Genomic DNA, 72089 nt, shown 5'->3' with positions numbered 1-72089 from the left:
TCTGGAAGGAGAGCCAGTAGAGGAGATTCCAACTCAGGAACCTCAACAACAACTTGAATCAATAGCAACCAGCAGGCCAAAAAGAACAATAACGAAACCTGTTCGTCTTATAGAGACGGTTGCTTGTGCAACCTCAATTGTAGCTGATGATGTTCCTACCACTTATAAAGATGCTGTCCAAAGTTCAGAAGAAGATAAGTGGAGGATTGCCATGAATGATGAAATACAGTCCCTTCATCAGAATCATACATGGAGATTGGCCAATCTCCCGAAGGGAAAGAAAGCAATTGGGTGCAAATGGGTATTTGCAAAGAAGGAAGGATTTCCTAACCAAGTAGATGTTCGCTACAAAGCAAGATTGGTGGCCAAAGGATATGCTCAAAAGGAGGGAATTGATTACAATGAAGTGTTTTCTCCAGTTGTAAAACATTCCTCCATTAGAATTATGTTGGCTTTGGTAGCACAATTGGATTTGGAACTAGTTCAAATGGATGTAAAAACTGCATTTTTACATGGAAACTTGGAGGAGAAAATCTACATGACTCAGCCAGAAGGATTCAAAGTTGCTGGAAAAGAAAATATGGTGTGCAAACTTGAAAAATCGTTGTACGGATTGAAACAATCTTCTAGACAATGGTACAAGCGATTTGACGAGTTTATGTTGCGGCAAGGGTACAAGAGAAGCAAATACGATCATTGTGTGTATTTGCACAAGCTTAAAGATGGTTCCTTTGTATATCTTCTCCTATATGTTGATGATATGTTGATAGCTTCCAAGAATTCGGAAGAAATTGATAAGTTGAAGATTCAACTGAAGAAGGAGTTCGAGATGAAGGATTTGGGTGAGGCAAAGAAAATTCTTGGCATGGAGATAATTAGAGATAGACGTTCAAAGAAACTCTGTTTATCTCAAAAGGAATATTTGAAGAGAGTACTTCAACGTTTTGGCATAGATGACAAGACTAAGCCAGTTAGTACTCCACTTGCTTCCCATTTTAAGCTAAGTACTACTATGTCGCCAATGGATGAAGCTGAACGAGAGTATATGTCAAAGGTACCATACGCAAATGTTGTTGGTAGCTTGATGTATGCAATGGTTTGCACAAGGCCTGACATTTCACAAGCTGTTGGAGTTATTAGCAGATATATGCACAATCCAGGGAAGGAGCATTGGCAAGCTGTGAAGTGGATTCTACGGTATATTCATAATACTGTAGATGTCGGGTTAGTTTTTGAGCAGGAAGACAATCAGTCTGTAGTTGGATATTGTGACTCAGATTTTGCGGGTGATCTGGACAAACGAAGATCAACTACTGGTTATGTGTTTACTTTTGCAAAGGCACCAGTTAGTTGGAAGTCTACTTTGCAGTCAACAGTTGCTTTGTCTACAACAGAGGCAGAGTACATGGCTATTACAGAGGCTGTGAAAGAGGCAATTTGGCTTCAAGGATTGCTAAAGGAGCTTGGTGTTGAACAAAAAGGTATCACAATTTTTTGTGATAGTCAAAGTGCTATTCAATTAGCGAAGAACCAAGTTTATCATGCAAGGACGAAGCACATTGATGTTCGGTATCATTTCGTACGAGAAATCATAGAAGAAGGTGGAGTCACGGTGAAGAAAATTCATACTACAGAGAATCCTGCTGATATGCTGACAAAGGTGGTGACTGCGGTCAAGTTTCAACATTGTTTGGATTTGATCAACATTGTTGAACACTGAAGATTGAAGATGAAGACACAACCAAAATTTGTTATTGAGAGAGAATTGAAAATGTGGAATTTTGCCAAGGTGGAGATTTGTTGAAGTTTGGCAAAACTCCCACATCGGTGGAAGACCAAATTGGTTGGGATTTTTCCCTATAAAAGGAGGCCTAATGTTTAGGATTTAAACACACCTCTCATTTGCCTTCTTATCTTCTTAAGACATTTGTATCTTCTCTCTTTAGTATTATTTCACTTGTATTTTTGGAGTGGAATAAAATATTGGTTGTGTTCGAGGAGTAGGCAAAATTAGCCGAACCTCGTAAATTCTGGTGTTCCATTTATTGTTGCTTTATTGTCTTATTTATTATTTGGTGGCTGTAATAATTTTTGGTATAGTAATTGTGACTTATTCACACTATATACATTTAGCTTACGCAACAATCATGACTAGCGGGATCAATGAAATCATCGAAATCAGTAGGATCATCGGCCAGTTCGGCCACATCTATAGCAGAGTCAGCATGTTCCATTTGTTGGCAAAAAATAATACACTAAAGAATTAGTAAATTATGGACGCGAATAAAGTATATTAACCATATCAAATACAATAAAAATCTAACCTGCTTCATGATGGGGTCATCCATTGACTTTAGTACTCGAGAGGATAGCTAGCCAAATGTACAAACCCATAAGGTGAATGTGGTTTAAACCCCTAGCATGATTAGAATACAAATATTAATTCCAAAAAGTTAAATAAAAAACTCGAACATCGAAAGCGTAATAAAATGCTGGATAAAAATAGTGGATCAATGCCTCGTGCCTCCCAGCATATGAAATGTATCCTCGAGCATCCTGATGTATGGAGGATCATGTAGAATTCTGTCATGCCTCTCCTATCCCACTCCTTAATCTGTCCCTCAATTCAGGCAGAGAATTCCTGGTCAACCTTATAGTGACCGTCTTGCTCATGATGCGTGAGATCCCAAATGGGAGGAGCAGGTACTCTGCGCAGGTCCAAACTATCGCAAGACACTCCTAGTCGCGTGCTGCTCCACAATATCCGGAAAAATTAGTGGGACATCCGCCATTCATATGTCTCGATCATGTACCAATCCAGCAATGAGCTCATCGCTGTAGGACCTGTTGAAGTTTGGCAAAATGCCAAAGTCCCACATTGGTTGGGAGTTAAGTTTGGGGGGATTTTTCCCCTATAAAAGAAGGCCTAATGTTTAGGATTGAAACACACCTCTCATTTGCCTTCTCATCTGTTTAAGGCATTTGTATCTTCTCTCTTTAGTATTATTTCACTTGTATTTTTGGAGTGAAATAAAATATTGGTTGTGTCCGAGGAGTAGGCAAAATTAGCCGAACCTCGTAAATTCTGGTGTTCCCTTTATTGTTGTTTTATTGTCTTATTTATTATTTGGTGGCTGTCATAATTTTTGGTATAGTAGTTGTGACTTATTCACACTATATACATTTGGCTTCCGCAACAATTGGTATCAGAGCCAAGGTACTGTCTAAGTATGCTCTGTGGTTGCAGCATAGTCTGATCTTCCACATCAGAAAAGATTTATCTTGGTAACTGAGTCAAGGTTCTGTCTGAGTATGCTCTGTGGTTGCAGCTTAGTCTGATCTTCCACACCAGAAAGGAAATAATCTTGATTTGTGTCGTCAGCTATTAAATAATATTTGTGTCAAAGATGGGAGACAATAAACAAGAAGAATCTACATCAAGTGTCAACAATACGTCATCATTGGCATCTTCGCTTATGACAAGAATTGTGTCAAATGCGAAATTTGCGGTCGAAATATTTGACGGGTCCGGACATTTTGGGATGTGGCAAGGCGAGGTTCTAGATGTCCTTTTTCAACAAGGGCTAGATCTGGCCATTGAAGAAAAGAAACCAGATGTTATTGGAGAAGAAGATTGGAGAATTATCAACCGTGTTGCTTGCGGTACCATTCGATCCTACCTTGCTAGAGAGCAGAAATATCCATACACAAAGGAAACTTCTGCAAGTAAATTATGGAAAGCACTAGAGGATAAATTTTTGAAGAAAAACAGTCAAAATAAATTGTACATGAAGAAGAGACTGTTTCACTTCACCTATGTTCCTGGTACCACGATGAATGAACATATCACCAGTTTCAATAAGTTGGTTACAGATTTGCAAAATATGGATACAACTTATGATGATGGTGACTTGGCCTTGATGTTGTTGGCGTCACTTCCTGATGAGTACGAGCACCTTGAAACTACTCTACTCCATGGAAATGACGAAGTTTCTCTCAGAGAAGTTTGTTCGGCTTTGTACAGCTATGAACAAAGAAAGCGAGAAAAACAGAAGGGCGGAGAAGGAGAAGCACTGTTTGTGAGGGGTCGTCCTCAAAATCAAACGAGGACAAAGAAGGGAAGATCCAAGTCAAGATCCAGACCCAGCAAAGATGAATGTGCCTTTTGTCGAGAAAAAGGGCACTGGAAGAAAGACTGTCCGAAGTTGAAGAATAAGGCCAAACATAACAATGGAAAGGCCATTATGGATTCAAATGTAGCTGATTGTGATGATTCAGACTTCTCATTAGTTACAACAGAGTCATCAACATCATCAGACATATGGTTGATGGACTCGGCTTGTAGCTATCATATGTGTCCCAACAGGGACTGGTTCATGGAATTTCAAGAAGGAGAATATGGAGTCATCCACACAGCGGATAACAGCCCTCTTACCTCATATGGCATTGGTTCAATACGATTAAGGAACCATGATGGAATGATCAGAACATTGATAGATGTTCGATATGTACCGGATTTGAAGAAGAATCTCATCTCTGTGGGAGCCCTAGAATCAAAAGGGTTCAAAATCATTGCAGAAAATGGAGTGATGAGAGTATGCTCCGGTGCACTAGTGGTAATGAAGGCTAATCGGAAGAATAATAATATGTACCGCTATCGTGGCAGTACAGTTATTGGGATAGCGACAGTAACATCCAGTGACGACAAAGAGGCAGAAGCAACCAAGCTATGGCACATGCGCTTGGGACATGCTGGAGGAAAATCCTTGAAAACTCTATCAGATCAAGGATTGTTAAAAGGAGTAAAGGCTTGCAACTTGGAGTTTTGTGAGCATTGTGTTAAAGGGAAACAGACAAGGGTTAAATTTGGTACAACGATCCATAATACTAAAGGCATTTTGGATTATGTACACTCTGATGTTTGGGGTCCTTCCAAAACACCTTCATTGGGTGGGAAGCACTATTTTGTAACCTTTGTTGATGATTTTTCCCGAAGAGTATGGGTGTATACAATGAAGAGCAAAGATGAAGTGTTGGGAATTTTTCTCAAATGGAAGACGATGGTGGAGAATCAGACAGGCAGGAGAATCAAGTGTATTCGCACAGACAATGGAGGTGAATACAAAAATGATCATTTCAATAAGGTCTGTGAAAATGATGGCATCGTCCGACACTTCACTGTTAGACATACACCACAACAGAATGGAGTGGCAGAACGTATGAACCGGACCTTGCTGGAGAAGGTACGGTGTATGTTGTCCAATGCTGGCTTGGGCAAAGAATTTTGGGCTGAGGCAATTACATATGCATGCCACCTCATTAATCGTCTACCATCTGCTGCTATTGATGGCAAAACACCATTTGAAAAATGGTACGGAAAACCTGCTGTAGATTATAACTCTTTGCACGTGTTTGGCTCAACTGCATATTATCATGTGACGGAGTCAAAATTGGATCCAAGGGCAAAGAAGGCTATTTTTATGGGAATTACTTCTGGAGTCAAAGGATATCGCTTATGGTGCCCTATGACAAAGAAAGTAATATTCAGCAGAGATGTTACCTTTGATGAATTTGCTATGGTAAATAAGGTAACAGAAGATACCAAACAAAATGAAGGTGCTTCTAAGCAGGTGGAGTTTGAGGGAAAATTTATTTTTCCTACACAAGAAGCAGAGGAGGAAACAAATGAAGATTACCCTCTGGAAGGAGAGCCAGTAGAGGAGATTCCAACTCAGGAATCTCAACAACAACTTGAATCAATAGCAACCAGCAGGCCAAAAAGAACAATAACGAAACCTGTTCGTCTCATAGAGACGGTTGCTTGTGCAACCTCAATTGTAGCTGATGATGTTCCTACTACTTATAAAGACGCTGTCCAAAGTTCAGAAGAAGATAAGTGGAGGATTGCCATGAATGATGAAATACAGTCCCTTCATCAGAATCATACATGGAGATTGGCCAATCTCCCGAAGGGAAAGAAAGCAATTGGGTGCAAATGGGTATTTGCAAAGAAGGAAGGATTTCCTAACCAAGTAGATGTTCGCTACAAAGCAAGATTGGTGGCCAAAGGATATGCTCAAAAGGAGGGAATTGATTACAATGAAGTGTTTTCTCCAGTTGTAAAACATTCCTCCATTAGAATTATGTTGGCTTTGGTAGCACAATTGGATTTGGAACTAGTTCAGATGGATGTAAAAACTGCGTTTTTACATGGAAACTTGGAGGAGGAAATCTACATGACTCAGCCAGAAGGATTCAAAGTTGCTGGAAAAGAAAATATGGTGTGCAAACTTGAAAAATCGTTGTACGGATTGAAACAATCTTCTAGACAATGGTACAAGCGATTTGACGAGTTTATGTTGCGGCAAGGGTACAAGAGAAGCAAATACGATCATTGTGTGTATTTGCACAAGCTTAAAGATGGTTCCTTTGTATATCTTCTCCTATATGTTGATGATATGTTGATAGCTTCCAAGAATTCGGAAGAAATTGATAAGTTGAAGATTCAACTGAAGAAGGAGTTCGAGATGAAGGATTTGGGTGAGGCAAAGAAAATTCTTGGCATGGAGATAATTAGAGATAGACGTTCAAAGAAACTCTGTTTATCTCAAAAGGAATATTTGAAGAGAGTACTTCAACGTTTTGGCATAGATGACAAGACTAAGCCAGTTAGTACTCCACTTGCTTCCCATTTTAAGCTAAGTACTACTATGTCGCCAATGGATGAAGCTGAACGAGAGTATATGTCAAAGGTACCATACGCAAATGCTGTTGGTAGCTTGATGTATGCAATGGTTTGCACAAGGCCTGACATTTCACAAGCTGTTGGAGTTATTAGCAGATATATGCACAATCCAGGGAAGGAGCATTGGCAAGCTGTGAAGTGGATTCTACGGTATATTCATAATACTGTAGATGTCGGGTTAGTTTTTGAGCAGGAAGACAATCAGTTTGTAGTTGGATATTGTGACTCAGATTTTGCGGGTGATATGGACAAACGAAGATCAACTACTGGTTATGTGTTTACTTTTGCAAAGGCACCAGTTAGTTGGAAGTCTACTTTGCAGTCAACAGTTGCTTTGTCTACAACAGAGGCAGAGTACATGGCTATTACAGATGCTGTGAAAGAGGCAATTTGGCTTCAAGGATTGCTAAAGGAGCTTGGTGTTGAACAAAAAGGTATCACAATTTTTTGTGATAGTCAAAGTGCTATTCAATTAGCGAAGAACCAAGTTTATCATGCAAGGACGAAGCACATTGATGTTCGGTATCATTTCGTACGAGAAATCATAGAAGAAGGTGGAGTCACGGTGAAGAAAATTCATACTACAGAGAATCCTGCTGATATGCTGACAAAGGTGGTGACTGCGGTCAAGTTTCAACATTGTTTGGATTTGATCAACATTGTTGAACACTGAAGATTGAAGATGAAGACACAACCAAAATTTGTTATTGAGAGAGAATTGAAAATGTGGAATTTTGCCAAGGTGGAGATTTGTTGAAGTTTGGCAAAATGCCAAAGTCCCACATTGGTTGGGAGTTAAGTTTGGGGGGATTTTTCCCCTATAAAAGAAGGCCTAATGTTTAGGATTGAAACACACCTCTCATTTGCCTTCTCATCTGTTTAAGGCATTTGTATCTTCTCTCTTTAGTATTATTTCACTTGTATTTTTGGAGTGAAATAAAATATTGGTTGTGTCCGAGGAGTAGGCAAAATTAGCCGAACCTCGTAAATTCTGGTGTTCCCTTTATTGTTGTTTTATTGTCTTATTTATTATTTGGTGGCTGTCATAATTTTTGGTATAGTAGTTGTGACTTATTCACACTATATACATTTGGCTTCCGCAACAGGACCTCCATACGAACTATTACACAATAAAACAACTTATTAAACAACAAGATAACTAATGCTAAATTATGTGAGAGAACTCACGCTATCGAGCTGATTCCTATATAGTACAAGGAACTGTCACGCCTAGAGGCGGATTCAGAATTTAAACTCTATGGATTCAACTTTTAAAGTTTTTAGCATTGAACCCATTATATTTTTAAAGTTATGGGTTCTTATCTACTATTTTCGCAATTTTAATGAACTTTTACATATAAAATTTTACTATGCATCGAAAGTTATGAGTTCAATTGAACTCGTTGATTATACACTACATCCGCCCCTGGTCGCGCCACGATGTCACGACCTATCCCCTCAACTTACTTCCTTGCATGGGGTAGAGGTGGTGGCGGTGGTGCATTTATCGCACGTGGACGAGGACAGGGGATAGGCTAAACTGGCAGTAATCTCTTCCAAGCCCATGTCCAGTTTTCATCAAATTATCAATACAGAAATTAGTACTTTCAATGTGGTTAGGAAATATCCCATAACTGAGAGTCTGAGACTGCTGCTGAATAGCCTCCGTTGTGGTATAAAACAAGCCATATCCCATAACTTATTAATTGATAATTTTCTTCTCAATTCTAAGCTTTAACAAATCACTTAATTAGCTATACAGATTAACTTGTCAATTAACTTCATTCTTGGTCTTGTCTCCTGGAATGTAATGATAAAGATCATTGCTTCAACAAGTATGCGAAAATATACTATAATAAACTGCTACACATGGGAAAATAAGAATAATATGTAACTCTAAAATTTTAAATAAGTTTTTAAAGTATTTTAGCGCATCCTTTGTTGCAAATAGATTTTCTTCTCAATTCTTGGATTTTGGCTTAACGGAGAAGAACTTACTGTTGGTATGTATTTGTCACTGTCTAAATTCTACCGGAACAGTGATAACACTTAACATGACCTGCTAGGCAAGTCAATAACAAGACGATATAAATAAAGTCTCACCGTCATATTATATATAAGAAACAGAATAAGTCTGAAAGAATGCAAAAATGAACCAAAATACCCCTAGGAACTTGGGTCATGATATCAGAAGCTCTAAAGGGTATCGTAAATACAAGCTCACTCCTAGATCTCACTAGTGCCTAGATTTGTATGTACACAAAAATACGCAAAAATATGGTATGAGTACAAAAATCAACATACACTCATTAAGTATCAAGTCTAACCCTAACAAAGTAGTAGTGATGCTTAGACAAAAAGGTACTCACTTCACAAAATTTGTACAGTTTTATACATAACAATAATAGAGAAGAGACACAAAAATTAACATAATAACATATGCACAGATAGAGCATGTAATAAAAAATACCATATCTCGACCAAATAATTCTCATGCATGTATCGATGCATTCAAATAGCATATATAAGGATATATATACATCAAGTGACATTCATATGAAAAGCATCAACAAGATCCTACTATTAGATATGTATAATAAAGACTTGATCTTTACTTCAAATCGACACTTTCGAAGTGCCTAAAACCTACTAACAAGTTCAATGCATGTGTAAGAATGCATCAAAATCAAATATAGGTTATAGGCATGAATAAGACATACAAAATACATGAATATGTATAGAGAATTCACTTAAACGGATAAATCTTACACCTTTATGCTCAAACTCATCAGCTTGTATTATAAAATTAGTCTACACACACGAACCATAGTATAATAGGTGTCAAATGACTCTAGAGGGATGGGTTTAAATATGTGCATAAACAAGAACATAAATCCATACGCCCTACGTAGGTATAACATGTCGTACTGATACCTCAATATGAACGTGAGTCCACACGCCCTAATAGCTCAACAACACTCAATAATCTCCAATAAGCAGTGCGAACAAAATATATGCTGATAAGGTGTGTATATAAAACAATGTATCACTACATAGTTCCACTATGTAAAATAGGTACATAAAATTTATAATATTAAACTAGCATGTGTAAGATGTTAATAATATTATTTTAGCATGGATAAGATACTCAAGTAGTCATACAGCAAGTAAACACATGCGACAAGTAAAGACATGTAGTAAGATGAGGCATAATAATGTGTAAAACCACCCCGACCATAAGTAACCCTTGGTACTCTTATATATGCTCGTTACCTTGTATATATATTACCTCCAACCACGTAGCATCAAATATTCAATCAAATCAAGGTTAGGCAAAGTACAAAATCAAGGTTAGGCAAAGTGCATACTTTTAAACAAGTTTCAAGAACTACTTTTTCTTTCACAATTTCTCGAATCTAGCCAAAGAATACTCAATGAAGTCACATGTAGCCTTAGAATTCAATTCCATAAAGCAAAGAGGGAATTTGAGGAAAGCCAACAAAAGTCAACTCAAAGTCAAACCCCATCAATCATAGTCAAACTCAAAATCAAAGTCAAATATCATTAACCTATAATGAGTCCAAATTTACGTTTAGATTTCCAATCTAAGGTCATTAAACATTCATCATTATTTATAAAATAGGTCGTTACAAATCACTAAATGAACATACGAAATTCTCAAACAAAAGAAAGGAGTACTACTAAAACTCAAAATGACCGATAGGTCGTTACAACGCTGAAAAGGGTGAGCAAAAAAAAGAAATGCAAATTGGAGGAAAGGAAGAGGAAAGGAGAGGAAGAGGAACGGTTGTGGAAAAAACGAAGAAAAGATAGGAATGATAATCTAGGGCTTTTTGTTACTGGGGAGAATATTGAAATTAGGAAAACTTTTAAGGGGGAAAAAGTAATTTCGTTGGTCAAACAAGAATATCTTTTAAACCCAAAAGTCTTTAGTTGGGAAATCCCAATTTACAGTTTTTTTCACTTGTTTTAAGCATTTTAAACTTTTTAAGCACTCTTTTATTCTCCAAACACCAAAAAAATAATAATAAATAAAAAGAGCATAAAAGCAGATTTGACCAGCCTTTAAGCCAATCCAAATACCCAATTTCACTACGAGACCTCAAAAACTAATGAAAGTAAGCACACACAGAAATCGAGATAATTCAACATACAATATCATTTTCGACAAAGGGAGTTTGAATCCTCCCCTGATCATGCCGAACTATGCCTTACAAAAAGAACTAAGTGGTCGCTGCAAAAATAATCCAGTTCAAGAGTCCGGAGTCGAATCCCACAAGGAACTAACCTATTTTCTACAACTTTTCAGTATCACTAATCATAAGCTCAGACAACTTTCAGAGTTCAAGAGTTGATTTATAGACTAACAAAATTTCCTTAACAAAGGAAAAATGACAAAAAAAACTATCAGTTAGCAAGAATGAGGTTGAATCAAGGATATAAAGATCTATGGTTTATGATTTCCCTAATTGTCGGATTAATTCCTGACACGTTTCCTATAATCTCGCCGTAACATTATCTAAAGATGAAGAGTTCTTTCTTATCGCAATTATCTCTCAATCAATTACAAAAACTTACTAGAAGTATTCTCTCGAGCTACTCTAGTTGACAATTCGCACAACTCATCTATATTGTGCCAAAGCTTTGTTATCTCTAATCCCGCTTTATAATTCTAGTAATTAATCTCTTAACTTACTCAAAAGTGGCGATGTTCAACAACAATCTAATCAAGTATTTTTTTCTCAAGCAACACAAGATAACTAGACACGATGGATCAAGGGACCTTCAATTAATCCCAAGAAATAAATAGTTGAATAATTAAAGAGTAATAACAGCTCAATTATATCAAAACACAACCAAGACTTCATCCAACAATTGGTTCCATCAACCCTAGATGACGAGTTTAGCTACTCATAATTGGATAGATAATCATAGAAATATCTAAGAGCATTAAACTACAAATAAAGGGAAGAGGAGAGAAAAACTCAAGTGACTCGTGCATCCAAAGTACTTCGTAGACTCTTGCCTCTCTAATGATGTCTCTCCCTTCAAAAAATAACTTTAAGAGGTATTTATAGGGTAGGGGCCAAATTCTACATGTCTATAACTAGTGAGGAATTAAAATTTTCTCGGATAGCATCGTCAACGTGATGCACTATTTCGGGCACCAATATTTCTACGCGAGGAACTATATATGACGCCATTGTTTCTATGCAAGGCACTATCTGGAGCGCCAATGATAGTGCCATAAACAATGCCTTGCACTGTCTATGGCTACGACTTTTCATTGCCTTATACATCTTCTTTTATTTCTCTATTTTGTAGCTCTAAAGTACCATTTCGTGCAACATTTCTCCAATTCATATCCAAACATTCCTACACGTGAAATAAGATCTATTAAGCGCAATTGTCGCACAAATTAGCATCCAAACAATAAGCAATTAGGTTAAATAACGTCAAAATATATGGAATTATCATATGACATCAACACCCCACACATAAATATTGCTAGCCCTCGAGTCAACCAACTAAACACTTCCTCTTCAAGGACCCAACAAACCTCACATTTACAACATACTACACCTATGCTCATGGTTGATAGCAAGAATTAAGCACTAACGTATACTGTCAAAATACACTTCGCATACTTATGCCCAATTTCAAAACTCTTAATATAGGAAAAACATGATTATAGCAGTCCTACCCTCAAAAAACTAACTCAATGTCACACTGCAGTCGAGGATTGAATACTTAATCTAACAGAGAGGTCTAATAACGCTACCTATCCTTTGGACTCAATTTGAGAATCAATAGACTCAAGCCAGTAAACCTTTCTCTCTCTTCTCTTTCTCTCTCGGTGCATTTTAGCGTGAATTGCTAACCTATGCTCACCGTAATGGGGAGAGCATGAGGATGGCCATCAAAGGTTACTAAGCTGCTCATTGAGGAAGACAACAGCTCAATGGAAGGAAGGACTCTAAAAATGGTGAGATTAGTTATACCAAAACCTCTAACAATTAGAGGTGATGGTACTATTACATTGAACAAAGCAAGGGTCAAAGAGGCGAACATCACAATTGAAAGGAAATTGAGTGAGGAAACATCAATACACAAAGGAAAGGAGCATGCAACACCGAATTTGGTGATCTGGCCAACCCTACTAGCTCGAAGTGGAGAAAGCAAAGCATTATCAGGTACATGGACAACACCGACTAACATGCAGAAGGTATCAAGCTCAGAAGGACCAGTGCAATAACAGTTGCAAGCTGTAGATCTGAAATTGAAGTCTGTTCTAAGTGAAAACACCAATGGAATAGTAGCTCAAACTTGAGGTGCACAGAGGAAATTACAGTTTGAATCTGAACCAAAGCTAGCTAAGACATGGTCGATGTTGTTTGAGGATAATAAATTGGCAAAAGGAGGTATGGATCTGAAGTTTATACGCCTACTATTGTTGAGGCTGAGGTGATTGTAGAACTAGTACAAGAGGATATTGATAGTGAAGTACACAAGCAGAAATATGCGGAAATAATATATGTCATAAGGGGATCACCTTCGATTGGGGATATGAATAAATTCATAGCAGGACAAGGGGATTTCTCAATGAAACTAAAACTATATTATCATAATGTTGGTTATTTTTGTGATTAATTTTTCATGTTTGAAGGAGAGGGACATGGTGATGTATTCAGGGCCACATATGCTTAACAATAGACCAATTATTATGAAGGCATGTACTGCTGAATTTGACTTTGATGCTTAGGATTTGAAGACAATTCCCATTTGGATCAAACTGTCTAACTTACCTCTATGTTGTTGGAGTGCAAGTGCATTGAGCAAAATTGGTAGTGGTTTCAGCCAACCAATATATGCAGATACTTGTACTTCAAATACTGAGACATTTTCATATGCAAGGATATTGATAGAAGTTGATGTTACTAAGAAGTTACCAAATGTTATTAAAATAAAAGATCCAAAGGGCAGAATCATGGCACAACTTATATAGTATGACAGTAAACCTACATATTGTTCAAAATGTATGCAAATAGGCCATAATTGTCAACGAACGCAGATCAACACAATAGGGGTAGAGTAGAAAACAGGACAGCGACAACAAAAGACAGTGGCAAAGCAGAGAACAGAATGGAGGCCTATCAATAATGAAACTGGATTACAAAGCCAGCATCAGCAGGAGGCCCATAGGAAAATTGATAAGCAACAAGTGAATAATGATAAAAAAGAAAGAAGTGGAGATTAATGACAACAAGTTAAAAGTAAATCTGCAGCTAAAGGGCAAAAAACACAAGAAGCTGGGCAATGCATTCAAGTTCTGAATAGTTTCAACAGCCTAGTGGAGACATGACAAGAACAAATAACAAGAGGAATAGTTGAATGTAGTACAAGTAGATGGGTGGAGGTGGAGAGGTTGGGACAAAACACTTTAGCAACATCAACTTGATAGACACATGGAATGTAAGAGGGTTCAATAAAGTGTTTAAGCACAAGGAGTTAAAGGTGTTTATGAGGAATAATAAAGTTGATATGATAGCAATATGTGAGCATAGAGTAAAAGATACAAAAGCAGATAAAATAGTTGGGAAAATACTACCAGGATGGGAATGGAGTCATAATGTGTCAAATACATGTAAAGGAAGAATCTGGGTAATATGGAATCCAAATGTGTTGCAGTATACAGTGTTAGATAGACATTCCCAGGTTATACATGGCAGTGTGAAGATTTTGAAAACTAATAAAGAGTTTTATTTTTCAGCAATCTATGGATTATATAGTGTGCAAGACAGAAAATCACTATGGGAGGTAATTAGGAACTTAACAGGATAATGCATGGGACCTTGGTTTCTGATGGGAGATTTTAACTCTATATTAGGGGTTGATGACAAAATGCATGGAAGTGAAGTTCAGGATAATGAAACAAGGGTTTTTAAAGAAGTTATAGAAGATTGTAGTTTGGCAGAATTACCTAGAGTGGAGAAGACATATACATGGACAAATGGTCACATGTATAGAAAAATTGATAGAGCAATAGTTAATGACAGCTGGATGATTAATGTGCCTCCTAGACAAGTTCAAATATTGAACCCTTTGTTCTCAGATCATTCTCCATTGGGGATTAAGGTAGAGGTAAGTTATGATAACAAGAAAAGGCCCTTTAAATTCTATAATTGTATGGCTGATCACCCTGACTTTGGGGAGATTGTGGAAAGCAACTGGCAATGAAGAATAGGGGTATGGAAGTTGTATGGAAGAACCTGAAATCTATAAGAGCTGCTTTGAAACAATTAAACAATATGGAGTTTAAGAATGTCAAAGGGAAGATAACTACCATAAGGAAGGAACTGGATGATATACAAGGTAGAATGAAGATTGCTAATCCAACAAGTGATCTATTTGAAGAGGAGAAGGAACTACTACTACAACTAGAAAATTGGGATAAAATTGAGGAGTCCATCTACAAGCAAAATCAAGAGTTCAATAGTTAAAGTTGGGAGATACTAACAGTGCCTACTTCTTTCCTAGCATGAAAGGAAAGAAAGTACAAAATCAAATTACAAAGCTCACTAATAGTAATAGGAATGTGTTGACAGATGGAAAGAGTATTGAAGCTGAATTGGTTGAGTTTTATAAGAATCTATTAGGAACTGCAAGTGGCAGCATACCAGCTATTCACCTTGGCTGGATAAGGAATGGACCAGTGATAACTAGAAGACAACATTTGCATCTCATAACTCCTTTCACAAAGGAAGATGTAATGGATGCACTAAAAGGTATAGATGATGTGAAGGCACCGGGGGTGGGGGTGATGGGTTTAATGCATTTTTTTAAGAAAGCATGACATATTACTGGAGATGATATTGTTGCTGTAGTATTAGAGTTTTTTTACTACTGGGAGAATGTTCAAGCCTATCAATAACACAGTAATTACCCTTATACCTAAAGTAAAAAGTTCAATCAGAGAGTATAGACCTATATCTCATGTTACACTACATTATATAAGATCATATCCAAAATGTTGACAACTAGGTTGAGGCAAGTGATGAATACACTAGTGGATGAGAGTCAAGCAGCCTTTGTTCCAGGAAGAGGCTTGATAGATAATGTACTACCCAGTCATGAATTAATAAAACGTTATGGTAGGAAAAGGGTTTCACCTAGATTCATGATTAATATTGACATGCAAAAGGCATATGACTCACTTGAATAGGTGTTTTTGGAGCAACTATTAACTGGACTGTGTTTTCCTAAAGTATTTATAGGATAGATTATGGAGTGTCTCAGAATTATATCATACTCCATATCTATTAATGGTAGTCCTACTATGCCATTTGAAGCAAATGAGGGGGGGGGGTTGAGGAAAGGCGATCCAATATCACCACTATTATTTGTATTAGCAATGCAGCACCTGACTAGAATCCTAAAAAAGTTGAAGGAGGAACCTAATTTCAATTATCATCCAAGGTGTGAGAAACTGAGCATTGTTCAGCTCAGTTTTGCTGATGATTTGCTGCTATTTTGTAGAGGTGATGTGATGTCTATACAGCTATTATGTGAATATTTCAATAATTTTTCAAAAGCTTCTGGACTTGTTGCAAATCAAAGTAAAAGTTGCATGTATTTTGGTGGAGTTTCAACAAAAGTGCAACAGGAAATTATTCAAGCTACTGGTTTTACCATTGGTGAACTTCCTTTTAGATACTTAGGAGTTCCTTTGAGCTCAAAACGACTGTCAGTGAGCCAGTGCTAGACTCTACTAGATAAAATATTTTGGAAAGTCAAACAATGGACAGTAAAATTCTTAAGCTATGCAGGAAAACTATAGTTGATAAAGCGTGTGTTAATTGCCATCCAAGCTTTCTGGTCACAGGTCTTTCCACTGCTAAAGAAAATTATATAGATGATTGAAAGTATATGCAGGAGATTTCTCTGGACTGGTGACACCAATGCAAGTAAAAAAGCTTTGGTGACTTAGGAGAAGATGTGCAGGCCTAAATCCAAATGAGTACTAAATATCATTGATCTCAGTACATGGAATAGAGCAGCACTATTAAAGCACCTATGGAATATTTGTATGAAGAAGGACAAACTATGGATAAGGCGGGTGCATATTTATTATATAAAAAGGAAGATTCCATGGAAAGTAGCTATGAAGCAAGCTTCACGGATTATTAGGAAGATACTACAGACTGGGAAATATATAAATGAAGCAATGTTGGATATTGGGAAGGCGTTAGGAACAAAAACATTCTCTATCAAGGGAATGTACAATCAATTGAGGGGAGATTTCCCAAGTGAAAATTGGAGCAGACTATTATGTAATAACAAAGGTTGTCCAAGGTGGAAGTTAATATTATACCTTGTTGTGCAGGAGAAGCTATATACCAAAGACATATTGAGCAGCTGGGGATTAAAAGTTAATCCAAATTGTCCACAATGTGATCAAGAGCTGGAGAGTCATCAACACATGTTCTTTATATGTACATTCTCAGTAGAAGTATGGGGAAACTGTTAGCATGGATAGGACTGGTACGAAGGGTAACTGGCTGGAATGAGGAGCTCAAAAAAACATCAGAACATATGAAAGGCAAAGGGTCGAAAATCATGCTTTACAGGATGTGTATTGCAAATGTTGTTTACCAGATATGGATGGAAAGAAATAGAAGAATTTTTCAGCAGGAAAAGAGAAGCAGGGAAGCTATCACAAGACAGATAATATATGAGATACATTGTATAGGACATGGACAGAGTAACTTAAGGAAAGAACTTCAAAAAATTAAATTTCTATCCTTAAGAGTTGTTAGAGAAAAAGTATTGTACTGAGTTTGGGGCTGCATGTCCAAACTTAGTTATACTGTTATACTTGTACATATTTACTTGGTAATAATGATTGTCCAATTACCAAAAAAAAAACTACCTATCCTTTGTGAAACCATGTGCCCTCACAATAAAACAAAGAGTAAGCAATCCACACATCCAAATCACATGATCGAATATATTTTAAGGACTCACCCATATGAAGAAGAATCACTCTGTCACGACCCAAAATTTAACTAGTCGTGATGGCACCTAACCAACTAGATAGGTAAGCCAATAAACAACTATCCAAATTAATGAGATTCATCAAGAAAAGAAGTGATAATACAACTGCTTTTAGACAAGAATTTCTCAAGGTCCGGTAGTACAAATCACGAGCTTCTAAGATTTAAAGTTTACAAAGCTAGTGTAAAATAAATACATCATTTGTTCAAATTATACATAAATAGATTTTTCATAAGTCTAGAGCTACCATGAACAAGAGGAAACTATAACCGGAATACAAGTACGCCTTAAATGCTAGCTCCCGTTGAACACAACAACATCAGTATCCAACATCTGCACACAAGATGTAGAACTGTAGTATGAGTACAACCGATACCATGTACTCAATAAGTAACAAACCTAATCTTAGGTTGAAAGTAGTAACGAGCTGGAATAAAGGTTGAAGTCTAACACCAATAGCTAACAACAATTCACAACAACATAATGAAGGTAATAAAAGAAGTAACTCAGAGATAAAAAGCTCATCTCCTTCGTGTTCCATAAAAATAGGCTTGCTTTTCAAGTATATTAGTGAAGACCAAATCTTTTACCGAAATTGCCAAAATAATATGAGTAAGTTTGAAAATTGTGATTTTTCCCAAAGGCTTTTCAATAGGTAAATGTTTCATTTTCAAATGGCATGAGAAAAATACATCTCTATTCCTACAAGTCAATGTATGCATGCCATCTATAATACCATGCAGTGATAAACCCATATGCATACTCTCGATGCATCAATGCACTCAGTCCTCCCAATCACTTAGTCCTCACAGTCACTCATACCTTACAATCACTCAGTGCTCACACTCACTCAGTCCTCCCAGTTACTCTGTCCTCCCAATCACTCGGCACTCGCACTCAGTAGGTACCTGTGCTCACTAGGGGTGTGTATAGACTTCGGAGGGGCTCCTTTAGTCCAAGCACTATAACAAGTCAATCATGGCATAAATCAATAAAACATGATGTGGAGTGCAGCCCGATCCCATAAACATCATCACCATCAGGCCTTCGGTCTTACTCAGTCATCAATCTCTCCAGTCTCTCGGGCTCACAATGTCATGAAAAATCAGCCCAAAAGAATGATGTGATGTATCAATAAATGATAATAGAGACTAAGATATGATATGCACATGAATATGTATGATTGAGTATGTAAATTCAATGTAAGCTGATAACTCAACAACAAAAATGACCTCGGTGGATCCCAGCAGAATAAGCATGTAGCCTAAACATGGTTTCTAACATGGATCACACCTCAATAGCTCAAGTACGTAGAAATTTCATGGTTACAGATAAAACAAGGTAACTATACAGTACCACAGAAATAACGAAATCACAATTCACATAGTGTATGCCCACACGCCCGTCACTTAGCATGTGCGTCACTTCAACACCAATCACATAACACACAATTCAGGATTCATACATTCAACACTAAGTTTAGAATTGTTACTTACCTCGAACAAGTCAAATCCAATGTCGAGCAAGCCATGTGATGCTCCAAAAATGCCATCACGTGCGTATCGAGCTCCGAGTGGCTCAAAACTAGCCAAAAGCAAGTCAAATACATCAAATAACGTCAAAGAAAACAAACTCAATCGATAAAGGTCAAATTTTGAATCCAAATCCAAAAATCGACTAAAAGGTAAAACATAGGCCTGCGCCTCGGAACCCGACAAAACTCATAAATCCTGACAACCCATTCAATTACTAGTCCAACCATAGTAGTTTCACCCAAATCCGACTCCGAATCTATGTTAAAAACTCAAAAATTCACTCTATGAAACATTGGACAAAACCCCCAATTTTCTCTTCAAAATTCACAATCCAATTACCAAAAACGAAGATAGATTGACAAAATATAACTAAAACCGAGTAGAGAACACTTATCCCAATTCATATGGTGAAAATCACCTAAATAATTGCACAAATCCGAGCTCCCTAACACAAAATATGACCAAATAAACAAACCCTTGATATTAAATATTTTTGCCCAGATATTCTTTCTCGTTTCATGTGTTAAACGATCCCAAAACTCACTTTTAATGCTTTCAATGGATTCTTTGTAAATTTTCAGTCAAGTTAGACTTTTGAATCACTCCATTTGACCTTATAATGAAGGAGATATGTTGGTTTCAATATTTGGAAATAGTGCAGATTTTTAAATATGAAATCAGTGGCAATTTCGTAATTAATCTGAAAAATCTTCTAATCCAATTCATAGTAAAATGATCATAAACTCCCCATATGATGTCCAAATTTGATGATTCTTTTTTGTATGCCTCCGTAATTAGGATATGGATCTAATGATTCAATAAAAACAGAAATTGGAGCTCATTTACTTAGTGTGGTACTATTTATGCTTGACAAAACGACGTCGAAACATCGAAAACAAGCACAACACAACCCAAACCTATCCGAAACTCACCTGAGCCCCTCGGGACACCCTCCGAACATACCAACAAGTCCCATAACATAACATGGACCAACTCAAGGCTTCAAATCACGCATAAAACATCGAAACGACGAATCGCACCTCAAATCAAACTTAATGAACTTTTGCCTTCAAAAAACTCGCGCCGAAACATATCAAATCAACTCGGAATTAAATCAAATATTTCACACAAGTCCCAAATGACATAACGAAGCTATTCCAATTCCTGGAACCACAATCTGAATCTGATATCCTCAAAGTCAACTTCTGGTTAAACTTATGAACTTTCCAAACCTTTAAATTTCCAGCTTTCGCTAATTAGTGTCGAATCCTTTTAGAAATATCCAATTGCAAATCTGGGCATACGTTCGAGTTCAAAATCACAATCCAGACCTAACAGCACCATTAAAACTCCGTTCTGGGGTCAAATTCACAAAAGTCAAACTTGGTCAACTCTTCCAACTTAAAGCTTCAACAATGAAATTCATTCTTCCAAATAGATTCCGAATAACCTAAAAACCAAAACTGACGATTCACACAAGTCATAATACATCATGAAAGACACTCGTGCCCTCAATTTACTGAGCAAAGTGCAGATGCTCAAAACTACCAGTTGGGTTGTTACATCATCCCCCACTTAAACATACGTTCTTTCTCGAACGTGCCAAGAGTCGCTCCAAAGCTATAAAATCACCGTGTAACCTATCCATGCACATATCCGAGGGTGATCCCACATCACCGTAATCCATATAAGCCTGACGACACAAACTAACTGAAGATCCTTAATTCAACCTTAGCCCATAAACCTTGGAATCCAATTTTCCAACATCCAAAATTTCCTATAAGACCCAAATCTCGCATCTATACCTATATAAGTATGAATAAATAGCATCGGGCTTTAACTATAACCCAAGACATAATCACATGATATACCACATAACTCAAATACTCGTATCAGTAATTTCTAACCACCGTAGCTGCTTAAAAATAATTCGGTAATGGTAATAAACCTCATATCAAACAAAACCTCGTTCTAAAACCTTCGTACACTGCATATGATGAAAGAAACATGCAGAAACTTATAACAACTCATCAGATCAACAAGTCATAGAGCTCTCCTTCCTTTAAGAAGAAGTATAGCCAACTTCTTAGCCGACTTTCGATATTATCCTTCAAACATATTGTAATCAAATTCGATAGTAATCACTTCAGGCCCAAAGACTCCATCTCATCAAGTACAAGCTACTCTACTAACATGCAACGCCAACAATACCTAGAATCACAAACTGTGCAATCCGTGCACCAATAAGCAACAATCCAAATGTACGCAAATATCGAAAATGACTCAAATGAGAGAACCATCACCCAAGTTCAACAAGTACCACCACCAACGCAATGCTATGAACCCATCACACATGGTAGAACCAAGAAACACGAATCAATCACCAAGGATCATATCCCAACATTACTTTGTTGCAATGCCTGACCCTTTCCAAACATCGGTTCATATGAAATACCTCAAGCCACAATGCTCAAAATCAACAACCACAAGCAATTCAACGTCAGGTACACAAAGTGCATGGCCATAATCATGAAGAAGAAAACAACACAATGTACCATAACCGTTAAAGGCCATAACCGAGGTGCAATCAGCAATTCCACACCACAATAACCCTTTCACTTGAATTCTGTTATAAGGCTCATACAGAACCATATCATGCATGCATATAACCAACAATCACAACCTCTCGTAGCATAGAAGAGTAACACATAGAACATATCAGAACACGAACACACTCACACTAATTGATTGCCACACCTTTCTGCAATAACGATGTTAAGTCAACAAATTTGACCCGGTGTAGGATACACATAGTCATTAGGCCTACCAATGAGCCCCCAAATCAACCCTAATCATCCACAAATAGATAAATAACCATCTGAAAGTTCACAATGACCTAGCTATAACACATACTATCATTTGGCTAACTTTGGCCTATCTTAATAGTCTGCAACCCTGAAACAATCTGCTACTGAGAACTCCAAGTCTCCAAATTAATAGAACACACGAAATATCATATCTGATCCCAAATCCACCGCCTGAATGTCTAACACATCTCCCATACACGATAATCCCACTTGGAATACTTTTGTACTTCACCCGTGCCACATAGTAAAATCTAAATATCAGCAGTAGATCAACCCAAGGAGTACCACAATACCAATGAAGTATCCAGAAGCCATAGCATAGTGCGCTTTCAGAACTCTTCACGGGTAATACCAAATAGCAACATCATTTCCCAAGTCATCTAAAACCGTCCATGTTGCCTAATAATTCATGACCTTCCTTTCAAAACTGAACTGTGACCTTGCACACATACATCTTAATCCCACATAACACACTACATCAATCATTCCATCATATCAAAAGTACAAGAATCTCATAATCCACTTTGAGTTATGAGCAAACTATATACTCAATTAGCCAGGAACTTTTCATTTGATCCCATCCAGGAATCACAATACGCAACAGGTTCCTCATGCCAATTGAAAATATACATCTCAACTTATGGTAGAAACCATCGATAACACTTTGAAATCTATTTGCACATAACCCAGCTATCAAAACTAAATACCTCTAACTCAACCAAGCCATGCAAGTCACCAAATCCAAGAGTAATGCCACAAAATACCTGTAAAGACTTACCATGTCACAAGTACCCAAAGAACCTATCCTACCATATCCATTATCATGCTAATCCAACCCACTACTAAGATATCCTATTGCTCTAACTTCCTTTCGAATTACCTTCCAGTTAACACTTCTCTTTTATAGAACACCACGATCCTTACCCAAAACTCACCACAAGAGATCCTAGCATAAAATCACACCGCCCTAAGGCCCATAAGTCGATGTATTCCCTCTTAACCACCCCAAAAAATACCACAAATGAGATGCGCACTCTGAAGAGACCTTTTGTGAATCTGAAGCGATTTTCTTCAACTTCTTGATACTGAAATGTGGAATCCATAATGGTACAGAAATACCCCGAGACTCCATACCATCCAATGTAAATCTCATATTCTAGCCATATACAAATCAAAAAAATTCTCAATTGCTACATATAAAACTTGGATCCATTAGAACCTTCTCGAGAGTCATCCACTCTACTCAAATATCAATCGCACTTCCCAAAAGGGCAGAACAAATTGTGGCCCATTAGTAGACAACACCCAAAGAAGTAACCCCATCTTGACGTAACCGAGCAAATTCCTACACTACGCACACTACATTCCTCATGAGTAAAGAGTCAATCATTCCATGATTCCTATATACCCATAAAGTGTAATACATTAGGCATCAACAAATTCCTTGCTCAAGTCATCCTCAAACCAGCCTCTACAAGTCATAGTCGATCCACAAGTGTGACGCGGATTGAAGCCAACCCGACACATAACCATGCAATCAAATAGTCAAATGCAGCCTCTCCCACTTGGCTCAAAGCCATAGATCAAAACACTTGATAACTCACAATTCACATACTCTATTACTGCCATAATGCCACAGTGAGATTCAACTAAATCCTTTCTAAGCTCAGGTAACACAAACCATATAATACCTCAAATCATCTACTAAGCTCGCTTTCATCCTCGTGACACTCAAGGAAACTTTCTCAACCGATCTAAACTCAAATCTCAACACATATATCCCACTGCTATAAAAAAAAGCCTCCACATAACATCATAAAGATCACACATTCGTAGATTACCCCGCAGGTGATAAGATACCTACTCGACCTCAACTGGCATCTCTATATACCTTTTCAAAGCCACAACTACTACGCAATCACTTAATCTTCAAGAATCTGAACTCATCAACAAGACCTAAGAATCTAGTTCTCTCCACAAATAAACAACATGAAAGATCCTCCAATACATTTATAACTTAAGACTATACGTCACATCAAGATAGGAAACAAGTACACAATAGTCCCTTTTCACATCCCAAGCAAACCCTTCCCATCACATTCAAACCATATGAACACATCTCACAGTCATACCATACTTATTACGTATCCATCTAGCCTCTCATCGAGCCTTGAATTCCACTTATAGGGACACTACTAGACGATAAGTTCAAAAGCACGTGCTTATATAATCGAAATTCCCATGCTCAAGCTACATCAAAAACCCGACTCAAGTCCTACAGACTGGCCCATCATTAGCACACTGAAATAACATCTCACATCTCATCCATGGAATCACAAGTCGTTGATGTACAGCAGATATCGAGCGCTCACATGTGCTTACCAATGCGTGGAAGAAATTCAAAGAGTTATGCTTGAAGCTGAACCAATGTCGTACGATAAGGAAAGAATGATGGAAAGTATATCCTAAATGTCATGTAGCCTCTTGAACATAGGTATGGACGTCATAATACCAATATGCAAGACTCTACTAGACACTTGCTCATGACTTGTACAACCTATGAACCTAGAGCTTTGATCCCAACTTGTCACGACCCAAAAGAAGTGATAATACAATTGCTTTTAGACAAGAATTTCCCAAGGAGTGGTAGTACAAATCATGAACTTCTATGATTTAGAGTTTATAAAGCTAGGGTAAAATAAATACATCATCTGTCAGAATTATACATAAATAGATTTTTCATAAGTCTAGAGTTACAATGAATAAGAGACATCTATAACCAGAATGTAGGTACTCCTTTAATGCTAGGTTCCATCGAACAAAGCAACATTAGTATCCAACAACTGCACACAAGATGTAGAAGTGTAGTATGAGTAAAACCAACCCCATATACTTAATAAGTAACAACCCTAACCATAGGTTGAAAGTAGTGACGAGCTGGAACAAAGGTTAGAGTCCAACACCAACAGCCAAAAATAGTTCACAACAACATGATGAAGGTAATAAAAGAAGTGACCCAGAGATAAAACGCTCAGCTCGTTCACAGTTCCAGAAAAATTGGTATGCTTTTCAAGTTTATCAGTAAAAACCAAATCTTTTACTGTAATCACCAAAAAAATATGAGTAAGTTTGAAAACTGTGATTTTTTCCAAAGTCTTTCAACATGTAAATGTTTCATTTTCAAATGGCATGAGAAAATTACATCTCTATGCTTGCATGTTAATGTATGCATGCTAATTGTAATACCATACAATGATAAAACCATATGCATACTCTCGATGCATCAATGCACTCAGTCCTCCCAATCACTCAGTCCTCACAGTCACTCAGAACTTACAGTCACTCGAACCTCCCAGTCACTTAGTCATCCAATCACTCGTCACTCAGCACTTGCACTGAGTAGGTACTTGCGCTCACTAGGGTGTGTATAGACCTTGGAGGAGATCCTTCAACCCAAGCTCTATAACAAGTCAATCATGGTATAAATCAATAAAATACCTTACGGCGTGCAGCCCAATACCATAAGCATCCTCCCAAAGTACTGACCTCTGAACGACTCCAAACTATCCAAAAGAAACTCTAATACATCAAATAATGCCAAAGTAAACAAACCCAATCAATAAAGGTCAAATTTTTAATCAAAATCCCAATATCGACCAAAAACATAAACTCGGGTCCGTGTCTCGGAACTCGATAAAACTTACAAAATCTGACAACACATTCAATTATAAATCCAACCATACTAGTGTCACCCAAATTCGACTCCAAATCGAATGTTCAAAACTCAAAAATGCACTCTATAAAACTTTTGACAAAACCCCCCAATTTTCTCTTTAAAATTCACAATCCAATTACCAAAAATTAAGATAGGTTCACGAAATATAATCAGAACTATGTAGAGAACACTTATCCCAATTCATATGGTAAAAATCACCTAATAAATTTTCCACATCTGAGCTCAACTCAAAATATGACTAAATGAACAAACCCTCGATATTAAATATTTTACCCAGGTATTCTACCTTGTTTCATGCACCAAACGATACTAAAACTCGCTTTTTATGCCTCCAATGTACTTCTTGTGAAATTTCAATCAAGTTAGGCTTTTGAATCACTTCATTTGACCTTATAATGAAGGAGATATGTTGGTTTCAATATTTGAAAATAGTGCAGATTTTTAAATACGAAGTCAATGGTAATTTCATAATTAATTTGAAAAATTTGGCAACCCAATTCTTAGTAAAATAATCATAAATTCCTCATACGATGTCTAAATTTGATGATTTTTTTAATGGAACTTGATAAAGAAATTGTAAAGGATTTAATTTCATTTACTTGAATTGTGGCGGGTTACTTGATCGTTAACATGAATTTGAGCTTCTTTGTATATTAGACTCTTAATAACCCTTAAATCGGATGTTTATAAAGTATCTTCTCTTCTTGTGGAGCGGTCCGAACGCCTTGGCAATATAATAGATGTATCTATGGTTCGTGTTGTTCCGACCCTCGGCAGTGCACAATATATATATTTGTATTTTGGATCGGGTCGTACGACCTCAGCATAATTCGTGCATAATAATACTTGGAGCCCAATTATACTTGATATCATTTCATTGGCTTGATAAGTTAAATTGTTAAATGATGAAAATTGATTTGGGATTTACTATCAGTGAAATAATATTTTATTTATTTATTGTTATTGAGTTTTCAGTTTCATTTATGTAGCCCATGCTTAGTTAGAATTTTGGTATTTTATTGTTAGCCCATAGTGAGTGTCTAAAAAAAACCCTTGTAACTACTTCTTCTAGGTTAGATTAGATACTTACTGGGTATATATTGTTTATGTACTCATGCTACACTTCTGCACTAATTGTGCAGGATCTGAGGCAGGTGCATCTGGTTATCATCCCGTCGTGCACTCCTGATACTACAAGACTCTATGGTGAGTTGCCTTCCGATACTATTCTGCAGCACCCGAAGTCTTTCTTTTGCTTTTACTTTCTGTCTACTTTCATTTCAGACGGTAGTTAGTATTTTTATATATTCTACTAGTAGTTCCTACACTTGTAACACCAGGTCTTGAATATTATGCTAGAAGACACTTGGTGGTTTTGATTATTTACTTCACCTTATTTGCTTTTAAAATTGTTTATTTCTCATTTCATTAAATTTTTGACTTCTTATTTATTCAATAATTTCAAAAAATCAATTATTTCAAATTATTAAAAGAAATAATCACACGATTTGTTCACTGTTGTCCTGCCTAGCGGCAACGTTGGGTGCCATCATAACCTATATGATTAATTGAGTCATGACCGCATGGTATCAGAGCACTAGGTTTACGTAGGTCTCACAAGTTGTGAGCCGACGGAATAGAGTCTTGCGGGTCAGTGCGGAGACATCCGTACCTATCTTCGATAGGTTATAGCGTGTTAGAAAACTACTCTTTCTTCATGTCCTATCATGCAGTTGATGTTATACTAAGTATCTTTTCTCTTGTTCTCTAATAGATGGTGAGAACGCACACAACGGATTTTCCAGACCCGGGAGGAGCTGCTCCCCCTGTTTCCAGAGGTCGAGGTAGAGGTCGAAGGATGACTCCAACCCGTGGTAGAGGACGAGGACGTCCTAGGTGTAGCGCCCCCTCTTTTCCCTCCGCGGAAATCGGGTTCATGACATTTTTGGCATGGGGCAACTCGTTCCCTTTGGGAACGGGGTTTGCATTTTTGAAGAGTCACCACCTAACGATTTTAAGGTGCGTTAGGGCACTTATGGGGTTCATATACAACTACGTTTGATAACCAGAGATAGGGTAAGAGATTGAAATTATCCTAAGGGGAAGGTGTTAGACACCCCTCATGATCCACTAGTGTGGTTCCCGGCCAGACAGTTTTTTATGAATTTGTGCAATTATCTAATAAACAAGTAGGGCTCAAATAATACGGAATTTTAATGCACAAGTGTTTGAAAATGATTAATGAAAGCAAGGTTTTTTTTAAAAGAGTTACAATCTAAGCATGCTCATGAATGTAAAGGGGATGTCTTAGGTTTGTTTGTAATATGGATTACATTAATGTAATACCCGGTATGACACTCCTAAAAAGAGGGGCTACATGTGGTATTAGCGCACCAGTCATCATATCCATATCTACCCTTTCCCACCCCGTGAAGGTAATTAGAGAAAAGGTTGGTCTCGACCCCTATTGCATGCTGTCACTCGTCCCTTCCTATCAGTCCCGGATGAAGTTAAGACTCCTATACTATAAGGAGGTTCTAGGTAGACCCTCAGGTTTAAAGGCAAAATACTAAGGTGACATACAAAACAAGTAGGACTGCATTTAAAGGGGGAAAACATAGAAACAAGCAGAAGGCTCAGATATGCCTCCACAAATAATGCACATAAATAGCATGACTCATACACAATTAAGGTCTGAATTTAGAATCCTAAAGTAGGGTGTGTAAGTGATAACATCAGAACCAGATTTATTGCATGACTCAGAAAAGAAGTCCGAATCAGGTTTGCCTACTGATTTTAACAGTTGATAATTAAACAAAGGCAGTTCTAATTTTATTTAAGCAGTAACCTAAGGCTTGCCTAGGCGTAAAGCAGTATACAATAGTTATTCAGAATTATTAAGGCAGTTTGGAAATTATTCTTACCCTAAGAGCATGATGTTCTAGTTGGTTCGAATACAGAGATTATTACCAATTATTTAGAAAACATCACAATGTGAAAATTATTATTTACTACCTTTTCATGAATTAATAATTAACTAGGAGTTTTAAACAAAGTACAAACAAGATCCTAGAGCATGATATCTAATATGCACATGTAAATGGCAAGGTTGTTGAAAACAGAATCCCTAAGTTACGATTTCTAAATGTACACAAGAGTTGCAGAATTGTTGAAATACAATTTCTCAAAGTACAATAGTAACAACTTATATGCCAATGTTGTTATTGTCCTAGGAGCAGGATTTCTAAGTGATAAAACATGGATTAGTGATGGATGAGATGCTGAAGCAGGAAACAAAGATCCTAAGAGCATGATTTCTAATGCATAATTATGAATATAACCCTAGTAGCATGTTTTCTACCCTTGAACAACTATAACATGCATATTTACCATATCCCTTTTCACTAGCCACCCCAATACTTGTTTACAAATTATTACAGACCATATAATTGAATTACATGAGAAATGAAAAATAAGAAGTTACAACTATAGGAAGCCTGATTCTGACTTCCTCTCTGAGTTATGTAATAAACCACCTAAAATGCCAATATTGTTCAGTAGTCTTTCTCATATCTGGGTGTGTCAGAGTTCCCTAAGGACCTCAAGGGATCACGGGTAGTGCTCACACCCAGATTGCATAACCAAATAGAGTGAGTGCAGTATGGAAGGGCTAGCTCCTATATGTCCAAGTTCATAGGGAGCTCTAGGGTCCCAAGGTAAGGCTCACACAAAAGGGTAGAACATAGTAGTCTAAGAGTATATGTGAGAGTGCTTGACATAGATTTAAAGGAGTTGAGTTGGAAAATAGTTTTGAAAATAGCATGTTTGAAATAAGTTTGTAAAACAGCAGAAGAGTTTCTTAGTGAAAATAGTTTTTGAAAGGGAAAGGGGATAGGAGCAACAACAACACACACAACACAAGTTCAGAGAGTAGTACAGATTCAGCAGTTACAAACAAGGAAGTAAGGGTTGGGGACATAGAGGGCCCAAATCAGAAACACATAATTAGTCATGAATTAATGTTAATCAAGTACATTAGGAGACATACTAGTTGAGGGACATAAACAGGAACAAGGAAACATGTTGATTACATTTTTTGAACAAAGGAGGGCAGAATTTTAAGCATGCTGAGTAGAGAAGTAAGCAAGAAGTGCAAGTTAAGAGCATGAGCCATTAAGTCAGTGTAGAAAGAGACAGGGATTGACAAACAAGGGAACACATAGAGTTGAGTTTCAGTATTTAAAATAGGAACTATAACGACCCAACCGGTCGTTTCGGACATTTACACTCCTTTAAATTAATTTAATTCTTAAATATCCTCCTATGATGTATTATGACGTGTAAATTGTCAGTTTTGATTTTCAATTATCTCGGAGTTAGATTGAAATAATGAAATTTAAGGTTCAAAGCTAAGTTTAAAGAGTTGACCGGAGTTTGACTTTGGTGCAAACGACTCCAGAATGGAGTTTTAATGGTTTCAATGGCTATATATGATGATTATGAACATAGAAGTGTGTTCGGATATTTATTTCGAAGACCGTAGAAAAAATTGAAGCATTTTGGCAAAAGTTAGAAAAGTGGAATTCGGAAGTTTGACAAGAGTTGACTTTTCGATATCGGGATCGAAATTCAATTCCAAAAAATTAGAATAGATTCGTTATGTCATTTATGACATGTGTGCAAAATTTGATGCCATTCCGGATTGATTTGATAGGTTTTGGCATCAAATGTAGAAGTTGGAATTTGTCAGTTTCTGTGAAGCATGAATTGGAGTGTGATTTGTGTTTTATTGGGGTTTTATGTGAACTGAGACATCAACTAAGTTTGTATAATGTTTTAGGATTTGTTGGTATAATTGGTTGAGGTCCCGAGGGCCTCGGGTGAATTTCGGATGGGTAACGGAGTTGTATTTGGGCATTTCAAAAACGTTTCAACGCGTTTCTTCAAGCATAAGTTGTATAACATTAAGAAAATGAGCTCCAAATTCTGTTTTGACTGAAACATTAAATCCATATTGAAATTTCGGAGCCATAGCAAAAAGAATCGTCGAATTCGGACATCGTATGAGAGAGTTATGCCCATTTTCGTGTCGGAAAAAAATAATTTCCCATCGTCAGCGCCCAGAGTAGCGCTGGGCGCTATCCCTGGCGGTGGGATTGTTTTTAGCTACTGGAAGCAGTGCCACAGGAAGCGCCCGGCGCCACCTGTGCCGTCCGAATGGTAAAATGCTATAAAACGGGGGTTTCGGCCATTTTTACATACTAGGAGCTATGGAGCTCGATTTGGGCAATTTTCAGAGGCAAACTTCACCACAAAACTTGGGGTAAGTGTTCTTAACTACGTTGTGATTATATTCATTTATTAATATTCATTTTTGGGGTAAGATTATTGGTATTTCAAGAGAAATGGAGGGATTTTCTAAAATTCCATAAAATGAATTTTCAAGATTTGAACATCGATCTGGAGTCGGATTTGAGTAAAATTAGTGTGGCTGGACTCGTAATCAAATGTGTTGTCGGATTTTGTAAGTTTCATCGGATTCTAAGACGTAGGCCCCACTATCAAATTTTTTGAGCGGAGTTGGGAATTTTCACAAATTGTTAAATTGTAAGAATTGGAGTATGTTTTGATTAATTTACACGTTGTTTGACTAGTTTTGAATCATTTGGCTTGGAATTGAGGAGATTGGAAGGTGTTCAAAGGTTGATACGATGTAATGAAATTTTCAGAGTATTGTTAGCTTACTCGGCATTGGAGTCGGCTTGTTTAAGATAAGTAACTCTTTTAAACTTAGTGTTGAGGATATGAAACCCCGAATTATGTGTTATGTGATTGATGTTGAGGTGACGCACATGCTAGGTGACGGGCGTGTGGGTGTGCACCCTGTGAATGGTGACTCTGTTGTTTTCAGGACAGTGTATATTGGTCCTACTTTGTTGATATCTGTGTTTTCACCATGTGATAAGTAAATTGAGTTGTATATCATGTTAGATATCATGTTTAGGCTTTACGTCGATATTGTTGGGACCCATAGTGGTCGTTTATTGCTGTCATCTCACCGATTTCATTGATATTTCACACTTAGTCATATTCATTTATTCATATAATATCTCAGTCTCAGTTGTTATTATTGATGCATTAGATCATCATTTTTGGGCTGATTTTCATGACATATTAAGCCCGAGAGACTGGAGAGATTGATGACTGAGTGAGGCCGAGGGCCTATTTGTGAGGATGATTATGGGATCGAGTTGCACGCCGCAGCATGTTATTACTGATTTATGATTGAGTGAGATCGACAACCTGATTGATTTATGCCACGAGATGGCTTGTTATAGCGTTTAGGCCAAAGGAGCCCCTCCAGAGTCTGTACACACCCCCAGTGAGCGCAGGTACCTACTGAGTGCGAGTGCCGAGTGAGTGAATGGGAGGACTGAGTGACTGAGAGGATTGAGTGACAGGGAGGACTGAGTGAATTGATACTCTAAGAGTATGTATATGGTTTTGTCACTATTTTGCATTGCATTGGTATGCACATTTAAATATAAGCATAGAAATGCACTTTTCTCATGCCATTTTAAAAATAAAATCTCCTATTTTGAAAGAAAGTTTTATGGTAAAAATAATAGTCTTCAGACTTACTCATATTTTGGTGATTTCAGTGAAAAGAATCAAGTTTCACTATTATACTTGAAAAAGAAAATATTTTTTTGGGACTGTAAATGAGCTGAGAATTTTATTACTGAGTTATTCCTTGTGATGCTTTAATTATATTGTTATGAGATGTTACTGGATATTGGAGTGGACTCTAACCTTGGTACAAGCTCATCACTACTTTCAACCTAAGCTTAGGTTTGTTACTTATTGAGTACATGGGGTCGGTCGTACTCATACTACACTTCCTGCACATTGCATGCAAATTTTGGATGTCGACGTTGCTGTGTTCGATGGGAGCTAACTTGGAAAATGTACCGGCGTCCCTGTTGTAGCTCCCTCTTATTCATGGTAGCCTTAGATTCATTAAACTTTGTTTATGTAACTTTTCAAACAAAAAATGTATTTGTTTCATATTAGTTTGGTAAATTCTACTCTTAGAAGCACATGATTTGTACTACTAATCCTTGGGAGGTGTATAAGAGATCATTTATTTTTACTCAGTATGTTATATTTGTATTGGACTTGATGAATTGGCTTACCTAGCGGGATGGGTTAGGTGCCATCACGACTAGTTGGATTTTGGGTCGTGACAGATTGATATCAGAGCTCTAGATTCATAGGTTCTACAAGTCATGAGCAAATGTCTAGTAGAGTCTTGCGGATCGGTATGATGACGTCCATACCTATATTTGAGAAGCTACAGGGCATTTAGGATAAACTTCCCATATTTCTTTCCTTATCGTGCGGAATTGATTCAGCTTTGAAAGATAACTCTTTGAATTCTTTACACACATGCGCGTGTATGCATGTGAGCGCTCGGTATCAGTTGTGCATTGAAGGCTTGTAATTCCATGAACGATATTCAAGATGTGTAATTTGTTTTTCGGTAATGGGCTAGTTTGGAGGACTTGAGGCCAGGTGTAGACCGCAACTTACGCTCAGTAGTTTCAGTTGTAACAACATGTGTATTGAACTTATGTGTATGGTAGTGTTTCTATGAGTTGAAATATGTGGCTCGATGAGCGGTTGAATAGTAATATGATGAGTACGAGATGATTTTGAGATGTGTTCAGATGGTTTGAACGTGAAAAAAGAGACTTTTGAGTATATGACTCCTGTCTCGATTTTGATGTAGGGTCTCGAGTTATGAATGTGTTGAAGCATCTTTCATATTGTAAAATTGTGGGACAAATTAAAATTTTCATGTCTTGTTGATGAGTCCAAATTCTGAAAGATTAATTGATGGACTAATAGTTGTGGATGTGAAAGGTCATAGAGAGATGCCAATTTGAAGCTAAACAGGTGAGTTATCACCTGTGAGGTAAACTACAGATGTTTGATCCTTACAATATTGTGTGGAGAATTTTGTTTTCTTTACTACAGTTAAGGTTGTGGTATTGGGATTTGAATTTGAATTAGTTAAGGAAGTTGACCTGACTGTCACGAGAATGAAGGTGAACTTTGTGGACGATTTGAGAAACCATATAAGTTGTGTTTCATGAGCTTGTGAATAATTTAGTTAAGTCTCACTGCGGTGTTATAGCAGTAAATGAATGGGTATTGGGAATTTTTGAATTTTTTGATATATGGCTTTAAGCCAAGTGGGGGAGCCTGCTATTGACAATTCGATTTCATGGTTATATGCTAAATTTAGGTTTTGGCCTAAGACATACTTGTGGATTAGTTATAACTTGCATAGGTTGAGATCGAGGAAGACTAGAATAATGAAATTCCCTAACACGGATTATATTACGATTTATGAGTATATGAAAGTCATGGAATGAGTAAGTTATTAATTGTGAAGAATGTAGTGCATATGTAACATAAAATCGACGTGTGGTGTTAAGGCAGGGTTACTTCTTTGAGTCTTATTGTGCTAATGGGACATGTGTCATTTGGCCTATTTCAGTGGTGCAATTTAGATTTAAGCAGAGTAGATGACTCTTGATAGAGTTCTAATGGATTAAAAAATGTATATGTAGCAATTGAAATTTGTTTTGTATTCGTATACCACTAAAACTAATTATTTGCATTGGATGGTAACGAAACTTGCGGTAATTCTGTATGACTACAGATTTCGTATTCTAGTATAAGGGAGGCAAAAGAATGATTTTAAATTCACCTAAGGTACATTCAGAATGGGTGTTTCGGTTGTGGTACTTACGAGGATGCTTAAGGAGAATACAATGGCTTATAAGCCTTAGGGCCGTATGGTTTATGCTGGGATCACTAGTACTGAGCTTTGGGTAATGTTCGTGGTGTATGTCAAGTAAGAGTGACGACTTGACGGTAATTCGGAAAGGAATCAAAGAAATAAAATAACTTGGTAGTGAGTTGGATCAACACGATAATGAATATGATCGGTTCTTGGTGTACTTATGATGTGGTGAGGCTCTACAGAGGCCCATAGTAAAAACAACGAATGTGCTAAACTATTAGCAGGAATAGAAACCGCGACAGTTAAGAAATTACAGCCTTCAAAATAAGAACTGGCCAATCCATGGGTATAACATGAAGTTACAAAGGTTGTACTTGTGAACAAACCCCCTACAGTAAAATAGGCATAAGGAAAGAGCAATAGACAGGATCAGCCTACAAAAACGAAGTGGTCTCTCCGTAACCAGTCTTCCATAATATCAAATAAATCATTTCTGTCTTTGGTGGCAATATTCATGGGTTTTGCGACCCACATGACTTGGTAAAGTTAGAGGAATTCAGTTCTGACAGCTTGGCTAGTGCAAATAAATTGCAAGGTGTTCTTGGTGGTTTCTACCATGGTTTGAGATAGATATTTTCTACCGATGTGAGGAACATGTTGTGTATTATGATTTGTCCCTGGATGGGAGTAATTAGAAGGTTTCTCACTAATCGGTATGTAAATTGCTGGTATCTCATAATTGATAATGAGATTCTTGTGCTTGTCACACTATGACATGATGGACGTGGTGTGATGTGCTGGATTAAGCTTTTCATGTACAAGGTGACAATTCATTCTTCAAGGGAAGGTCATGAATTCTGGATAGAATAGTCAGTTTTAGATATTTAGATGAATGTTATAACTGCTCGGTAATCCTTGAGAAGAGGGCACAAAAAAAAGGGTGCATTATATTTGGACTAACAGATATTCATTGATTACGGCACTCACCTAATTGATTGACTAATAATATTCAGATTTTGCTATGTTGCACGGAAGAACTATGAAAATACTTATCGTGGGATGATCGTGCTTGATGGATGTGTTTGTCATTTGAGTGCTGAGGTTGTGATGTTACAGTGATTTATGTGATCTATGAATTTAGAGACTGGAGTTCTTAGAAATATAGTATTTCAAGAATTGCAGCATGTTTGATGTGAGTATTTTATTTAAGCTTAGTGGAGACACTGATTGCACTAATTGGTTGTGATAGCTACATGTTGTGAGTGTGCATATGTGTGAGGTTGAGCCCATGTGCGGGCATCGGGGCATGTATTCATACTCGGAAAAATGCTTAGGCTATGATATGCCTAGAGTGGAATATTGAGCTTAAAGGTATAATGTTTCTCGTATACATAACTTTGTTGAGAACTATCTGGACTATACTTGAGATTACAAAGAGGCTAATTCCAGAACAAACTTGGTAGTTACTAATTTTGCGTTAACTTACCGATTGAGCTGTGATATGTAACACCTCGTACATTCAGACTAGGTGTGGATATGCTAAATGGGTATTAATTTGATATTTTAGACGTATGAAGTCCTATCGGGATGATTATGGTTGGAAATAGTGGTTTCAAAACCAAGATGGAAAGTGAGGTGCATAAGATTTGACAAAATCGACTAAGTTTGCAGAAGGTTCATATTCCATCAGGTTTTAGTGAAAATGTGTATGGTATTTGGGAAAACCCATAGCATGAAAGTTGTAGACCTTTGAAATAGCTTTCCAACAATATATTATGGAGCCCAAACGGACCTCTGTGCAAAAGGTTATGTGCATTTTATATAACCATATGCGATATGCGCGCCGGTAGCGCGCCCATAAGCGCGACCGCGCTAATTTTGAGGCAGTGTGACTGCCGTTTAGCACGTTCAGTAGCGTGGGCAGGCCTCCAGGTGCGCGAGCGCGCTAGTGGGGGTTGTTTTAAAGATATATTCCGTCCCCCACAACCCCAAAACATAAAAACTTGCTCTAGAAAGAGGAACTCTCAAAAACCTAACTCCCTAAGGGTCCTTCCACTACCCAAGGTAAGTTCTAATAGTGATTCTAAGTTAATTTAAATATCCCAACATCTTATTAACATGGGTAAACCCTCCATATCATTAGATATTCATTTGGGGCATCATTGTTGATAGAAGAAACCCTAGAACTCGAATTCAAGAAGATTGAACGTCAAAAAGGTAATACTTCACCCTCTAATTGATTCTAGCATTGGATTAATGATTATTGACTCAAGTTCATGAGATGTGAGTTGATAGGTTTGATAGAAAAGCATGAATAATTATAGGTTTGGCTTGTTGATTGTTGATTATTGGTTAAGGGTGTTGTTTACCTTTTGGGTGATAAAGAATAATGTTAATTATAACTATTTGAGACTTTAGAATTTATCTAGGAGCAAGAGAATGGGTTATTGGGTGTAGAGGCACCATTAATAAGGAATATAAAGCTTTATGCTACCAAGTGTTTGAGAAAATGCCTATGTAACCAAAACATGAGTATTATTGCTAATATGGAATCTCTTTGACTTGTATTGCTATAGATTAAAGTTGAAAGGGTTGACGAATGTCGTATTACGCTCAAGAGAAGGAAGTTAAGGTATGTGAGGCTAACTCTCTATGTTTGGGAATTTTCATGATTCTCCCTACACTACGTTTCTTTTACGATGCTACCAATTGCCTCAGAAATATAGTTAAGCCTAGTTCCTTGAATAGTTGTAGAACTTCTATTCTCTAGCTTCATAACTCGTTCACCACTTTCATTCTGAACGTTGTGAGATCAGTGCATATTCAATATAGACTTGGGTTTGATGCCCCCGAGTCTTAGTATAGATTACTAAGTATGCCATATACAGTTGAAATTTCAGTATTCATAACCAGTTCAAGAATACATGTCTCAGTCTAGTCCCATTCAATATGCCAGTATTATGTAACCCAGTATGATCTAGTATTCCAATATCATGTAACTCAATGTGATTCAGTATTTCACTATCATGTATTGCAGTATGATTCTCAATTTTTGATTTTAAATTCCTGAATGTTGAACACCTGTATTTGGGCCTGAGGGTGTAGTTTATATGCTTTATGCATACTTGGGCCTGAGGCCGTAGTTTATGCTTTATGCATGTTTGGGCCTGAGGCCGTAGTTTTGCTTTATGCATTTTGGACCTGAGGTCGCAGTTATGTATACGTATACTTGGGCCTGAGGTCATAGCTTGTGCACATATATATTGGGCCCGAGGCCGTAGCTTATTCAGATAAACAGGTTGTTCATCATTCAGAAGAGGGAGTATTCATATCCTTACTTCCTTTATTTAGTTCAGTTATCAGTTATCAGTCCAATTACTAGTTATCAGTTATCATTTCAGTTTTAGTTTGAATAGTTATCATTTCAGTTATCAATTATAAATTCTCAGTTATAAACTTAGTTTCAGTTTCAGCATGTATAATTCTTTCTTTCAGTTGCTTTACATACCAGTACAATTCAAATATACTGACGTCCCTTTTGCTCAGGGCCTGCATCTCACAATGCAGACAATGAATTACAGGTTGATGATTCAAAGTGCTAGGATTCTCGTACCAGCTATTTGGTGATCCCCAGTTCTTTCGGGGCATTATCATTACTACAGTCTTCAGTATTCACATACAGTCAATGTTTTCAGTACTCAAATAGAGGTTTCATAGGCTAGAGTAACAGTTAGACAGAGTCTCAAACTTTTCATATTGAGCTATGTTGGCTACAAATATATTTCAGAATTGTATTAGTATTTCCGCACTTTGATTTATATCATCCAGACATTCAGTATATCAGCATATGTTAGTTTATCTTCCGTATTTAGTATGTTATGATATAACATGTTGATTCGCCAGCCAGTTGGTTCGCTCGGTCACATATAGTCAGGCACCGAGTGCCGTGTTACGTCCAGGCCCACGTTTGGGGCGTGACAAAAATAGCACAATTTGCTCACGTATACAGTATAATGTGTTATTTATGCTAGTCCAGGAGCATGTGAATCTCATTTTATTTAGCCTATACGTGTGTGCTCATTGGATTGTTCCTATATGATATGTTGGGACTGGAGTTTTTTGACATTCCAGGCGGATTACATTATTTGCACGTGAGTTATCCGTGCAAATCCATATGTTGATATTTTTAGCACGTGAGTTGTCCGTGCAGATATATATTTATATTATTGTCACGTGAACTATCCATGCGGGTATTATTGTTAGCGCATGAGTTATCTGTGCAGCATGCGAGATTCGTAATTCCTCGATCATTTATATGGTTAATTGTTTCCTTCCTCTATAGAGCAATTTGAGGAAATCGTACACATAAACAAAAGTATGCTTTTCTCACGGAGTTTGAGGAGTTGGTTTAAATAGTGTTATGTGCCAGAAAGGCAGGATTACATCGGAATATCTAGAGTAGTTGTGTTTGGTGATATAAGGTCATTGGACCTAGAATGGATAATATCAGGTTTGATAACAGCGTGTTAAAAGAATAATTTAGAATTCAGCTTAAATAATTGGCTATGGTACTTGTTGAACGAGGGAAAGCTCCATGGCATGTTGATTTGATTGGAGTTAGGTAATTCCACGCATTGTTTTCATTACCGACAATATACGAAGGTTTTGTAATGAGGTGTTTTTTAATATGGAGTTTAATATAGGTATCAGGTAATTTGGTCAGCTATTGTGAATTGAAATAATTGCTACGAGCATTAAGTTATGTGGTATTTGAGTTGACTATTTGAGTTATGGTTCAACTTGGTACAACTTGTTCAGACTTATACAACGTGTAGAGCGATATCCTAATCTTAAAGAAAATTTCGGATGTTGAAAATTGCATTCTAAGGCTTATAGGCCAGGTTGAATTAAGAAATTTCAGTTATATGGTATTATTAGACCTATATAGGATAGGGTGATGTGGGATCACCCCAGTTATGTGTCTGGTAAGGCTACATGGCGGTTTGATGGCTTTCGGAAAAACTCTTAGTACGTTCGAGGACGAACGTATGTTTAAGTGGGGAAGAATGTAACGGCCCAACCAGTCGTTTCAGACATTTACCCTCCTTTCAACTATTTTAAGTCTTAAATATCCTCTTATGATGTATTATGACTTGTGTAAATTGTCAGTTTTGATTTTCAGTTATTTCGGAGTTAGTTTGAATGAATGAAATTTAAGGTTCAAAGCTTAAGTTTAAAGAGTTTACCCGAGTTTGACATTTTATGCAAACGACTACGGAATGGAGTTTTAATGGTTTCAGTGGCTCTATATGATGATTTTGGACTTAGGAGTGTGTTTTGATATTTATTTCGAAGACCGTAGAATAAATTGAAGCATTTTGGCAAAAGTTGAAAAAATGGAATTCGGAAGTTTGACCGAGAGTTGACTTTTCGATATCGGGATCGAAATTCATTTCCAAAAAATCAGAATAGCTTAGTTATGTCATTTATGACTTGTGTGCAAAATTTGATCCCATTCCGGATTGATTTGGTAGGTTTTGGCATCAAATGTAGAAGTTGGAATTTGTTAGTTTCTGTGAAGCTTGAATTGGAGTGTGATTTGTGTTTTATTGGGGTTTGATATGAATTGAGACATCAACTAAGTTTGCATGATGCTTTAGGACTTGTTGGTATTATTGGTTGAGGTCCCAATGGCCTCGGGTAAATTTCGGATGGGTAATAGAGTTGGATTTGGGCATTTCAAGAACGTTTCAACGCGTTTCTTCAAGAATAAGTGGTATTACATTAAGAAAATGAGCTCCAAATTCTGTTTTGACTGTAGCATTAGATCCGTATTGAAATTTCAGAGCCATAGCAAAAAGAATCGTCGAATTCGGACATCGTATAAGAGAGTTGTGCCTATTTTCGTGTCGGGAAAAAATAATTTCCCATCGCCAGTGCCTAGGGTAGCGCTGGGCGCTATCCCTGGTGCCGAGATTGTTTTTAGCTACTGGAACCAGCGCCACCTGTGGCGCCCGAATGGTAAAATGCTATAAAACAGGGGTTTCGGCCATTTTTACACATTGGGAGCTATGGAGCTCAGTTTGGGCGATTTTCACCACAAAACTTGGGGTAAGTGTTCGTAACTCCATTGTGATTATATTATATGAATTAATCATCATTTTTGGGGTAAGATTATTGATATTTCAAGAGAAATGGAGGGATTTTCTAAAATTCCATTAAAAGAATTTTCAAGATTTGAACATCGATCCGGAGTCAGATTTGAGTAAAATTAGTATGGTTGGACTTGTAATCGAATGAGTTGTCAGATTTTGAAAGTTTCATCGGATTTCGAGAAATGGGCCCCACTGTCAAATTTTTTGAGCGGAGTTGGGAATTTTCATAAATTGTTAAATTGTAAGAATTGGAGTATGTTTTGATTAATTTGCACGTTGTTTGACTAGTTTTGAATCGTTTGGCTTGGAATTGAGGAGATTGGAAGGCGTTCAAAGGTTGATACGCATATAATGGAATTTTCGGAGTATTGTTAGCTTACTCGGCATTGGAGTCGGCATGTTTACGATAAGTAACTCTTTTAAAGTTAGTGTCGAGGGTGTGAAACCCCGAAATATGTATTATTTGATTGATGTTGAGGTAACACACATGCTAGGCGACGGGCATGTGGGTGTGCACCCTGTGAATGGTGACTGTTGTTTTCAGGACACTGTATAGTGGTCCTACTTTGTTAATATCTGTGTTTTCACCATGTGATAAGTAAATTGAGTTGTATATCATGCTAGATATCATGTTTAGGCTTTATGTCGATATTTTTGGGACCCATAGTGGTCGTTTATTGCTGTTATTTTACCGATTTCATTGATATTTCTTACTCACTCATATTCACTTATTCATATAATATCTCAGTCTCTGTTGTTAATATTGATACATTATATCATCATTTTTGGGCTGATTTTCATGACATATGAGCCCGAGAGACTAGAGAGATTGATGACTAAGTGAGGCTGAAGGCCTAATTGTGAGGATGATTATGGGATCAGGCTGCATGCCGCAGCTTGTTGTTACTAATTTATGATTGAGAGAGGCTGAGGGCCTGATTGATTTATGCCATGAAATGCTTGTTAGAGCGCTTGGGCTGAAGGAGCCCCTCCGGAGTCTGTACACACCCCCAGTGAGCGCAGGTACCTGCTGAGTGCGAGTGCCGAGTGAGTGATTGTGAGGCATTAGTGACTGTGAAGATTGAGTGACTGGGAGGACTAAGTGACTGAGAGGATTGAGTGACAGGGAGGACTGAGTGAATTGATACTCTAAGAGTATGTATATGGTTTTGTCACTATTTTGCATTGCATTGGTATGCACAATGAAATATAGGCATAGAGATGTACTTTCCTCATGCCATTTTAAAAATAAAATCTCCTATTTTGAAAGAAAATTTTATGGGAAAAATTATAGTCTTCAGACTTACTCATATTTTGGTGATTTCAGTGAAAAGAGTTGAGTTTCACTATTATACTTGAAAAGAAAATATTTTTTTGGGACTGTAAATAAGCTGAGAATTTTATTATTGAGTTATTCCTTGTGTTGCTTTAATTATATTGTTATGAGATGTTACTAGATATTGGAGTGGACTCTAACCTTGGTACAAGCTCGTCACTACTTTCAACCTAAGTTTAGGTTTGTTACTTATTGAGTACATGGGGCGGTTGTACTCATACTACACTTCCTGCACATTGCGTGCAGATTTCGGATGTCGACGTTGCTATGTTCGATGGGAGCTGACTTGGAAAATGTACCGGCGTCCCTATTGTAGCTGCCTCTTGTTCATGGTAGCCTTAGATTCATTAAACTCTGTTTATGTAACTTTTCAAACAGAAGATGTATTTGTTTCATATCAGTTTGGTAAATTCTACTCTTAAAAGCTCATGATTTGTACTACCAGTCCTTGAGAGGTGTATAAGAGATCATTTATTTTTACTCAGTATGTTATATTTATATTGGACTTGATGAATTGACTTACCTAGCATGATGGATTAGGTGTCATCACGACTAGTTGGATTTTTGGTTGTGACAGGAACATACCAGTTGAAGAAGTAATGTGCAGAAAAAAGTAAAGCAATCAAAGTTCCACAGTCTAGCTTTGACTTTCAACTGGATAGACAAAGCGGTAGCACAAGTAGTAGAGAAAGAAGAGAGAGTTTCAGTTTATATGTGTGAGTTTTGAACTAATTGTTCCTCAGTTTAAAGAAGAGATGGTAGAGTATTTATAAAACAGGCAGGAAAATAAGGTAACAAGTATTGACTTATCATAATTTTAGAAATAATGTAAATTAGAATAAATTAAAGACTCAGACTTCCTTCAATTAGGGAGTCATAGTTCAAACGGGTACAAGTTGTATCAAAATAAGGAAAGAATTGCTTGTAAGACTGATTTTACTATAATAGGAAAAGTAAAGCATGAAGCATATAATAAGAACTAGGTACAGAGTAGTTTCAACATAAGGAAAGTATGCGTTAATTAACAACACATAAACAAGGCATAGTACGATTTGATTCTAAAAATTAGTTCAAAGAATCATGGATGAAATTGAAAATCACGGGGAATCAGTACTTAACCAAGGAAAGTATCACAAAAGTAAGGAAGTAATTTCGAAAAATCAGTACAGAGTTACAAGGAAAATACACAAAATCAAAGCTGTAGGTTTAAAGAGATTACACAGAATCACCATAAATTATGTGAACAATCAGTAAAACAAATGGTCGGACCCATAAATAACATGGGTTTGGACAAAATTAAAGAAACCTTAAGAACAAATCGAAACAGGAAGCATAAGAGCCCATAGAACACACATAAGGTCCAGAATGTCCAAGATAGTCATGCAAACACACCGCAAACAAATTCAAACTTCGAATCGAACCCAGAAGTATTAGGATTTCTTGACAAAAAATGAATCGAGCCAAAAGGAAAGACTCAGGTAATGTTTAAACATGCTAAAAATCACAGTAATCAAAAAGAAATCATTTTTTGCAAAAGGGTTTTGAAACCCTAGTTTGGAAAATGAAGAAGCTATTTGAAATCGGAGAAACATTTTTAGGAAAACAAGTGAAATGCTTAAGAAACCCATAGATCCATCACTGATCTAAAAAGATTGGAAGATTTATAACTTGTTTTTCAGAAAATAGTGGAGACGAAGAAGAAAAGTCGGTTAAAACCCATGGATACACCTAGATCAAAGACAGATCTAAAGGTAAGTAACAAGTCTCAAGAGCTAGGGTTTCAAAGAACCCAAAGAGGATGAGAAAACAATAGATCATTACCTGTTTCAGCCGAAAAAGCCATGGACCTGACTCGAACAACCATAGATGGTTGGAAAGTAGCATAAGAAACCATGGACAGAAGTTGAGCAAGGTCTAGACTATATCTCTTCGAGATATTTCCACGAAATTACAAAAACGGGCCATCAGGATACGTAGGAGACAAGTACACCTCTCAAACAACCATGGAAGTCCATGGATTGAGTGCAAATCGAAGGGGATTAGGGTTAGTTTGGGTGGCAGCGGCTAGGGTTTGAGTTAGGTTTGAGAGAATTGGAGAGGAAAGGGGATTCAAGGGCAGCGGATTGGTAGGAAATGAATTAGGTTAGTGGGTCATTTGGGTTTAATTATGGAAAGGGAAATGGGGACCGTTGATCTGAATGATCAACGGTCAAGATTGAATGGGGTAGCTGGGGTTCCAGTTTTGGGCTTGGGTCCGGTGGGTTTTCAATTGGGTTGGGGTCCAATTTTTTTAATTAATATTGGGCTGGGAAATGGGTCTTGATTTGGCTATAATTGAAATACAAAAGGGACTGTTATTTAAATAGCCAGTTTCCCTTCTTAATATATAAAAAATAGTAAATAGTTTCTGAAAAATAAATTGAAAGTACTAAAGTAATTTATAATACCTAATTAACAATTTAAAAATACCGTATCCGATTTTGTGCATATAAAACACAATTAAACCTTAAAAAGGGCTAATATTGCAATTGCGTGCAATTTAGCTTTAAAAATACTAAATATAATTGTAAAAATATGTAAAAATTACTTTAGCCATATTTTGGCATAAATATAAAAATCCAATATATGAATTATCAAAATAATAATTTTGGAAATAATTATTGGGGATTTTATGGGTAAAAGGGGAGAAAATAAATCAATTTAAACCTTTTAAAATACGAAAAATAATAAAACATTTTGACATGCTTATATATGCATATATATATATATATATATATATATATATATATATATATATATATATATATATATATATATATATGTTATTTTGAAGGTATTTTGCATATTGAAAATATATAAAAAAAATTGGGTATCAACACTAGGGTTGCTCCAGCTATGCAACTAGCGGATCTAGTAGAGGATCCCATTATTGAGGAGCAGGGCGAGGTTCCTGTAGCAGAGCCAACCCCGATAGATTTTATGTCTGCAACGATCATCCAGGAGGTCATGGGCGGTTGCTACGGTTCATGGACACTATGATCGAGATTGCTTTATTTCCAGCGGACCCAGCCACATCTCATGTGGGAGGGGGTTCACAGACCCCTATAGGTCAGGCTTCTGGGCATGCAGTTGTCATGTATTAGACCCCAGGCGCACTACCCATGGGCGGCGCCCAGCTGGAGCGGCATAATCTATTGCATAGATGGACCAGGATACACCCTCATGTCTTTGGAAGTGTGCGACATGAGGATCCCCAGGACTTCAGTGATCGGTACAGGGGCAGACCACATAACATAAGGACATTATAGTCCCACGGGGAGGATTTTACTACTTTCCAGCTTGAGGGTAGGGCCCGTAGATGGTGACACTCTTATCTTTTTGGCAGACCAGCAAGTTCTCCTCCCATGACTTGGGACTAGTTCACACATTCCTTTATGGATAGGTATATTCCACTCTCAGAAGGAAGAGTTGCGATTTCAGTTTGAGCAGCTCCAGCAGCTCTAGTAGGGTCAGATGTCAGTGACTGATTATTAGGCGAGATTCTTTGAGTTGTCTCACCATGCACTTATGATACTTCCTAATGATGCGGAGAGAGTACAAAGGTTTGTTATAGGGTTGCACTTAGGTATTTAGGCCACTATGGATCAAAAGGTTGAGATAGGGACTTTTTACCATCTAGTTGTGGAGATAGCTTGGAGGATCGAGGATGTTCGTCAGCAAGGCTGAGAGCAGATATCGAGGGACAAGTGGTTCCATTATTCCGGAGGGTTCAGTGGTGCTTTGTTTGGGGGCAGAGGTCATTTTCATAGAGGTCAGCCTAGCAGGACCACATATCCAGCACTGTCGCCTCCTCGGGGTGCTCTAGCGCGACCTTATTTAAGCACGTTAGAGAGTTCCTACCGCTCACCAGCTATTCAATGTTCTTCTAGTGGGTATTCAGGCCATCAGGGTCAGACTTCAGGTCAGCAGTCCACTGTACTGAGAGGTTTTTTCGAGTGTAGGGATCTTAGTCGTGTTCAGAAGTTCTTCTCTAGACTTCAGGGTAAGGTAGTGCAGCAGGGTTATCAGCCTATGATTACAGCACCAGTAGTTCGGCCACCAAGAGGCAGAGGGTAGGCGAGCAGGGGCCATCCTGGAGGTGGAGTCCAGGGAGGTGGAGGCCAACCAACTACAGGCTAGTCAGGTGGAGGCTAACCAGTCGGTGTTGCAGCTAAGTTTTATGCTTTTCTGGCCAGACCAGATGTAGTAGCCTCGGATGCCGTGATCAGAAGTATTGTTTTTGCCTGTGGTAGGATGCTTCAGTGCTATTTGACCCAGGGTATTCATATTCATATGTTTCATCTTTGTTTGCTCATTTCCTAGGTATTCCTCATGAGTCCTTGGGTACTCCTTTTAATGTGTCCACTCCTGTGGGCGATTCTGTTGTTGTGGATCGAATATATTGGTCATGTGTTGTCACATTCTATGGTTATAAGACTAGAGCGGATCTTCTATAGCTTGATATGACCGACTTTGAGGTCATCCTAGGCATGGACTGGTTATCTCTATATTACACCATCCTCGATTTCCATGCCAAGACTGTTACCTTGTGATGCCAAAGTTGCCTAGATTGGTGTATAAGGGTTCATCTGTTAGTACATCTAGCCAGGTATTTCTTTTATGAAGGCTCGACACATGGTCTAGAAGGGTTGGTTGGCTTACCTAGCTTATTTTTAGGATACTGTTGTAGATACTCTAGCGATTGATTTAGTGCCCGTAATCTGGGAGTTCTCTGATGTGTTTCCATCTTATCTTCCAGGCATGCCACCAGACCGTGATTTCGATTTTTGCATTGATTTGGCTCTCGGTACCCAGCCTATATCTATTATACCATATCACATGGCTTTGAAAGAGGTGAAGGAGTTGAAGGAACAACTTGAGGAGTTGCTAGCGAAGGGGTTCGTCAGACCAAGTGTATCGCCTTGGGGTGCACCAGTTCTATTTGTGAAGACGAAAGATGGGAATATACGGATGTGCATTGATTATTGCCAGTTGAGCAAAGTCACCTTTAAGAACAAGTACTCGTTGTCGCATATTGATGATTAGTTTGACCATTTGCAGGGTGCTAGGGTGTTTTCTAAAATCGACTTGAGATCAGGGTACCATCAGTTGAAGATTCGGGATTCAGATGTTCCGAAGACTGCTTTCTGGACTAGATATGGCTATTATGAGTTTCTAATGATGTCCTTCAATTTGAATAATGCTCTAGTGGAGTTTATGGATTTGATGAACATGGTGTTCATGACATATATTGATTCGTTCTTCATTGTCTTCATTGATGACATTTTGATCAACTCGCACAACATGGAGGAGCACTAGCAACATTTGAAAGTGGTACTTCAGACCTTGTGTGAATAGAAGTTATATGCTAAGTTCTCCATGTGTGAGTTCTGGTTGGATTTTGCGGCATTCTTTGGGCATGTCATATCAGGTGAGGGTATTAAAGTGGATCCCAAGAAGATCGAGGAAGTTCAGAGTTGGCCTCATCCTACTACGGCGACTGAGATCAGGAGCTTCTTGGGGTTAGCAGGTTAATATCGTCGATTTGTGGTGGGCTTCTCATCTATTGTAGCACCTTTGACTAGATTGACCCATAAGGTTGCTCCGTTCCGTTGGTCTGATGATTGCGAGGTGAGCTTCTAGAAGCTCAAGATAGCTTTGACTGTGACACCAGTTCTAGTGTTGCCTTCCGGTTCAGGGATGTATACTATGTATTGCGACACTTCATGCATTGGCTTACATTTTGTATTGATACAAGAGGGGCGAGTTATTGTATATGCTTCACGTCAACTAAAGACCCATGAGAAGAATTACCATGTGCATGATTTGGATTTGGCCGCGATTGTTCATGATCATAAAATCTAGAGGCATTATCTTTATGGGGTATCATGTGAGGTTTACACGGATCATCGTAGCTTGCAGCACTTGTTCAAGCAAAGGGGTCTCAATTTGAGGCAGCATAGGTGGCTTGAGTTACTAAAGGACTATGATATTACCATCCTTTATCATCCAGGCAAGGCAATTGTAGTTGCGGATGCCTTGAGTAGACAGGCGAAGAGTATGGGTACTTTAGCATTCATTTCAGCAGAGGAGAGGCCACTAGATTTGGACATTCAATCCTTGGCTAATATACTTGTGCGGTTAGATATTTCAAAGCCTAGTCGAGTCCTTACGTGCATCGTTGCCTAGTCTTTACTATTGGAGTAGATCAAGGCTCGCCAGTTTGATGATCTGCACTTGTCGGTTCTCAAAGAGATGATATGACAGGGTGGTGCCAGGAGGTTACTATTGGTGAGGATGGTATTCTATGACTCCAGGGTCATCTATGTGTTCCTAATTTTGATAGGCCAAGGGAAAGGATTCTAGAAAAGGCACACAACTCGGTATTCTATTCATCCAGGTGCTTCGAAGATGTATTGGAACTTAAGGCAGCATTATTGGTGGCAGCGGATGAAGAAGGACATAGTTGAGTATGTTGCAAGGTGTCTGAATTGCCAGAATGTTAATTATGAGAACTAGAGGCCAACTTTCAATTTCATGATTATATTCCAGGCTGAGCACAACATCCTTATGCACCCATTTCGCATGTTTGGCGTAGCTGGTGTATTCCGCAGCTCCCTATTCGAGGCGAGTCGGGGAGGTTGCTTATGAGCTTGCCTTGCCTTCCAGTCTATCGGAAGTTCATCTTGTTTTCTGCGGGTCTATACTCCGGTGGTATCATGCCTACAGGTCGCATGTGTTATACTTCAGCACAGTTTAGCTAGATGAGAGCCTGAATTAAAAGGAGGAGCTAGTTGCCATTGCTGATAGGCAAGTTCGCCAGTTGAGGTCTAAGAAGATTTTTGCGGTAAAGGTTCAACGGAAGGGCCAACCAGTTGAGGAGGTAAATTGGGAGACTGAGGAGGGAATGCAGATTAAATATCTACACTTATTCAGTATGCCTGATATGATTGTAGACCAGTTCGAGGACGAATGCTTGTTTAAGAGGAGAAGAATGTAATAACCCGACGGGTTGTTTTTCTTTCTAGAACCTCATTCCCCTAAATAATACTCATTTGTATGTGCTTTTACTTTTTCATGACTTACGGGGATGGTTAATTCGGTATTTTGCAGGGTTCGGGTTGAAATCGGAACACTTGGTTCCTTGAGGTTGACAAAAAGGGCTAAGTTTGACTTTGGTCAACATTTTGAGTAAATAACCTCAGAATTGGGATTCGATGGTTCCAATAGGTTTAGTATGGTTATTTCGAACTTGGGTGTATATTCGGATCGGGTTTTGGATGACCCGGGTGCGTTTTAGCGCTAAATATTTATAGTTGGCACCTTGAAGGTTTTAAAATTCTTTAAATTTGGTTTGAAGCCGGATTTGGTGATATTGATGTCCAATTGGGATTCCCTGACCAGAATAGTTTCGTATGGTGATTTAAGCCTTCCACGTAAAATTTAGTGTCATTCCGAGTAGTTTAAGTATGTTTCGGCGCATTCGGAGTAAGTTGGAAATACTTGAAGTTCATAAGTTGATTTAATTTGGTTTGAGTTAAGACTCAAAAGGGCTGCTGGTGCACCAGTTCTGGTGTGCCCACACCTGTGAGCTTTTGGCCACAGATGCAAGCCAGCATATGCGCCATTGTGGCTGCAGAAGAGACCAGGAGCCTTGGCCAGTGGTCCACAGAAGCGAATGGGTATGCGCATAAGCGACCTCACTTCTACGATGAGAAGCCACAAAAGCGAGACTGCAAAAGCGGAAACACGTCCGCAGATGTGTCCAGCACTAGTCCTGTGAAGTTCCGTAGAAGCGGGATTGGTGCTGTAGAAGCAGTACAACAAATATGGCCCATTGACCGCAGATGCAAAAATCACAGAAGGCAGAACCTTCATTTAAGTTGGGTGTTAAGCATTATGAGCTCATTTAATGCATTCCTTGCGCGATTTTTGGAGCTCTTAGAGAGGGGTTTTCACCTAACACTTCGAGGTAAGTAATTTCTATACAATGTGAGTTAAATACATATATTATGGGTAGATTTAACATGTAAAAAATTGTGAAATCATGGGTTTTGATGAAAATTTTAGGTTTTGATAAAATGGGATTTGACCACGAAAATGGTTATGGAATTTGGTGAAAATTATATATTTGAGTTCGTGAGGTTATGGGTAACAACTTTCTTCGAAATTTTCCGAAATCCGGGCACGTGGACCTGGGTGAATTTTAGGAATCTTCCATTTCAGGTTGGGTAATTACCCTAATAGTCAAATTATGAACTTGTGAACATGCATTGATTATTTTATATAACATTTTTTTCTAGTTTTTAGTCGTTTGGCATCTAGTTGAAAACTTCAAACATATTTGTGGATCAGAAATGAACTTGAGATGAGGTAGGTATTTTTTTCTAACCTGGTAAGAGGGAATTAACCTCATAGGTGAATTGAATTAATATGTGCTTCTAATTGTGGGGGCTACGTACGCACGAGGTAACGAGAATTCGTGTGTAGCTACTAATTATGCTTATGTTCCTATAGTTTAGGACCCAAATCATGGAATACTTATAATGTTTGCACCCTACTTATTAATTTAAGTACTTAAATGACATTCGAACATGATAAAGGAATTGTAAAGGATTGAATTTCATTTACTTGAATTGTGGCGAGTAACTTGACCATTAACAGGAATTTGTGCTTCTTTGTATATTAGACTCTTTATAACCCTTAAATCGGATGTTTATAAAGTATCTTCTCTTCTTCTGTAGTGGGCTGAATGCCTCGACAGTAGAATAGATGCATCTATAGTTTGTGTCATTCCGACCCTCGGTAGTGCACAATATATATATTTGTACTTTGGATCAGGCCATACGACCTCAGCATAATTCGTGCGTAATAATACTTGAAGCCCAATTATACTTGATATCGTTTTATTGGATTGAGAAGTTAAATTGTTAAATGATGGAAATTGATTTGGAATTTACTATCAGTGAAATAATTATTTACTTATTTATTGTTATTGAGTTTTCAGTTTCATTTATGTAGTTCATGCTTAATTAGAATATTGGTATTTTATTGTTAGATCATAGTGGGTGTCGAAGTCAACCCTTCGTCACTAATTCTTAGAGACTACACTAGATACTTACTGGATGCATATTATTATATACTCACGCTGCACTTCTGTACTAATCGTGCATGATTTGTGGCAGGTACATCTGGTTATCATCCCGGCACACACTTTTGATATTACGAGACTCTATGGTCAGCTGCCTTCCGAGCCTGTTCTGTAACTCCTGAAGTCTTTCTTTTGCTTTTACGTTCTGTCTACTTTATTTCAGATAGTAGTTAGTATTTTTGTATATCTTATTAGTAGCTCATAAACTGGTGATACCAGGTCTTGAAAATTATGCTAGTAGACACTTGGTGGTTTTGATTATTTACTTCACTCATTTGCTTATAAAAAAATTTTATTTCTCATTTCGTTAAATTTTTCACTTCTTATTTATTCAATAATTAAAAATCAACTACTTCAAATTTTTAAAATAACCATCACACGATTAGTTCACTATTGGCTTACCTTGCGGTAAAGTTGGGCGGTATCAGAGCCTATAGGAGAAATTGGGTCATGACACAATGATTGTGGAGGCTCAAACTTGGCTGAATTTGCTCCCAATAAACTCCATTGCTACATAGGAGGAACTAGTCAAGCAGTTCGTAAACAAGTTTTATCCACCCAATGAGACTACAAGGCAAATCGATGAAATATTGCAGTTCAGGCAAAAAATAATTGAAACTTTCCAAGAAACTTGGGAAAGGTTTAACGGCATGTTGGTGAAGTGTCCACACCATGGCATCCTGGGTAAGATGTTAGGACATAGATTCTATATGGGTTTGGCAGACGGTCTGAAGGCCAATGTAGATGCTTCTGTCGGGGTTGCATTCTTGAGCAATGGCCAAAATTTAGGCTGGATAAAAAGGGATAAAATACTCACATCATAGTGCATTCTATTTTTTGTGACCCAAACAATACAAATATAGAAAATATAGCCACTCTCATGACCCAGATGAGCTTGTTGAAAACGAAAATTGATTGGCACGAAACAGGTTCATATTGTTGACATAACATATGGAGGCCTATGAACTCCTTGCATAAATCAATCGTATGTTTGCTAATGGAGTGGAGAGAGTGATATCTAGAGCTTCAGAGAAGACATGAATTACATAAATAATTTTGGGGGTCAGAGGCAAGGTGGACAGCAATGGGGACCTCAAAATCAGCAGTACAGACCAACCCAATAATAGTACAATACCAATCATGGGGGAGCAAGGCCACAATGCCAAGTTATGCCCTATCAATAGCATTAGGGTTACAATCAGCAGCACCAACAACATTTGGCTTACCAACAACCTCATCAACAGCAGGTGACCAAACAAGATGATAGTAATATGATAGAAATCAAGGGCACCCTGCAACAAATCATTGGGACAAATGAAAGGATGCAAGAAAGGTTAGCTGCACATAACTCGGCTATTAAAGGAATTGAAACTTAGTTAGGCCAGTTTTCCATGTCCTTGAAATCTTGACCACAAGGAACTCTGCTCGCAGACACAAATATTAATCCAAAATAGCAGAATTTGAATCAGTTAATGGCAGTGAGTCTTAGGAATGAAAGGGATTTGGACAAAGAGCAAGAAGTTGCTCAATCTAATAGAGACGCGGGGCCACTTACTCCAGTTCCATTCAATATTGATGAGTCGACGAGGCTCAGTTACGTTGTAATTGAATAAGCACAAGTTAACAAAGGCAAACGAAGGAAATTGAATAACTCCCAGAATAGGTAGTAGAAGACTTCTAATCAGGAAAAGACACAAAACGGCGGGCAGAAGCTCATTCCAGCACCATTCCCTCAAAGTTTGGCAAAGCAAAAGAAAGATTATCAATATAGGAAATTCATGGAAATGCTCAAAAAATTCAATTGAATATTCCGCTGATGGATGCTTTGAGGGAAATGCCAGGCTATGCGAAAATGATGAAGGATTTAATGTCTCAAAAGTTTGACTTCCAGGACCTGTCTACTATAACTATGACATAAACTTGTAGTGTCGTAGTGACAATACCTATGGCTCCAAAAGTGTCTAATCCTGTTAGTTTTACTATCCCATGCACAATTGGAGGTTTCAATTTTTCCTAAATCATTGTGTAACTTGGGAGCCAGTATTAACTTGATGCCCTTAGCAATCTACACAAAGTTAGGTGTTAGCAGGGCTAAGCCAACCTCAATGTAGCCGCAACTGGCTGATAGCACAATGAAAAGGCCAACAGGAATCCTGGATTGTGTGCTCATCCAAGTGGGGAAGTTTGTATTTCCTACTGATTTTGTGATTCTTGACTACTAGGTTGAAGAAACAAAATCCAAATAATTTTAGGAAGGCTATTTTTAGCCACTGGGAGAGCATTGATTGACTGTGAGACTGGAGTATTGAAAATGAGGTGAATAATAAAGAAATAATATTCAGTGTTGAACAGTCTATGAGGAGGCCCGGTGAATTCGCAAATTATTCGCTAGTGGAGGCCGTTGATGTGATACTACAAGAGGAGGATGAGACTCTTAATGTCAGAAACCCATTAGAAGGTTGTTTTATGAATTTGAACGAAGCGAATGGTGAAGAGTTGGCAGAGTGGGTTATGGCTCTCGAAGGCCAAAGGTTTTGGAAAAGGGAAATTCAGTTTGAGCCACTACACTTAGAAGAAAGAGAAACACCACCTGCAAAGTCGTCAATAGAGGAACTACCACAGTTGAACTTGAAATCGCTTCCAACTCACCTCAGGTATGCTTTCTTAGGGTCTAACTCTATTTTACCTATTATTATCTTATCTGATTTGTTAGCTGTGTAGGTTGAACAACTCCTACATGTGTTGCAGAAATGTAAGACTACAATTAGTTGGACCATGACAGACATTAAGCGTATCAGCCCGGCCTTTTATATGCACAAGATTCACTTTGAAGAGGGGCACAAACCTTCCAGGGAACATCAAAGAATCCTGAACCCTAATATAAAGGAAGTAATAAAGAAGGAAGTGATTAAGTGGTTGGATGCGGGCATAATCTTCCCGATTTTAGATAGCGTATGGGTAAGCCCATTCCAATGTGTTCCAAAGAAAGGTGGAATGACTGTTGTACATAATGAGAATAATGGGTTGATCTCTACTTGTACAGTCACGAGTTGGCAAATTTGTATGGATTATAGAAAACTAAACACGGCCACCTAGAAAGACCATTTTCTCGTACCATTCAGTGACCAAATGTTGGATAGGTTGGCAAAAAGGTCTCACTTTTGTTTTTTGGATGGATATTCGGGGTATAATCAGATCACAATAGCCCTTGAGGATATAGAGAAAATATAATTTACTTGTTTGTATAGTATCTTTGCCTGTCAGAGAATGATGTTTGGGCAATACAATGCACCAGACACTTTCTGGAGGTGTATGTTAGCCATTTTCACTGATATGGTTGAAGATATTATTGAAGTCTTTATGGATAATTTATCTGTGGTGGGGAATTCATTTGATGATTGTCTTCATAATTTGAGAAGAGCGTTGAAAATGTGTGTACAGACAACCTGGTGCAGAACTAGGAGAAGTGTCATTTTATGGTACAAGAAGGCATAGTTTTGAGGCATCGAGTGTCAAGTAAAGGTATTGAGGTCGACCATGCTAAGTTTGACATGATTGAGAAGCTGCCACCACCCACTACGGTAAAGGAAGTAAGAAGTTTCATTGGGCACACCGATTTCAACAAACGATTTATAAAGGATTTCCCTAAAATTGCTAATCCCTTATGTAAACTGCTTGAAAAGGATCACCCTTTCGTGTATTTTGATGATCACAGTTTAGAATTTGAGGAGATGAAGAACTGGTGACTATATAAATCACCATTGCACCAGATTGGGATCATCCGTTTTAGCTCATGTGTGATGCGAGTGACTATGCTATAGGAGTGTTTTGGGGCAGTGAAAGGAAAAAATGGTGCACCCAATTTACTATGCAAGCAGAACGCTAAGTGGTACGCAACTCAATTATACCGTGGTTGAGAAAGAGATGTTGGATGTAGTGTTTGCATTCAACAAATTCAGGTCTTATTTGATAGGTTCAAAAGTGATTGTTTATACTGACCATGGAGCACTTAGGTACTTGATAGCAAAGAAGGAGTCAAAGTCTCACCTGGTCCGTTGGGTTCTTTTACTACAAGAATTTAATTTGAAGATCCGTAGTAGGAAAGGAATGGGGAACCAAGTGGAAGACCACCACTCAAGGATGGAGGGAACTGAAAAGAAATTAGAGGTTGAAGATATAATAGAGACAGTCCCGGATGAACCATTACTAGTAGTGGTAATGGAGGAGATGCCTTGGTACGATGATATTGCTAACTATTTGGCAAATGATATTCCTTATGAACTCTCTTCGATTTTAAAGAAAAATTCCTTTCGTGATTGTCGGTCTTATTATTGGGATGAACCTGTACTTTTTAAAATATATGGGGATAACATGATCCGGAGGTGTATCTCTGAGAACGATCAATCTATTGTTTTGCAGGCTTGTCATGCTTCACCATCTTTGGAGGAATTCGGACATCAGCGAAGGTGTTGGAGTAGGGTTTGTATTGGCTGACTCTAATCAAGAATGCACATGTCTGGTTGAAAAGTTGTGATGAATGCCAAAGAACCGGCAATATATCTCGCCTTCATGAGATGCCAATGACTACAATTCAAGAGGTGGAAGTGTTTGACGTATGGGGGACTTATTATATTGGACAGTTTGTCAACTCGCATGGTAACAAGTACATATTAGTAATAGTTACTATGTTTCCAAATAAGTTGAAGCGGTGGATCTTCCAACAAATGATGCCAAGGAAGTGATAGGATTTCTAAGAAAATGACACTCTAAGAGCTATAATAAGTGATGATGGAACCCATTTCTACAATAGGGCGTTCGCCATATTGTTAGAAAAGCATAGAGTTCGCCATAAGGTTGCAACACCTTACGACCCGCAAATGAGCGGGCAAGTGGAAGTGTCCAACAGGGAAATCAAAAGTGTCCTGACCACGATAGTGAATTCAACTCGGATTGATTGTGAAGGAAGTTGGATGATGCATTATGGTACCGCATAACATTTAAAACTCCAATCTGTATGTCTTTATACAAGTTGGTGTTTGGAAAAGCATTTCATCTTCCGGTAGAGCTTGAGCATAACTCCTTATGGGCACTGCGGCAGTTGAATTTGGATATGGAAACTGCATGCACAAGTAGAGTTACATGAACTCGAGGATTTCTGGTTCCAAGCATTCAAGAGTATGAAATCATATAAGAAAGGATGAAGATGATGTATGACAAGCACATTCTAGATAGGAACTTCAAACCCAGAGATCTAGTGTTGTTATACTACTCAAGATTGAGATTATTTCAAGGTAAGCTGAAATCTAGATAGTCGGGACCATTTAGAGTTATGCAAGTATACCCAAGAGGATCAATCGAAACTGAGTCCGAATATGGAACGAATAAGTTTAAAGTTAATGGGCAAAGGTTGAAACACTACATTGGAATGATTGAAGAAAAAGGGGAGAAAAATGTGATGTACTTGGAAGAGCCTCAATATGTGAGCGAAGTGTAATCCTGAAAGCCTACGTCGTGCCACAAAGCTAAACTAGGTACTTCATGGGATTCAACCCATGGTCGAGTTGTATTTTTCATGTCATGAAGTTAACTAAGTCTCTTATTGGGGGAAACCCAATTCGTAGCATAGAGTCAGTTTAGTTTTAGTTTTTGATTTTGTTTGATGTTAAGGCAGACTAACTAGTGAGTTTAGTGTGCATGTGAAGTGTTTTGATAGGTTGTGGTGCTACAGGGAAGAAATATGTGTTTGAGGGTAAAACAAATGTTGCAAAACGATCAAGAAAATACCAAGCCATCGTGGGACAAAGCTGAGTACGCAAAATGAGCGAACCTCGCATTGATTAGCACAAAGGTACATTGCCCTACACCCTGCCCTGTGTTATTTTTTCACTGCCCCACATGATGCCTCGCAGGGTCTAGCGTGCAGCTATTAGCGCCTTGCGAAGCTTGGATATCACCCCTCACACCGCCTGGCTATGTCTAGTGTGGTAAGTTTATCCTGTCTGATGGCACCTCACGTGAAATTCTTGCTGCTCCTCACGTCGCCTCGCTCTAAGGCCCAGGTAAGTGTTTAATTTCTTTTGTATTTTCTCTTTTACCCCCCCCCCCTTAAAACCCAATAACAATAACCCCATCTTTAACATCAAACACACACACGCTCACAACAGACCCCTTTCATACCTAAACCTTTACTTCCCCACCCCAATGTACCGTCCCCTCCACAAACACACACACACACACACTAATATCATCTCACTTCACTGCCTTGCCACTCTCAAAACTACCATGTATGGTCTTCTCTCTCTCCTTTTTTCTCTCTTTTTCTATGCTAATTTTAGTGTTCGGTAATATGCTCTACAAGTTAAAACAATTCCCTCAAAATTTGGCAAAGCAAAAGAAAGATTATCAATATAGGAAATTCATGGAAATGCTCAAAAAAATTCAATTGAATATTCCGTTGATGGATGCTTTGAGGGAAATTCCAGGCTATGCAAAAATGATGAAGGATTTAATGTCTCGAAAGTTTGACTTCCAGGACCTGTCTACTATAACTATGACATAAACGTGTAGTGTCGTAGTGACAATACATATGGCTCCAAAAGTGTCTAATCCTGGTAGTTTCACTATCCCATGCACAATTGGAGGTTTCAATTTTTCCTAAATCATTGTGTGACTTGGGAGCCAGTATTAACTTGATTCCCTTAGCAATCTACACAAAGTTAGGTGTTAGCAGGGCTAGGCCAACCTCAATGTAGCCGCAACTGGCTGATAGCACAATGAAACAGCCAACAGGAATCCTGGATTGTGTGCTCATCCAAGTGGGGAAGTTTGTATTTCCTACTGATTTTGTGATTCTTGACTACCAGGTTGAAGAAGAAATACCAATAATTTTAGGAAGGCCATTTTTAGCCACTGGGAGAGCATTGATTGACTATGAGACTAGAGTATTGAAAATGAGGATGAATAACAAAGAAATAATATTCAGTGTTGAACAGTCTATGAGGAGGCCCGGTGAATTTGCAAATTATTCGCTAGTGGAGGCCGTTGATGTGATACTACAAGAGAAGGATAATACTCTTAATGTTAGAGACCCATTAGAAGGTTGTTTTATGAATTTGAACGAAGAGAATGGTGAAGAGTTGGCAGAGTGGATTATGGCTCTCGAAGGCCAAGGGTTTTGGAAAAGGGAAATTCAGTTTGAGCCACTACACTTAGAAGAAAGAGAAACACCACCTGCAAAGTCGTCAATAGAGGAACTACCATAGTTGAACTTGAAATCGCTTCCAACTCACCTCAGGTATGCTTTCTTAGGGTCTAACTCTATTTTACCTATTATTATCTTATCTGATTTGTTAGCTGTGTAGGTTGAACAACTCATACAGGTGTTGCAGAAATGTAAGACTACTATTAGTTGGACCATGGCAGACATTAAGCGTATCAGCCCGGCCTTTTACATGCACAAGATTCTCTTTGAAGAGGGGAACAAACCTTCTAGGGAACATCAAAGAAGCCTGAACCCTAATATGAAGGAAGTGATAAAGAGGGAAGTGATTAAGTGGTTGGATGCGGGCATTATCTTCCCGATTTTAGATAGCGTATGGGTAAGCCCATTCCAATGTGTTCCAAAGAAAGGTGGCATGACTGTTGTACATAATGATAATAATGGGTTTATCTCTACTCGTACAGTCACGAGTTGGCAAATTTGTATGGATTACAGAAAACTAAACACGGCCACCTAGAAAGACCATTTTCCCGTACCATTCAGTGACCAAATGTTGGATAGGTTGGCAGAAAGGTCTCACTTTTGCTTTTTGGATGGATATTCGGGGTATAATCAGATCACAATAGCCCTTGAGGATAGAGAGAAAATATCATTTACTTGTTTGTATGGTATCTTTGCCTGTTAGAGAATGATGTTTGGGCAATTTTATGCAACAGACACTTTCCGGAGGTGTATGTTAGCCATTTTCACTGATATGGCTGAAGATATTATTGAAGTCTTTATGGATGATTTATCTGTGGTGGGGAATTCATTTGATAACTGTCTTCATAATTTGAGAAGAGCGTTGAAAATGTGTGTACAGACAACCTGGTGCAGAACTAGGGAAGTGTCATTTTATGGTACAAGAAGGCATAGTTTTGAGGTATCGAGTGTCAAGTAAAGGTATTGAGGTCGACCATGCTAAGTTTGACATGATTGAGAAGCTGCCACCACCCACTACAGTAAAGGAAGTAAGAAGTTTCATTGGGCACACCGATTTCAACAAGCGATTTATAAAGGATTTCCCTAAAATTGCTAATCCCTTATGTAAACTGCTTGAGAAGGATCACCCTTTCGTGTGTTTTGATTATCGCAGTTTAGAATTTGAGGAGCTAAAGAACTGGTGACTATATAAATCACCATTGCACCAGATTGGGATCATCCCTTTTAGTTCATGTGTGATGCGAGTGACTATGCTATAGGAGAGTTTTGGGGCAGTAAAAGGAAAAAATGGTGCACCCAATTTACTATGCAAGCAGAACGCTAAGTGGTACGCAACTCAATTATACCGTGGTTGAGAAAGAGATGTTGGATGTAGTGTTTGCATTCAATAAATTCAGGTCTTATTTGATAGGTTCAAAAGTGATTGTTTATACTGACCATGGAGCACTAGGTACTTGATAGCAAAGAAGGAGTCAAAGTCTCACCTGATCCGTTGGGTTCTTTTACTACAAGAATTTAATTTGAAGATCCGTAGTAGGAAAGGAATGGGGAACCAAGTGGAAGACCACCACTCAAGGGTGGAGGGAACTGAAAAGAAATTAGAAGTTGAAGATATAATAGAGACATTCCCGGATGAACCATTACTAGTAGTGGTAATGAGGAGATTCCTTGGTATGATGATATTGCTAACTATTTGGCAAATGATATTCCTTATGAACTCTCTTCGATTTTACAGAAAAATTTCTTTCGTGATTGTCGGTCTTATTATTGGGATGAACCTGTACTTTTTAAAATATGTGGGGATAGCATGATCCGGAGGTGTATCCCCGAGAAAGATCAATCTACTGTTTTGCAGGCTTGCCATGATTCACCATCTTTAGAGGAATTCGGACATCAGTGAAGGTGTTGGAGTAGGGTTTGTATTGGCCGACTCTAATCAAGAATGCACATGCCTGGTTAAAAGTTGTGATGAATGCCAAAGAACCGGCAATATATCTCGCCGTCATGAGATGCCAATGACTACAATTCAAGAGGTGGAAGGGTTTGACGTATGGGGGACTTATTATATTGGACAGTTTGTCAACTCGCATGGTAACAAGTACATATTAGTAATAGTTACTATGTTTCCAAATAAGTTGAAGCGGTGGATCTTCCAACAAATGAAGCCAAGAAAGTGATAGGATTTCTAAGAAAATGGCACTCTAAGAGCTATAATAAGTGATGATGGAACCCATTTCTACAATAGGGAGTTCGCCATACTGTTAGAAAAACATAGAGTTCTCCATAAGGTTGCAACACCTTACCACCCGCAAATGAGCGGGCAAGTGGAAGTGTCCAACAGGAAAATCAAAAGTGTCCTGACCACGATAGTGAATTCAACTCGGATTGATTGTGAAGGAAGTTGGATGATGCATTATGGTACCGCATAACATTTAAAACTCCAATCTATATGTCTCTATACAAGTTGGTGTTTGGAAAAGCATTTCATCTTCCGGTAGAGCTTGAGCATAACTCCTTATGGGCACTGCGGCAGTTGAATTTGGATATGGAAACTGCAGGCACAAGTAGAGTTACATGAACTCGAGGAGTTCTGGTTCCAAGCATTCAAGAGTATGAAATCATATAAAGAAAGGATGAAGATGATGTATGATAAGCACATTCTAGATAGGAACTTCAAACCCAGAGATCTAGTGTTGTTATACTACTCAAGATTGAGATTATTTCAAGGTAAGCTGAAATCTAGATAGTCGGGACCACTTAGAGTTGTGCAAGTATACCCAAGAGGATCAATCGAAACTGAGTCCGAATATGGAACGAATAGGTTTAAAGTTAATGGGCAAAGGTTGAAACACTACCTTGGAATGATTGAAGAAAAAGGGGAGAAAAATGTGATGTACTTGGAAGAGCCCCAATATGTGAGAGAAGTGTAATCCTGAAAGCCTATGTCGTGCCACAAAGCTAAAGTAGGTACTTCCTGGGATTCAACCCATGGTCGTGTTGTATTTGTCATGTCATGAAGTTAACTAAGGCTCTTATTGGGGGAAACCCAATTCATAGCGTAGAGTCAGTTTAGTTTTAGTTTTTGATTTTGTTTGATGTTAAGGCAGACTAACTAGTGAGTTTAGTATGCATGTGAAGTGTTTTGATAGGTTGGGGTGCTAAAGGGGAGAAATATGTGTTTGAGGGTAAAACTAATGTTGCAAAATGATCAAGAAAATACCAAGCCATCGTGGGACAAAGCTGAGTACGCAAAATGAGCGAACCTCGCATTGCTTAGCACAAAGGTACAGTGCCCCACACCCTGCCCTGCGTTATTTTTTCACTGCCCCACATGATGCCTCGCAGGGTCTAGCGTGCAGCTATTAGCGCCTCGCGAAGCTTGGATATCACCCCTCACACCACCTGGCTATGTCTAGTGTGGTAACTTTATCCTATTTGATGGCACCTCACGTGAAATTCTTGCTGCTCCTCATGTCGCCTCGCTCTAAGGCCCAGGTAAGTGTTTAATATCTTTGGTATTTTCTCTTTTAACCCCCCCCCTCAAAACCCAATCACAATAACCCCATATTTAACATTAAACACACACACGCTCACAACAGACACCTTTCATACCTAAACCTTTACTTCCCCACCCCACTGTACCGTCCCCTCCACAAACACACACACACATTAATATCATCTCACTTCACTGCCTTACCACTCTCATAACCACCATGTATGGTCCTCTCTCTCTACTTTTCTCTCTCTTATTCTATGCAAATTTTAGTGTTCGGTAATATGCTCTACAAGTTACAACAATGGTGCAATTATGCTTAAAAAAATTCCAAACCAATTACCCCATAGTTTATCTTATGATTTTGTAACGAGTGTTTCACACTCGATTTCTAAGCCGATTTGGGAGGGTGTAACATTCCTTCACCCATAAAGAAACTCACACACAAATAATGCATACAAAGTGTTCGATAAAATGCCTCATTGGCGATTTTAGTCCCAATTGGAGCCTGAGTCTCTGGATTGATTGTTTTGTGTTAGGTTATCATGATTGATATGAAAAACTAAGTGTGAGGTGACTCTACAGAGTTGGGTGGATTGATAAAGTGAGTTGGCAATGACATACGGGCTATGTGTAGTGTCGAAATTAAGATGCTAATATGGTCACTTGATAAAGGCGAAGTATGAGTAGCCTATGGTTTAAAGTAATTAACATATCTTAGAGCAGTAAATGTGGAGTCACTCCGACCTTATTTGTGTGATAGTTGTTGCTTCCTTGCATTGACAATTGGCATGATTGACATGTACGTGCAATATGTTTCGTCCAACAGCTAGTTCTAAGGCACCATCTAAGTCCAAGGCTCCACCAAAGGCAAAGGCTACCTCATCTGGCCCACCGCCAAAGAAAAGGACCAATGTTGAGGCTACTTCTAGTAGTCACAGTGGTAAAGGAAAGCAAGTAGCTTCTTCTTCTATCGGGGCAAAACCTCAAGAGAGAGAGCTACTCGTGAGTATGGCATCAAGAGTGTGCCCCATCTGGGAGAGCATTTTACATGAAGTGTCGCCCAAACTCATATCTCCCTAATTTTGCAGTTGACGAGCACAAATTGAAGTCCTGTTACCCTTAGATTTGGGAAAGAATACATGAAATAGGATTGGATTTTGTGTTTAAGAATCCGGGAGAGGCAAACTTTAGCTTAGTGTGCGACTTCTGTACCGGGTGGAACCTTGGGAATAAGGAGAAATTGGTACCTATTCGTGGGAGGCTGATTGATATTTCGGATAGTGTACTATGAAGATTTTTGGATGCCCCTGATGTCACATGTAGTCTATTGTGTGACTTTATTGACCGGTCTGCTTATAGAGAAAATTAGGCACACATACTATGTGGGGTTAATTCGAATGCGGTGTGGACACGGGATAAGAGATACAATACTCGTAATTCTTTTCCTAAAGTGAAGTTTACAAAAATTATTAAAGTGTGGTTGGTTTGCTGAACATGAGACTATTTCTATGTGATCATGATTTTGTTGTTGTCCGAGAGAGATTATGTCTAGTGTATTTCTTGATGAAAGGGTGGCCGGTGAATGTGGGCCAGTTGATACGTAGTTATATGGCATAATCTAGAAAGGGCACGCTTATTAGGATATCGCAATACTTGCATCGAGAGCAAGTGGATGGGGAGCCCAAATTTGACATGTTGATTCGAGCCACATCTCAAGCTACCAACATTGCTATTATACGTAGTCCAGACGAGGAAGATGATACGATATTGACTAAATTGGAGCGTCAGGCTCGCGATGAGAGCATCCTGGCTCATTTGTATGGGATGATGGATTTGCAGTTGAGGATTGGGAGTAGGCCTGCTACTTCAAAGGAAAAGACTCGGTTGACTGAGCGATTCGTGTGCCCCACACCGGCATAATGATTGGTTGGTTTAGCTGCGGGTCAGGGGTTACCACTAGAAGAAGATACCAACACTCCAGTGCATTCGGTACAGGTGACGAGGAGAAGATTGGTCCAGTAGTTGAGCCTGTGATTGATGCTACTAATGAGGATCCGGGTGATGATATTGATGATTAGGATGAGGCTGACCGGGCCTTCTTCGATGAGGGTCATCGTTTCGAGGATTGATCAGGGAGTTCTTATATTCTCCCTTTTTACTTTAATTATGCATTGGGAATAATGCATGTTTTAAGTTTGGGGTGGGTAAGACTCAGTGTGCATAGCAGGAATAGATTAGTAACTATATTAGCTTTTTATGCTTTTAACTTTTAGCTTCTTATGTTTTTAATTTACAGTATTTTTTTAATTTCTAGCTTCTTATTTTCTTTATTATTAGCTTCTTGCTTTATTATTTGATGATACTATAGAATACTATTTAGTAGTGTAGTAGTTTTTATTTTATTTTTTTATTTTTGAAAAAAAATAGAAAAATAGAAAAACAGAAGAAAAAAACAGAAAAATGACTTTTCCCGACGATGGACCTCCTAGACAGTTTTCTTGAAGGATTAAAGTCTAAACAAAAAATACAAAAAATTAGAAAATAGGATAATAAAAAAAACATTCTTTTTATTTATTTATTATCCTTAGGAGTAATAATCCCCCGTGATTTTTCTTCGTGCCTCGGTTCTTTTCCATGGGACATAACTTGAACTAGGTAGTAGTTTTTTGTTTTAGAGTAGTATGTAGGAAATAAAAGAGAATAGCTGATGTGATTCGCACCTTTTGACTTGTTTGATGGTTGCATACTTAGGTTCTGGTATGTGTTTCATCTTTCCTTGATTTTAAATATATGTTGATGCCTTGGTAAAAAGGAATACCATGTGTTATGACTCTTATGTCTCGTTTGCTTGACTTGTGTTCATTTTGTGCTTTATGCTTAATATATCTCTTGGCTTTATGAATACTTATTTGATTGAGAGTTCGAATGAAATCGTCATCAGAGAAAGTCATGTGCCATGTGGTAAAGTGAGTTCATTATTTAGTCCGCGTTAAAGCATTTAAGTCTAGAACTTGCCCGGAATATGAAGTGAAGCGAAATCCTAGGTGTTGCTCGGTTTGAAAATTGATGTTAGGCTTTCTTTGATCTTTTTGAGTTTTGTTACTTATCACAAATAAAATCATCCCTAGTTACCCTTTTGATCCTATAAGCCTTTCTTTTTGCACCGGCATTACAAGCCTATCCCCTTTTGTTCTTAATTAAATCATTTTGATCCCTATACCTCTCTGACAACTTGAATTGTAAAGTGAGCGGTACGAAGAAGTAATGAGGAAATTTGGGGTAGTTTTTTAGCGGAACCAATAGAAGGAAGAAATGTGCACTTGTATTTTAATAAAACTCCACTAGCGGAAAAAAATACAAAAATAAAAGAAAATAAAAGAGAAGAAATAAATATATAAATAAAGGTTTCGTAATTTGCTAGTGGATGTGATATGAAGTAATGCGTAAGGAAGAAGGAAAATATTCTGGGGTGAGTTATCTTGTGATTAAGTGGATTGAAGAAATTTTGCGCTTAAAATTGAATAGGTGATGTGTTAAAGTGCATAGGAGGGTTAGCCACTATCCTAAATATATCCCACCCGCCCCTTAGACCACATTATAACCCTAATAAAGTCCTATTTGATTTCGGATCGAGTGGGCCTATATTAGTAAATATTTACATAATGGGCAAACATATGGTACCTTTTGCATGCATGTAATTTCTTTGAGAGAGTGAGTGTATAACGATCCGATCGGTCGTTTTGAGCATTTGCATTTCACTCGATAGTTTGAGGGTACGAGTATATCTGCATGATGAATTATGACTTGTGTGAATTATCGATTTTGGTTTTCAGGTTATTCAGAATCAATTTGGAAGAATGAATTTCATTGTTGAAACTTTAAGTTGAAAGAGTTGATCAAGTTTGACTTATGTGAATTTGACCCTGGAATGGAGTTTTGATGGTTCCGTTAGTTCCGGATTATGATTTTGGACTTGGGCATATATCCGAATTTGCAATTGGATATTTCTGGAAGGACTCAACACTAATTGGCAAAAGTTGAAAATTTGAAGGTTTGAAAAGTTCATAAGTTTGGCTGGAAGTTTAATTTCAGGATATCAGATTCGGATTGTGGTTCCATGAATTGGAATAGCTTCGTTATGTCATTTGGGACTTGTGTGCAAAATTTGAGTTCATTCCGAGTTAATTTGATATGTTTCGGCGCGAGTTTTTGGAAGTTGAAAGTTTATTAAGTTTGATTTGAGGTGTGATTCATCGTTTCGATGTTGCTATGCGGGATTTGAGGCCTCGAGTAGGTCCGTATTATGTTTTGGGACTTGTTAGTATGTTCAGACGGGTTCCCGAGGGGCTCGGTGAGTTTCATATAGGTTTGAGTTGTGTTTGCGCTTGTTTTTTATGTTTCGACATCGTTTCTTCAAGCATAAATGACACCAAATTAAGCAAATGAGCTCCAATTTCTGTTTTTATTGAAGCATTAGATCCGTATCATAATTACGGAGCCATAATTTAAGCACTTAAATTAATGAGTATGGTGTAAACATTACAAGTATTCCATGATTTGGATCCTAAACTACCCAGACATAAGCATAATTAGTAGCTAGGCACGGACTCCCGTCACCTCATGCGTACGTAGACCCCCACAATTAGAAGCACATATTATTTCAATTCACCTATGATGTTAATTCCCTCTTACAAGATTAGAAAAGAGACTTACCTCGTGTAAAGTTCACTTCCGATCCACAAATATGCTTTAAATCCTCAACTCGGTGCCAAACGACTCGAAACTAGTTAAATGTTATATAAAATAATCAATGCCTGTTCACAAGTTCAAAATTTACTATTAAAGTAATTACCCAACCCTAATGGAAGATTCCTAAAATTTACCGCCCAGCCTACGAGCCCGGATTCTGAAATTTTTTGAAGAAAGGTGTTACCCATAACCTCACGAACTCAAATATATAATTTTCACTAAATTCCATAACCATTTTCGTGGTTAAATTCCATTTTTATCAAAACCTAGGTTTTTCATCTAAGCTCATGATTTCACAAATTTTTACATGTTAGATCCACCCATAATCTATATATTTAACTCACATCGTATAGAAATTACTTACCTCAAAGTGTTAGGTGAAAACCCCTCTCTAAGAGCTCCAAAAATTGCCCAAAGAATGAAATAAATGTGCTCAAAATACTCAAGTCCGGACTTAAATGAAGGTTTTGCCTTATGCGATATTCGCATCTACGGTTAGTGGGCCACATTTTCGGTACAGCTTCTGTGGCACCGAGCCCGTTTTTGCAAAACTTCACAGGATCAGTGTTGGCCGCATATGCGGACGTGTTTTCGCTTTTGCGGTCTCACTTTTGCAGCTTCTCATCGCAGAAGCAGGGTTGCTTCTACGCACACCCTTTAGCTTTTGCTGACCACTGGCCAAGGCTCATGGTCCCTTCTACAGCCACAATGGCGCATCTGCTGGCTTGCATCTGTGGCCAAAAGCTCGCAGGTGTGGGCACACCAGAACTGGTGCACCAGCAGCCCTTTTGAGTCTTAACTCAATCTACACATCGCCCGAATGGAATCTAGGGCTCCGAGGCCCCGTCCAAACATACCAATAAGACCAAAATCATAAAATAAACTCGCTCCCACTCTCGGAACGCAGAAAACAACATTAAAACTAAGAATCATGCCCCAAACCAAATTGAATCAACTTATGAACTTCAAGTTCTTCCAACTTACTCCGAACGTGCCGAAACATACCTTAAATACTTGAAATGACACCAAATTTTGCATTCAAGTCTTAAATCACTACACTGAACTATTCCCGATATCAAAATCCCAATTGGACCTCGATATAACCAATCCTACTTCAAACCAAATTTAAAGAACTTTAAAACCTTTAAGGTGCCAACTATAAATATTTAGCGTTGAAATGCTCTCGGGTCATCAAACACCCGATTCGAACATACGCCTAAGTCTGAAATCACCATACAAACCTATTGGGACTGTCAAATCCCAATTCTGAGGTCGTTTACTCAAAATATTTACCAAAGTAGAACTTAGACTTTTTTGTCAACCTTAAGGAACTAAAGTTTCCGATTTCAACCCAAACCCTTCCAAATCCTGAACTAACTATCCCCGCAAGTCATAAAATAATAAAAGCACATACGGGGATTTTTATTTAGATGAACAAGATTCTAGAAAGCAAAATGACCGGTCGGGTCATTACACACTGAGAATGGAAACAATAACAATTTGAATGTTTCGGGTGTCACCTTCGGCTATCTTTGAGTGACACAAATTGATAGGAAATCTTTCAGTTGTTTCCATGGGTCTTTGATGTAAAAGTCGGAGAACAACTCTTTGTTCTGCAGCAAGTGTAGGATGTTGTTTGTAATTTGAAAAGTCTCCGCTTGTATCGGAGGGACTGCAATTGTAGTTGCCAGATTCCCAGTAGTTGGTTGTGCCTAATCATATAGAGCAGCCTTCGGCACCAAAGGTGCTACCTCTCTAATGTTTGGGTCAACTTGATTATTTATATTGTTCCTGTTGACGTTCTCGTCGTCGCCCATTTTAATTTTGATTTGTTCGTTCTATTTAGCTGTTTTCCCCTCTTGTTAGCCCGATTCAATGTCCTGAATGCTTTCTCGCGACCTAAGCGACTTTCAAATAGTTCACCAGTTCTCAAGGAGCTTCTAGGCATGCACCTGAGGCACATAAGAATTCGAACGTGAGAATTTCAATGGAAATATTTTTAGCACCACGGAAAATTGATCTAAACTGAAACTCCTAGCAATTCTTTCAAGTTGTAATGATAACACCATTAGTTTCCCGGCAATGGTACCAAAATTTGATCACGCTCAACTATGCCTTATAAAAAGGACTACGCAGTCGCTGCAAAAATAATCCGGTTCAAGAGTCCGGAGTCGAATCCCACAGGGAACTAATCTATTTGCTACAACTTTTCTGTATCACTAATGATAAGCTCAGACAACTTTCAGATTTCAAGCATTGATTTGTGAATTAACAAAATTCACTTAACTAAGAAAAACTGACAATAAAACTATCAATTATCAAGAATGAGGTTGACTCAAGGATAAAAAGATATAGGGTTTACGATTTCCCCAATTGTCGAATTAATTCCTGACATGTTAGCCATAATCTCGCCGCAACATTCTCTAAAGATGATGAGTTCCTGCTCACCGCAGTTATCTCTTAATCAATTATGATAAATTACTAGAAGTATTATCTCGAACGACTCTAGTTGACAATTCGTACAACTCATAAATATCGCACCAAAGCGATCATTATCTCTAATCCCGCTTTTTAATTCAAGTAATTAATCTCTTAACTTACTAGAAAGTGGCGTTGTTCAACAACAATCTAATCAAACATTCTTTTTCAAGCAACACAAGATAACTAGACACAAGTAATCAAGGGCCTGTCAATTAATTATAAGAAACACATAGTTGAACAATTAAAGAGTAATAACGGCTCAATTATATCAAAACACAATCAAGACTTATTAAAACATTGGTTCCTTCAACCCTATATAATGGGTTTAGCTACTCATAATTGGGTAGATAACCATAGTAATATCTAAGAGCATTGAACTACAAATAAAAGGAAAGCGGAGAGAAAAGCTCGAGTGATTCGTGCTTCCAAAGTATTCCGTAGCCTCTTGCCTCTCTAATGATGTCTCTCCCTTCAAAAACTAACTTTAAGAGGTATTTATAGGGTAGGAGCCGAAGTCTACATGTCCAAAACTAGTGAGGAATTAAAATTTACTCAGATGGTATTGTCGGCGCGAGGCACTGTCTGGGGCACCAACATTTCTGCACGAGGCACTGTCTATGGTGCCATTGTTTCTGCGTAAGGCACTGTCAGGGGCGTCAATAACAGTGCCCTGGACAATGCCTTGCACTGTCTATGACCATGACTTTTCATTACCTCGCACGTCTTCTTTTGTTGCTCCATTTTGTAGCTCTGAAGTACCATTTCGTGCAACTTTTCGCCAATTCATGTCCAAGCATTCCTACACGTGAAATGAGCTCTATCAAGCATAATTGTCGCACAAATTAGCATCCAAACAACAAGCAAGTAGGGTAAATAATGTCAAAAAATATGGAATTATCGCATGACATCAGCCCCTACCTCCCGTCTCCCACTACAAGAAAAAGCCTTATTTAAGACCAACTTTTAGGGACGAGTTAATAATCTCGTTGCAAAAAATATATGTATTGGGACGATATTTTATTACGGTACTTAATGCTTTACTTTATTGCGAAGGTATTAAATCTGGTCCCTAAAAAAATTAATAACTGGTTGGTCCCAAATTATAATTGAGGGACATTGAGTTTGAGAGAGTGTCGCCAAATGTTATACCAAAATATTAGAAATCTACTATTTTCCAAAAATCAGGCGCCAAAACTAATACATTGAAATAAAAAGTTCTGAAAAGTAAAGTGAAACTCTCTGTATTCTCAAAACACAATTTGCCCTAATACTCTGCCTAGTGCCCATTTGTTCTTATGTGTTTCTCAAAACTAAGATCGCAAATTTTTTGCCCTAATTTCCATCTCGCATTTGAGATTAATCCAAGGTATGCCTCCTCTTTCAAGTTGCTTTTTTTCTTCTCTAAGTTGTTCTAAATTCGCTAATTGTTATTCGAGTTGTTGTTGTTCTTCTTCTTCTTGGTAAGGTTTCATATATAATCTGGTATTTTTTCTATTGTATAATCGGTGGAAAGATTATTGGGTTGGGATTTCTAATTGGATAAATTAATTTTCTGTAGTGTATTCAAGTTTATGTAGCGTATTGTGTATTTGAAGTTTACAGAATTTTATGTTATATGGAGTGCCTACCAGTTTGAAAAAGCTAATTATTTCATGAATGGCATATTAGTCTTATGTATTCAGTGAGGGATTTTGCCAGCCAAAACAGGGACTACTGTATTACTCCTATTGTAATTTTAATTTTACATCTGAAAAGATTTTAACTAAATCCATTTATACCTCAGAACCCTTCTCGTCTCTACTGCCAATTGTATTTTAATATACTGAAAAATAATTGAATCTGGGAAGAAGCAGTCTTTTAGTCGCTTGCGACTATTTTGAATGATCTTGTGTTGTAAAGTATACTGTTTACACTTTCTTTGGTGTAAGTACTTACTTCGATCTCGGAACAGACTAGAAAGAATCATGTATGAATGTTTTAGAAACCAACATCTTTAATTACAAGTTAATTTATAATCTTTTATCTAGATTAGTGCCATCTGATTGTATATTACAATGTATTAACCGAAAATAGAGGAGCTAGTTCACTAGAAACTGCGACCTTGGAGTTGAACCAGTTGTGTGCATCTGATCGTAACAAGTTGTGTACATCATAGTATTTTTCTTATCTTTTATCTTTTTTTAATATAATTTTTATTTACCCTCCAAGGTTATGGCACCTAATAAGCAATGAATGCAACTTGTTAATAATTGGCTAGATGAAGCCTACTTAATCCGAGTACAAAAGTTTTTGGATTATGCTTCTATAGGGAAGGGACGAGAGCAAACGCCTGGATCTTTGTGTTCATTTTTAGGGATTTCTAAAAGCACAAGATCGAATTTTACCACGTCTTCTAATCAAGAGACGCGAACAATGTATAAAATATTCCTTGGTTATTGAGAAAGAGCATATGCAAACCAATATTTCATTGCCCTCATCTACTGATCAAGTTATGCAACACTCCCAAACAACTGAAAAAGGTATGATATTTTGAATCCATATGTTATTAATTCGTAGAACTAAATTTTATTGCTATAGTTTTTACCAAATTATGCAGCTGTAGGTTCATTATCTAATCCTGGAAAGGTAAAAAAAGTTCGAGGGAGGAACAAGTGCAAAGAAGTTGCATCACTTGAAGATGGACAAAAGTTGAAAGTAACCTTTTACA

General features: G+C 37.9%; 1 protein-coding gene and 1 non-coding gene across 2 annotated transcripts; one reads left to right on the top strand and one right to left on the bottom strand.

The window, feature by feature from the left end:
- Positions 1–14611: 14611 nt before the first annotated feature.
- On the top strand, positions 14612–15620 carry LOC138877232 (uncharacterized). Its single transcript, XM_070156824.1, has 3 exons — positions 14612–14908; positions 14992–15262; positions 15373–15620. The coding sequence occupies exons 1-3, from the start codon at positions 14612–14614 to the stop codon at positions 15618–15620; spliced, it is 816 nt and encodes a 271-aa protein (XP_070012925.1).
- A 36407-nt stretch (positions 15621–52027) lies between these two features.
- LOC138878860 (small nucleolar RNA R71) lies at positions 52028–52134 on the bottom strand. Its single transcript, XR_011402632.1, has one exon. It is a non-coding gene; the product is annotated as a small nucleolar RNA R71 (small nucleolar RNA).
- Positions 52135–72089: the final 19955 nt, after the last annotated feature.

This window comes from Nicotiana sylvestris, chromosome 9, assembly GCF_000393655.2.
Source record: "Nicotiana sylvestris chromosome 9, ASM39365v2, whole genome shotgun sequence".
In the NCBI taxonomy this organism is placed as follows: Eukaryota; Viridiplantae; Streptophyta; class Magnoliopsida; order Solanales; family Solanaceae; genus Nicotiana; species Nicotiana sylvestris.
The sequence above is the reverse complement of the archived record's forward strand: the minus strand, read 5'-3'. Positions and strand labels throughout refer to the sequence as shown.

What these genes read in the sequence shown, in the direction of transcription:
- LOC138877232 (XM_070156824.1), top strand. Translation starts at nt 14,612, where the DNA reads ATGGGACCTTGGTTTCTGATGGGAGATTTTAACTCTATATTAGGGGTT. An exon ending in CATTGGGGATTAAGGTAGAG is followed by an intron (nt 14,909 to 14,991) that starts GTAAGTTATGAT and finishes GATTGTGGAAAG; the next exon opens with CAACTGGCAATGAAGAATAG. An exon ending in GCAAAATCAAGAGTTCAATA is followed by an intron (nt 15,263 to 15,372) that starts GTTAAAGTTGGG and finishes ATGTGTTGACAG; the next exon opens with ATGGAAAGAGTATTGAAGCT.